The sequence below is a fragment of the Abramis brama genome (assembly GCF_963993115.1).
Source record: "Abramis brama genome assembly, chromosome: 2".
Lineage (NCBI taxonomy): Eukaryota > Metazoa > Chordata > Actinopteri > Cypriniformes > Leuciscidae > Abramis > Abramis brama.
In genome coordinates this window covers 12,136,950-12,197,897 of record NC_139964.1, presented here as the reverse complement: position 1 = coordinate 12,197,897, position 60,948 = coordinate 12,136,950, and the positions used below count along the sequence as shown (strand labels likewise).

The 60,948-nt window shown below is 40.9% G+C and overlaps 1 protein-coding gene across 1 annotated transcript; it reads right to left on the bottom strand.

Annotated features, from left to right (window-relative positions):
• Positions 1-1,766: 1,766 nt before the first annotated feature.
• LOC311069413 (sialic acid-binding Ig-like lectin 14) lies at positions 1,767-23,895 on the bottom strand (the record flags this gene model as incomplete). The annotated part of the gene is made up of 9 exons (XM_084092560.1): positions 1,767-1,892; positions 3,980-4,025; positions 4,162-4,264; positions 4,348-4,590; positions 12,140-12,388; positions 12,487-12,822; positions 19,774-19,846; positions 22,514-22,579; positions 23,833-23,895. The coding sequence occupies 9 exons, from the start codon at positions 23,893-23,895 to the stop codon at positions 1,767-1,769; spliced, it is 1,305 nt and encodes a 434-aa protein (XP_083948686.1).
• Positions 23,896-60,948: the final 37,053 nt, after the last annotated feature.

Below are 60,948 nucleotides of genomic sequence, written 5' to 3'. Positions count from 1 at the left end.
AAAATAATCTCACCTAATGCTTTAAACATAGAGGGCCCAATCTGCTGGTATTTTTAAAGGTTAAAAATAATAATAAAAATGTAATATAATGCTCAGCAAAATCTCCTCTCTAGCTATTTTTTCTATTCAATTAACATATGGTCATTAAATGGCTTTCCTGAGGCAAATGTAACGTTATGTGACATAATTGTTCTCCTGCTGTTATATTGACCTCTTTCCGTGGTTGAAAAACACTAATTGGTCGATATTATGTATACTTTCGGTAAGTTGTACTGCATCTTTAAATAAAAAAGTAACAGATGATCGGTTCGTGCACTTGAACTGAGGCGCTCAGAGATCTGTCACGTCACATTTACAAGCGCCAAACGTATTTTTGTCTGAATTTCGTAATAAAATTGATGGAATCTAAGAGCTGAGAATTAGTTTAATATCAAAAGTACCTCCACAATTTTTCTGTGCGTGAGAAAATGGATGTGTGGCGTGAGAGCGTGTGAAAAGTGTCAATTACGTGAGTCTCACGCTCAATGCGTGAGAGTTGGCAGCCCTGCATAAGTCTGAGTGGACATCCATGACATGCGGAGTCCCTCAAGGCTCAACTCTTGCACCACTCCTGTTCAACCTGTATATGCTCCCAATGAGCCAAATAATGAGAAGGAACCAAATTGCTTACCACAGCTATGCAGTCGACACACAGCTCTACTTAGCCCTATCACCTAATGACTACAGCCCCATTGACTCCCTGTGCCAATGCATTGATGAAGTCAACAGCTGGATGTGCCAAAACTTTCTTCAGTTAAACAAAGACAAAACTGAAGTCATTGCGTTTGGAAATAAAAGATGAAGTTCTCAAGGTAAACGCATACCTTCACTCTAGGGGTCAAACAACTAAACATCAAGTCAGGAATCTTGGTGTGACACTAGAGTCAGACCTTAGTTTCAGTAGTCATGTCAAAGCAATAACTAAATCAGCATACTATCATCTGAAAAATATTGCAAGAATTAGATGCTTTGTTTCCAGACAAGACTTAGAGAAACTTGTTCATGCTTTCATCACCAGCAGGGTGGATTATTGTAATGGACTCCTCACTGGCCTTCCCAAAAAGACCATAAGACAGTTGCAGCTCATACAGAACCAGAACATATGAACACATCACACCAGTCCTCAGGTCTTTACACTGGCTCCCAGTTAAATTTAGGATTGATTTTAAAGTATTATTACTGGCATATAAATCATTCAATGGCCTAGGACCTCAATATATTGCAGATATGCTCACTGAATATAAACCCAACAGATCACTCAGATCATTAGGATCATATCAGCTAGAATTACCAAGGGTTCACTCTAAGCATGGCGAGTCCGCTTTTAGCTATTATGCTGGAACCAGCTTCCAGAGGAGATCAGACGTGCTCCTACTGTAGTCACATTCAAATCCAGACTCAAAACACTTCTGTTTAGCTGTGCATTTACTGAATGAGCACTGTGCCAATGTTCGTCCGACTGTTTATACTGTACTGTATTTTATTTTATTTTTCTAAACCGTTTTAATTATTCTTATTTCTTTTTATTATTTTTGCACCATTGTGTATGAAATGTGCTATATGAATAAACTTGCCCTGCCTTGCCTTGCCTATATTGAGAAGAGCTGCAGGTTCTGACACTTACTGATGGATTCTCATGTTTAGAAAAGCTCTGAGGATCAAGAGTCTTCAGGAGTCTTCAGGAGGTGTGCGATCAACGGTCTGTGTGAAAGAGAGCGAGAGATCGGTCATGTGATCATTAGTGATGGAGTATCTGACTTTGACGTCTCACTTACTGTGAGTGTGTCGTACAGGTCAGAGGTCGTGGACTTGAGCTCAAGAGCTGTATACGTGTCTTCATTGGGATCAGAGATCTACAGGAGAGACAGAAGGTCTTACATCACAAAATATCACAATGATAAATATACATTTTTAAAAACATGATCCAATGATAAACTTTGGAATATAAACAATTTTATGGAAACACTATCAAAAAAGTTCCCTGACAATGTTCAAAGTAAAGGGCTTTTTCATATGTTCGTAATTTTAACAGTAAAAAACTGTAAAAAAGCAACGGAAAAGACATGTTAATTGCAGAGATACCCTTACTATATACAGTGAAAAACTGCAATAGCTCTCACAGGACATTTCATGTAATTTTACAGTAACATACTGTTAATTGTACGGATTTTGGAAGTACACTGTAAAAAAAAAAACCTTAAAGTTGCATTTACCGTACCTTACCGTAAAAATTACAGTAGCAATTGTTATGTTTTACATCACTGAACAAAAATTTACGGTAAAAAAACAGGCAACTGTGGTTGCTAGAATTTTACCGTAAAAAATACGGCAGTAATATTTTAGGTTTTATGGCATTGAACCATGGTTAAAAAATAAAAAAATAAAAAAAAAAACTGCCAACTGTGGTTGCCTGTAATTTAAAAATATTGTATTACAAACCAGTTTGTCATAAAAGTTATTATTGAGAATTAGCAGAGGTTTTGAAGTTGATGTTTTATTGAAAATAATACAGTTTGAAGTCACCATTATGGAGATCAGTGTTTGCTTTAGTTTGCAGTGTTTGGGCTCTTGACCCTTGATTTTCTAACGTCAGATTTACTCTGACTGCTTTAACTGTGTTTATAAAACACATTCGTTATGACATGAAAATCTGAGAGAAAATGTGACCAGGTGTTGATGGCTATTTATTGATGCTGACATAATCATCATGTAGTGGCTGATCTCATAAAGAGTCTTATCTTTCATTATGTTTATAATATATTTTTCATTTTTGAGTGTAATAGTTCTGTGTCACTACCACATGCGAGCCAGCAGTGACAAAGAAGTAATTTTAAGAACTTTAAAAACACATGGTGTATAAAAAAGGTTTTGATCTACTGCATGATGTAGACCAACACAGACATCAAGATTCAGCGTATGAATCTCAACAATGGTGACAATCAACACAATAATCAAATAAAACTCTGAACATCACAAAACAAGCTACGAAAAAGCTGCAACAAAAACAACATCAAAAATAAAAGCAGATATAATAATAAAAGAAAATACTAAGGCAATTCAGCATAATTTATTCATGCTGCAATGCATGCTGGGAGATATTGATGAGTTTTGATTAAATGCTCCCATCATGCACTGCACTTTTATCATCACCGTTGTTGAGATTCTGAGTGTGTCTGAAAGATACAGTAGTTCAAACCTTTATTGCGCACAATTATCACAACACTGATGGATCACATGCTGTAGAATCTTAGAGCTACTACAGTCAATAATGTAAAATTATTAATATGAAAAACTTCTCCATTCACCTGAAGTGATAAGGTGCTCAGAAGTGTGAGCGTTTGCTGCGGTAATGAAAAATGGCGAGATGAGATGATTACCGAATAAATATTTTACTCCATGTTTCATGTAAGTAAAAGCTATATAAAATTAACAAAATAAAATAACATGAATTTCTTCAAAGTTTGGTCTTAATGTGGATTTTATAGTTTCTGCAGTTTTTCTCACTTTGCTTTCTCTTAATTTGAGCATATAGCTGAAACTAATTTACGCCACGACACAGAGATTAGACCATGTTTTTTGACTAGATAAAATATAAATCAATGAGAAATGATTGCACATGAATGAAGTAATCTCTGATTGGTCATGTATCTTGTACAAAACCCTTAATGGCTTGAGTCATCATAAATCTAACAGTAAATTATAATTAAAAACTTAAGCAGATTGGTTAAATTCACTAAACAAACTTCACGGCCAAGGCCATTCACAACTGCCCACTAAAATCAGCTTTATTTCATAATTTTATTATATTATAGTACAAACTGGTTACCGCTGGACTGGGGAGGTTTGAATCCTGTCACTTTGTACATTTACAGTCTGAAACACAGATAACGGCTGATCGATTCATTCTCTGCGTTTGTGAAGTCATGTTTAGATGATTTACCTGTTTCACTGTGCGATCTTCAGATTTAACACTCCTTCGTTTCTTTCTGTTATAATGAAAGACATTAGCAGCATATGCATTTATTTTAAAGATTACTAATAATTAAAAACACAAATTAGCCATTTCCTACATTAGACCAAAAGTGAATTTATACAATTATTGCAGTTTTTTATTGAGCTCACATTATAAACAGGATGAAGATGATGATGAAGATGATGATGATGATGAATAATCCTCCAGATGCCGCTGTGATCACAATCACATTCCTACCAGCAACATGATGAACTGAAAGAGGAAGATCATCATGATTAACTCTCCAAACTGATGAATGATGTGAAGATACAGGAGTGTGTTAATAAAAGCTTCACCTGTGACAGTTACAGCGTCTGATCTCTGAGATCCATGTTGATTGTGAGCCTGACAGTAGAAGCGTCCACTCTGTAGTGCACTGAAACTCTGTCCAGATCCAACAGCTGAGGGTTCATTCTCCTTAAACCAGCTGAAGTTCAGAGCAGGAGGGTTTGAGTCACTGATGCAGTTCAGAGTCACTGAATCTCCCTCCACTATTACACCAGATCCACTCATCAACACTGAGACGTTCCTGGGTTGGTCTAAAACATACAAAAATTAAAGTTCAATGAATATTAGAAAATTATGTGTTTGGAAATTTTAAACAATGTGTAGGTGATCAATAACTCACACATGATGTTTAAAGTCACAGCATCAGAGTATTTATCTCCATGTTCATTGATGGACTTGCATTTGTATTCTCCACTGTCATCAGAGCTGATCTCTGAGATGTTGTAGATTCTTCCAGATCCTACAATCGTTCCTCCTTTAAACCAGCTGATTTCTGCAGGAGGGTTTGAGTCACTGATGCAGTTCAGAGTCACTGAATCTCCCTCCACTATTACACCAGATCCACTCATCAACACTGAGACGTTCTTTGGAGGGTCTAATAACAATCACCAAATTATTTAAGACCTCTTACACATTTTTAAAATGATTAATATGAACCAAATTAATCAAAACAGAGAATTAGCATCTTATGTTTTATAATAAACTCGCACATGACGTTTAAAGTCACAGCATCAGAGTATTTCTCTCCATGTTCATTGATGGACTTGCACTTGTATTCTCCACTGTCATCAGAGCTGATCTTTGAGATGCTGTAGATTCTTCCAGATCCTACAAAAGTTCTTCCTTTAATCCAGCTGATTTCTGCAGGAGGGTTTGAGTCACTGATGCAGTTCAGAGTCACTGAATCTCCCTCCACTATTACACCAGATGGACTGATGGACACTGAGACGCTCCTGGGAGGGTCTAAAACAGACAAAAATTAAAGTTCAGTGAATATGATGATGGCTGAGGTGTCTGAGCACCAGGTCCCTGTGTTCGCACAACTGATCTCACGAGTGGGCCAAGAAGAGGGTGGCCTCCGCGACCTTTGTAAATATGCGGGGTGACAGGGAGGAGTTTGTACTGGTATGCCCGTCCCTCGAACTCAAAGCGTAGGAATGTCATTAAAGTACACGTCCTTCAGGTCGATCTCTGCGAACCAGTCTTAGGGGCGAACACATTCTGCATTAGCATTTTGAACGGAAGCTTGTGGAGGGCCCGATTCAAAACACGCACATCCAAGATTTGATGTAACCCTCCACTCTTCTTGGGAACAGTGAAGTAGGAGCTGTTAAACCCTGACCTCACAATCTCGCAATCTCCGCATGCAGAACAAGGGGCCTCTACATTCCCCGCTTTACTGAATCGCATAGTCAAATCTGAACGTCCCAATGAGCCAGCGTGACGGGCGCTAGCCAGGCTCCCAGCGACCGAACCAGCAGGACCAATGGGACCACAGACGCACCCGTGGAGGACAGAGACCCGTCCCGGAGTGGGGTCTGAGTGTTCAGTGCAACACTTACCTGGCTCCACAGTTTGGCAGGGGTGCGTGAGAAGGCATAGCATACAGCTTGATAACTATAACACTGCTTATGATTTATGGGGATTGAAAAAGGTGGTTGTGTACACACACTGCCGACACATTTATGTTCAAACTATGTAAAAGTTAATTTTGCATAATAGGTGCCCTTTAAAAACCTTGTTAAAAATCTTAAATACTTCAGAGCACAGTCTTAAGTTTGGTATCTTTTTAAAGGGAACACTGCACAGATTATTGTAGAAATATATATTTTTTTAAGTTTTATATTTTATATAAAATATATATTTTACAAAAAATGTTCAGCTAAAACTTTAAGAAAATTAAAGCTAAATATCTGAACAAATTCTGTGACAAATTGTAGGTTGATATAAAAAAAAATAATAATAATAATTCAGTATGATTTTTTTGAGTGCAGTACCAAACTTTTCCACTAGATGACATCCAGACTCCTCTGGTGACCATATAACTCTTCGTTCCCTTTCAAGGGAACTCGCGTTGCGTCGAGATTGACGCTATGGGGAACGCTTTGCGTGATGACGTCTTGAAGCACATGTAAAATCAGTCCAATGGTGTGGCGGAACGTCAGAGGCGGGTGACGTCACGTACCAGGAAGCTATAAAGCCTGCCCGAAAACAGAAAATGAAAACTTTCTGAGTCTTCAGTTGCGCTCTGTGTTGAATCTGTCCTCGTTATTTGGTGTTGTCTGTGTATATTATATATATATATTCAGTATGGCGGATAAGCAGCAGCAGTTTAGAATGTGTGTTCAACCCTGCCCGCGTTATTTAACGGGTGGGGACACTCACACTCTTTGTGTTGTCTGTTTGGGTGAAGAGCATGCCCAGTCAGCACTCGAGGGTGCTGGCTGTGAGCATTGTGACGCGCTTCCATTGCGTACGCTCAGATCCCGCCTGGCTTTATTTAACCAGGAATGCGTTCCCCAGGGCTCTGGTACTGCCGCTGCCGAGGCACGGCGTCGATCTCAGACCTGGGGTTCGCAAATGGATCTATCAGTGGATGTTGAGACGGGCTCTGCCTTATCTCAGCCTCATTCTGATAGATCCAGTGCCTCTCATCAGGGTGTGGAAGCACGCGTTGCGGTTTCTTCCCCCCCGATGGAGGCACCAATACTGCAATTGTCCAGCTCTGAGGAGTTGGACGTTGTTAGTATTGACGCTGAGTCTGAGGATTCGCCACCTCAGTCTCATGCGTTTGAGGAATTACTCGACGTAGTTACAAGAGCTGTCGAGAGATTATCTATTGAGTGGCCAGAAGATAGGCAGGGCGCTCGCTCGAAAAGTAAGCTCGACGAACGTTTCCTGCCATCTCGTGCACAGCCTCAGCGCAGAAGCCTTCCGTTTTTCCCCGATCTCCACACTGAGGTGTCGAGATCGTGGGGGAAACCAGTTTCATACAGAGTATATACTTCACAAACATCCCACTACTCCACTATACACAATTATAAAGAGCATGGGTATGGAGAGATGCCGAAGGTGGAGGAGACGCTTGCGAGCTATCTCTCTCCAGCAACGGCATCTTCTCTGAAGGCTCCTGCATTACCATCCAAACCAGTAAAATTAACTTCTTCCCTGGTTCATAAGTCGTATGCAGCCGCTGGTCAAGCTGCAGCGTGTTTGCACACCATGTCATTAATGCAAGCATACCAGGCAGAATTATTGGGTGATTTAGAGGAGGGCGGGGGTATTGGTCCCGACACTGTATCCGAACTGCGTAGAGCCACAGATTTGTCTCTCAGGGCCACCAAGGAGACGGCTAAATCCATCGGCCGCTCTATGGCAGCCCTGGTGGCCACTGAGAGGCATCTGTGGCTCAATCTAAGTGATATAAAGGACAAAGAAAAACATGTTCTTTTGGATGCTCCGGTTTCCACTGCAGGTTTATTTGGAGATGCAGTTAATAGTGCTGTAGCGAAATCACAAGAAGCTTCAAAACAGGCAGCTGCACTTCAGAAACTTCTCCCCCGCCGTTCTTTCTATGAGGCTGCTGAGCGGGAGCAGCCTCACTCCTCTAAAAAGAGCGCTGAGCACCGTGCCACTCAGAAACAGAGCGGTTCCTCCCGTGCTCCCCCACAAAAATCTCGGGGACATGGGAAGCACGCTCAAACCCAGCAGCCTTCGAGGGGTAGAACGGATCTGCGGACCGCCAAGAAGGCTGCTGGGAAAAAGTCCTGATGTCCGAGGGCTCAGGACAAATGAGGGTAGTCCCCCCCGAAGCAGAGCGGTCAACACCTCTTTTTACCTCTTTTCACGGTGCCCGTCTCTCTTCGGTGCCCTCAGGGGACCGTTCTGCCAACCCTGCCGCCTCCGGTGTTTCAGGGCGCAGCGGTCTCCGGCGAGCACATATCTCAAGGACCACCCGGAAACGTAGTGGCCTCGGGATGCCCACCGCCTCTGAGGAGGGTGTTAGAGCAGTCCGTTCAGTCGTTCCCTGCCGGTGCGCCGTTACAGGGCGACGAACCGACTACTCAACAGCAACAAAATCCAGAAACCAGTCTCGAGAGGCTGGTACCTCTAGTAGAATCTTTGACAGCGTGGAAGCTACTGTCAAATGTTTCTCGTTGGGTCCTGCAGACCGTAGGAAAAGGGTATCAAATACAATTCAAGAAATGCCCACCTCGGTTTATGGGGGTCCTGCCCACAGTGGTGGGCCCCGAGCAGGTTCTGGTTATGGAACAGGAAGTAAACACTCTGTTAGAGAAAGGGGCCATAGAATATGTACCTCCCTCCAACAGGTAAACCCTTTTACAGCCGGTACTTTATAGTTCCAAAGAAGGACGGGGGATTGCGTCCCATTTTAGATCTTCGAGTTCTGAACGAGTCAGTCATGCAACTCAAGTTCAAAATGTTAACATTGAGACAAATCGTGCCACAGATCAGGTCCGAGGACTGGTTTGTCACGATAGACCTCAAGGACGCATATTTCCATATTTCCATCCGTCCATGTCATTGGAAGTTCCTGAGGTTTGCTTTCGGGGGCAAAGCATACCAATATCGAGTTCTTCCATTCGGCCTGGCTTTATCACCCCGCACTTTCACCAAATGCGTGGATGCAGCTCTGGCGCCCCTGCGCCTCCAGGGTATTCGCATCATGAACTACATCGACGATTGGTTGATTTTAGCTCAGTCGCATCAGTTGGCGGTTCAACATCGAGATGTTGTTCTCGCCCATATGAAAGAGTTGGGGTTACGGCTGAACGCCGAGAAGAGTGTGCTTTCTCCGCTCCAGAGGACCACTTTCTTAGGCGTGGTTTGGGATTCAGTGTCGATGCAGGTGCGCCTGTCACCGCCACGTATAGAGTCCATCCTTGCAGCTGTGAAAAGTGTAAAGCTAGGCCAGCTACTCACTGTCAAACAGTTCCAGAGACTGTTGGGTCTCATGGCGGCAGCTTCCAACGTGATACCTTTTGGACTGCTGCACATGAGGCCCCTGCAGTGGTGGCTCAGGACCAGGGGGTTTTCCCCGAGGGGCAACCCATTTCGCACGATCAAGGTCACGCGGCGATGCCTGCGTGCCATGGTTATGTGGAAGAAACCTTGGTTCCTGTCCCAGGGCCCAGTGTTGGGAGCACCTTGTCGTCGCAAACTGCTAACGACGGATGCTTCCCTCACGGGTTGGGGAGCGATCCTAGAGGGTCGCTCATCTCAAGGTCTGTGGGAAGACCATCATCGTTCTTGGCATATCAATCGCCTAGAGATGTAATCTGTCTTCCGGGCTCTGAGGAGCTTTATCACAGATCTCAGGGGACACCATGTGCTAGTACATACGGACAACACGTCGGTAGTCGCCTATATCAATCACCAAGGGGGTTTGCGCTCGCGCCCATTATGCAATCTGGCACGCCATATCCTCTTGTGGTCCCAGGGGAAGCTGCTGTCACTCAGGGCAGCTTACATCCCCGGGGTCCAGAATATAGGAGCAGACGCTCTGTCGAGACAGGGGCAGAGGCCCGGGGAATGGAGGCTCCACCCCGAGGTGGTGGAGCTGATATGGAGGGAGTTTGGCCAAGCTCAAGTGGATCTGTTTGCGTCTCGAGAGACGTCTCACTGTCCACTTTGGTTCTCCCTCACGCATCCAGCTCCTCTGGGACTGGATGCTATGGTGCAGACGTGGCCGAGGCTACGTCTGTACGCCTTTCCCCCAGTTGCTCTGCTCCCGGGAGTTCTGGAGAGAGTTCGCAGGGACCAGGTTTGCCTGCTTCTTATAGCCCCGCGCTGGCCGGGCAGAGTATGGTTTCCCGACCTTGTGTCTCTCCTCGACGGGCCTCCTCTGGAGCTACCCGTCAGGAGGGACCTTCTGTCCCAAGCGGAGGGCTCGATATTACACCCCCGACCAGAACTGTGGAACCTGTGGGCTTGGCCTCTGAGGGGGCCCAGCTCATAGAGTCAGGTCTCTCAATTGAGGTTGTTGAGACCATTCTACAGTCCAGAGCTCCCTCCACGAGAAAACTTTATGCCCTGAAGTGGAGAGTATTCACTTCTTGGTGTAGTGACCGTCGGTTGGACCCAGTTAACTGCCCAATTGGTACAGTGCTGGAGTTCCTGCAGGACCGGTTGACTGCAGGTCTGACCCCGTCCACTTTAAAGGTTTATGTGGCGGCCATAGGTGCTTACCACATTCCTTTGGGTGGAATGTCTGTGGGGAAAGACCCCTTGGTATCTCGTTTCCTTCGTGGCACCTGGAGGCTGAGGCCTGCAGTTCGCTCTAGGGTGCCACCTTGGGATTTGTCCATTGCGCTGCAAGGCCTTTCCCTGGCCCCCTTTGAGCCCATTGAGGAGGTTCCTGAGAAGTTCTTAACTCTGAAAGCTCTGTTCCTTCTTGCTATCTCTTCTCTCAAGAGAATAGGGGATCTTCAAGCATTGTCGGTTGCTCCGTCATGCTTAGAGTTTGCACCGGGTATGGTTAAAGCTTTTCTACATCCGAGACCGGGCTATATCCCCAAGGTCCCCACTAATGTGGCTAGACCCATTGTACTGCAGGCCTTCTGTCCTCCTCCCTTTCGAAATGCGGACCAGGAGGCGAATAATTTGCTTTGCCCAGTTCGGGCGTTAGACGCTTATGTCCACAGAGCTGCCCTGTGGCGTAAAAGCGATCAATTGTTTGTGTGCTTTGGGTCCCCTAACAAGGGATCTCCAGTGTCTAAGCAAAGAATGAGCAAGTGAGTGGTTGAGGCTATTTCGCTTGCTTATGAGGCAGCCGGGCAGCCTTCTCCTATGGCTGTCCGGTCGCACTCTACAAGGAGTATGGCGGCCTCTAAGGCCCTTATATCAGGAGTGTCTTTACAGGACGTTTGTGATGCGGCAGGTTGGTCCTCACCGCACACCTTCGTCAGGTTTTACTCTTTGGACTTAGACTCTACTCCAGGGTCTCAGGTTTTGTCTTTCTAATGCTGCTCACTCGATTTCACACAGGACAGACATTTGTAGCTATGGTGGCATTGGTATAGACGTTCCCCATAGCGTCAATCTCGACGCAACGCGAGTTCCCTTGAAAGGGAATGCCTCGGTTACGACTGTAACCTCGGTTCCCTGAAGAGGGAACGAGCGTTGCGTCACCTTGCCATATCTCCTTCATGCCTGTCAGCGACTACTTCAGACTTTACGAAGCTTTCATTTTCTGTTTTCGGGCAGGCTTTATAGCTTCCTGGTACGTGACGTCACCCGCCTCTGACGTTCCGCCACACCATTGGACTGATTTTACATGTGCTTCAAGACGTCATCACGCAAAGCGTTCCCCATAGCGTCAATCTCGACGCAACGCTCGTTCCCTCTTCAGGGAACCGAGGTTACAGTCGTAACCGAGGCGATTTCCATATATGGATTAAATGATCTTAACTACAGTCTGAACGCTTTCAAATGCTATATAGTTGGTCAAGTTTACTTTAGGTTTAGACTAAGATATTATTGTTATAAATGTATAATGGCAAATGTCCCACGGGTGTTGGGGAGGGGCCGTCTTAAAAATATTGGTTAAAACATTTTTATAAATCATAAATTCAGAAATGTATTCTTTGTAATGTGTGAAAAGTATTGATATTAAAAGTTCATTATTTGTACCTGAATGTAATTATTATAATGTTTTTTCATAGTGTGATTTTTGGGGAATTGAATACAATTAGGATCAGTTTGACCTGGACCACACAGACTGTAACCAGAAATCTAAAGTGCATGAGGGTTAAAGAGAGAAAGTCAATCTGCACTCACACATGACATTGAGCTGAACAGCAGGAGAGATGTGAGTGTGTCCGTCTACAGCACAGCTATATCTGCCTGAATCCTCTCTTCTGACTGACTGCAGCAGGAGTTCATTGTTTCTGTCTCTTCTCTCAGTTAATGGCTGTGAATTTCTGTACCAGATGAATGTTGCTCTGTCAGTCAGAGCGCAGCTGCTTTTACATCTCAGAGTGACTGAATCTCCCTCTGTCACTCTCTCAGGAGACTCCACCTGAAGATCTGAACACAACACACACATTATATCTAGTGCTGCTGTCATACACTGATTATTATTCAACATAATGCACAGAAGAAGAGATAAACCTCATCAAAGTCACCTGTGACAGTAAGATTCACTCCTGGATCACCAGTATATCTTCCATCAGGTTTATCAGTGATGAATCTGAAATAGTACATGTGTGAATCCTTCAGTGTCACATGACTCAGTCTGACGGTGCAGTTCTGCTGTTTATCTCCCAGATACTGAAGCCTCTGACTGTATTCAGGGTCATTAGACAGATCTATAAGCTCAACATGGTTTTTGAACCAGAACACTTTCTTGATCCAATATCTAGTAGGGTATGTATAAGTGCATCTCATTATCACTGTTGAGTCCTTTAGTGCACAGATGTGTGAAGGACTGTAACTCACACTCCAATCATCACTAGAAACCCCTGAAACACAGAATTCATCAAACTGTAAATGTAGTTTTATCTGTTATATTGGGCCATGAAAACATGACAATACTTTATTACTATTAGAAAACAGCGACTCATTACAGGAAATATAAGATAAATGTAAATAAATAATCTCAGTATGAATTACTTTAAGACAGAGGAGTGAAGAGAGAACCAAGAAATCAGCCAAAAACAACAAGCTGCACAATTACAGTTTTTCTGAATTGCTAAAACACATTTCTTGAAACCATCACTCACTTTCTCAAAACCTTAAACACAAAAGCAAATGTTCAAAACTCATTCAGAGAATCTCTGACAAATCCCTGGCAAAATCAAACAATGCTTTCAGATCTTACACACATCATTCAATATTAGAAACACTACAGATCATTCGTTAGACACTACAAGAAAAATGGAGAACACAGAATCCAAAGCATGCAGTTACAGGAGAAATATTTATTTATATATTGTAACAAAGTAAACACATTTTGCAATTATGTAAAAAAGTAGTACTGACACCTGACAGTGGTGAGGTGAATAAATACTGTATATACAGGGGCGGAGTGGCAATCAGGAGAGTCAGGACTTTTCCCGGTGGGCCGGTAGTGTTTTGAGGCCGCGAGGGTCTGATAATAGTTATACATTGCAAGTTCTTAGCAACACCATCGGGTCAAACTGTGCAGGCTCTCTGCTCAACCCGTACGACGGGCCACAGCAGCCTCTTATTTCAATAGAAACACAGGCTAATCAGAAAGCACTAACGAAGGGCAGGTCCAACCATGTCTAGGATTTTCAAAAAAATAGGGGGATCAGTGAGCGGCCCCTCCCCAAATGACATAGCCTGTCGGCCTATGACGTAAATTAACACCTCTTTTTTTTTTCTCGTAACGTTTTGTAAGTCTAACGTTAACAGACAGTGTGTGAGTGAGTGGGCTGTTTACACCTGGCCACTTAATGCGTTTTCTGTAATCGGATAGCTATCCGATCGTGAAAAAACAGGTGTAAATGCCCTCCGATACGCATTCGAGACGGATTTGAATCTGAATCCGATCGCATCTATTCATCTATTCAAGCCAACGCGCAAACTAAGTGAATCAAAGTGAAAGTAAAGCCTGGTTCACACGGCAGGATAATTAGGCCGATTTTAGCCCCGATTCACCCCTTCCGACAATCTTAAGGATGCTCCGATTATCGTAAAATATTCTGATCAGATATTCCTGCCGTGTGTGGTGTGTTAAAGCTGCTCTCGTCTGCTCGGAAGGACGTCGGGACCGCTCCGATCTCAAATCGGGGATATCCAAAATGTTGGATTTATTTCTCCTCGTGTGTGTGGTGTCCCCAGGGAACAAACGAGCACGCAGCCTGTGGACTGTGGCGTGTAGCCAATCAGAAAGCGAGGTGGCGAGGAAGCACCGGGAAACAAAATCAAAACAGCCGGCGGCATGGCGCACCAGAAAGTCCGGAGGACGTCGGAGATCATCGCCTTTTCTTTTGATAACGTTTTTTTTTTCGGTTAAAGACAAACTACAAACTATCGCCACTGCATCCTCTTCGTCCGCCATGATTGTTTACTCTGAAGTCACGTTTGATCTCGAGGGATTTTGCGAGATTTCCCGTCTGACCTGGGAATGCTCGGGAGTCAAATCGGTTCGTGTGTGATGTGTTGATTTTGCCGTGTGGCTGCGCACCACACACTGTACGACCAAAACTGTTAGATCTATGATTTTTTATCGCTGTGTGTGGGGTCTCTCAGGTTTGGAAAATCGATTGACAATTTTAAAATCATCCCGTGTGAACCAGGCTTTAGTCGCAGACGCTTAACACAATCATCTTCATTAAAAGTAAAGAACTGAAATGATCTTACCAGGGCTGTTACTGCGCTCACTTATTGCGGTCTTTGATTTTGAATTTTTAGCTGATGATCAATAAAATGCAGTTCATATCTGTTGCTTTCGGTGACGTGCACTCCATTAAATCGCGCGGGAATTGAAGATCGGATTTATATCCGTTTTGCAAAAACATGTTTATGTGACCAGGTGTAAATGGAATCATTTTGATAAATCAGATAGCTCTCCGATCTGAGAAAACGCATGAAGTGGCCAGGTGTAAACAGCCTCAAATGATGGAAAGACAAAAAAGAAAAGGTGGCGCTGAGAAGGTCAGACTCAATAGGCGAAAAATTATGGAGGAGGAGGCAGCAAAATGCTCCAAAATAACCGACATGTTCTGGGCATCAACGAGAAAAGTGTCACAGCTTAGCACAGATGGGAAATAGCACCAGCTACCATCCATCCAAAAGCTTGTGAAATTTGAAAGTAGCTCGATGGTAAATATGAGACAAAAATGAATGGTTTACTATTGAGCGGCTCTCTTTTTCTTTTATTATTGTATGTTGTTGTTGTTGACTTCAAGATCTTTTAAATAATAATAATTACACTTGGCATTTCACGTTGTGCAGTCATTTTATTGTGATTTTAGATTTCAGCACTTGCTTAATTTCCCGATAGATTTTTTGGTCCCACTCCGCCCCTGCTGTATGCACTGCAAGTACTGTATAGTATTGCACTGAATATTGTATAGTATCGAATGCCTGTATATTCAGCATTTGCATACTGTGAAATACAGTGACCAACTGCAGAAGCCAAAAAGGTTACAGTAAAAAACTGTAAATGAAAAGCATGTTACTGTAAAGTACAGTCAGAAGAGTTGAGCAACTGCAGAATCAAGGTCAGTGAGAGAGATTTATTCTGCTTCAGCTTCACGTCTTCATGTCGGTCCGGCCGGAGAATATCATCTCTGCAGGAGAAGAGAAAAACCCTGAAGCAGATCCAGCCTTGACAACATTCTCCACACCTTCCTCTTCCTCTTCCTCCTCGTTCAGCACCTCTTTCACACACTCTTCCTCCTCTAACTCACTCTTCCTCCTCTTATACTCACACTCTTCCTCCTCTAACTCACTCTTCCTCCTCTAACTCACTCTTCCTCCTCTAACTCACACTCTTCCTCCTTTTATACACACACTCTTCCTCCTTTTATACACACACTCTTCCTCCTCTTTCACACACTCTTCCTCCTATTATACACACTCTTCCTCCTCTTTCACACACTCTTCCTCCTCTTATACTCACACTCTTCCTCCTCTTTCACACACTCTTCCTCCTCTTTCACACACTCTTCCTCCTCTTATACACACACTCTTCCTCCTCTTATATTCATACTCTTCCTCCTCTTATACTCATACTCTTCCTCCTCTAACTCACTCTTCCTCCTCTTTCACACTCTTCCTCCTCTTATACTCATACTCTTCCTCCTCTTATACACATACTCTTCCTCCTCTTATACTCATACTCATACTCTTCCTCTTATACTCACACTCTTCCTCCTCTTATACTCATACTCTTCCTCCTCTTATAGTCACACTCTTCCTCCTCTAACTCACACTCTTCCTCCTCTTATACTCACACTCTTCCTCCTCTTATACACACACTCTTCCTCCTCTTATACTCACACTCTTCCTCCTCTAACTCACACTCTTCCTCCTCTTATACTCACACTCTTCCTCCTCTAACTCACACTCTTCCTCCTCTTATACACATAGTCTTCCTCCTCTTATACATACACTCTTCCTCCTCTTATACTCACACTCTTCCTCCTCTAACTCATATTCTTCCTCCTCTTATACTCATACTCTTCCTCCTCTTATACTCACACTCTTCCTCCTCTTATACACATACTCTTCCTCCTCTTATACTCATACTCTTCCTCCTCTAACTCACACTCTTCCTCCTCTTATACTCACACTCTTCCTCCTCTAACTCACTCTTCCTCCTCTTATACTCACACTCTTCCTCCTCTTATACTCATACTCTTCCTCCTCTTATACTCACACTCTTCCTCCTCTTATACTCACACTCTTCCTCCTCTTATACTCACACTCTTCCTCCTCTAACTCACTCTTCCTCCTCTTATACTCACACTCTTCCTCCTCTTATACACACACTCTTTCTCCTCTTATACTCACACTCTTCCTCCTCTAACTCACACTCTTCCTCCTCTTATACTCACACTCTTCCTCCTCTAACTCACACTCTTCCTCCTCTTATACTCACACTCTTTCTCCTCTAATTCATACTCTTCCTCCTCTAACTCACACTCTTCCTCCTCTTATACTCACACTCTTCCTCCTCTTATACATACGCTCTTCCTCCTCTTATACTCTTCCTCCTCTTATACTCACACTCTTCCTCCTCTTATACACATACTCTTCCTCCTCTTATACTCATACTCTTCCTCTTATACTCACACTCTTCCTCCTCTTATACTCATACTCTTCCTCCTCTTATACTCACACTCTTCCTCCTCTAACTCACACTCTTCCTCCTCTTATACTCACACTCTTCCTCCTCTTATACTCACACTCTTCCTCCTCTAACTCATACTCTTCCTCCTCTTATACTCATACTCTTCCTCCTCTTATACTCACACTCTTCCTCCTCTTATACTCACACTCTTCCTCCTCTAACTCACACTCTTCCTCCTCTTATACTCAGACTCTTCCTCCTCTTATACTCATACTCTTCCTCCTCTTATACTCATACTCTTCTTCCTCTTATACTCATACTCTTCCTCCTCTTATACTCACACTCTTCCTCCTCTTATACACATAGTCTTCCTCCTCTTATACTCACACTCTTCCTCCTCTTATACACATACTCTTCCTCCTCTTATACTCATACTCTTCCTCTTATACTCACACTCTTCCTCCTCTTATACTCACACTCTTCCTCCTCTTATACTCACACTCTTCCTCCTCTTATACTCATACTCTTCCTCCTCTAATCTTCAATGCAACATTTTGAGTCAATTTAGGCACTTTAAACTGTCTTGTATTTTGTACAGTTGGTTTCCTCTCATCATTAGAAATAAGTGTGAACAATTTTGAGTCGTTGTGTGTAAATGATGACAACTGTGTTGTAGTTGTGTTTAACTTTAGCCTGCCTGTGTTTAGTGTTTTGAAACATAAGTGCATCACAGTGAGAAATGTGTTTAAGTGAGTGAGAATGTGTTTTGAGTTTTGCAAAAAGAGTGCATGAGATTTACAAACAGTGTTTTAACCTGAACTTGTTTAATGTTTTACAGAAAGAGTGATTTATTCAACAAATTGGTTTAGGCTATTGAGAATTTGGTTCAGAGAAGTGGGTTTAGTGTTTTAGCAATTCAGAAAAACTGTAAATCCTGGAATATGACAATATACATATTTAACATATACACATTCACTTCCGAGAACAAGAGCAAAAGATATTCACGATCTAGTGCTAGAGCAGGGCTGTGAACTGTCACACTTTCAGCCTGAGACTCTAATCGACACGTTTCACACACTCTCACGCCACACACACATTTTCTCACGCAGAGAAAAATCGCACTGACTCTGACCAGAGGTGTATAGTCCAGGGGTCAGAAAGTAGAAGTCCTGCCATATGTTTATTCCACCCATAAACTCAGCAGCTGATTTCACTAATTAGTTCTCCTGCTGAATTAGCAAATCCAGGTGATTGGAACAAAATACTGAGGAGGACTTTTACTTTCTGAACCTGGACTTTACACCTCTGACACCAACAGACAAGACAGAGCTGGATACTTTTGATATGAAACAAATTCTCAGCCCTCAGATTCTGTACATTTTATTTCGAAATTAAAACAATAAATCTCGTTTTGGCATTGTAAATGTGACGTGGCAGATCGCTGTAGCGCCTCAGTTCAAGCGGCACGTGAACCGATCATCAACGAATGAACAATAGGTAGGCTATGTTGAAAGATATGTGCACTAGATTAGCCTACATATTTATTACATTTTTACCTATATCACTACAATATTATAATGTTGTTATTATAATAAAAACACATTATATTTAATTAGAGTTGTTATTTTTAATCTTTAATACTAATAGCTGACAGGGCTCTGTATGATTACAGCAATGTGTGAGATTAGTTTTTTCTTGAGAAAAATGAACATGTATCTACAGTACCTAATATCATCCAAATTAATCGATATTGAATCAAGATCAGAATCAAATCACAAGAATTGAATTCATGATAGTGATTGAAAGAATTGAAATCATGAAATTTGTGTCAAGCAGTAATAATAATTAAATAAAACAGTAGCCTACCAGTCATTGTACCATGTAAACATTTTAAGATGTTGTCACTAAACTTCTAAAATTCTTCTGTTATTTTAAATAATACAATTCTGATGTTTTGCCAATTAAAATAAACTTATTGTGATGCAAGTTTTTTTTTTTTTTTTTACACCCCATCAATCCCCCTTCCATAATTCTCCCTTTAAACTAAACTCAGAAGTTGGCAGCCCTGTCCTACAGTGATCTTTTGATGAGCTTTGATGGAGGGTGTTGCAGAAAAGCAGAAGTAAATGTACAGAGACAGAGGAGTGAAGAGAGAACCACGAACAACATGATGCACACTCAAATAATGAAATATATGAAAAATAAGACGAAGAAAATAATCAAAGTTGATTTATTAAATACCCAATGACATCAAAATATTAGTTTTGTGGCTTTTAGTTCTTATCTATCAGCTCAGAGCTCATTTAGTGAACTCCTTTGACATGATAAATATTTAACATGAACACATTCACTTCCAAGAACATGAGCCAAACATATTCATGATCTGCTGATACAGTGACTTTTGTCCAATCAAAAGCTCTGAACTTTGAGAAAGTCCCTCCCCCTAAACCATGTGACACTGACTAGCAAGTAGCAAAAGACTATTGGACATTTCTAAAAGGGACGAGCGTTTGACAAGTTCAACACAATCTTCCTGTTTCAGAGAGAAATATGTGAGAACAGGACAGAAGAAAGTGCAGATCAGCCGCTCATGAGGCCTTAAATAAAACATCAGAGTGTTTCTAATGTGAATGTAAGAGAGACTCACCGTGAATCATGAGCAGAAAGAAGATCAGAGGAAGAGGAGGAGCCATTCTGACCCACATCAGCATAACATATGTCTATAATACATATACATATACATATACATATACATATAGTTTCAAAGCAGCTTTACAGAAAATACACGAGTCCACATTACAATTTAGAGTGATCTGTTATCAGAGGAAACTGTCTAAGATATGCATTTCAGAAATGTACATATACAAAGTCACAGTTAGCTAAAAATGTATTAATTTAAACAATGTAATAATTTCAGGCAGAAACAATGAGCTCATTGAAGTAATGAATACTTGCGTTAATATATTCATCACTTAAACAAGTATATGTAAATCACCCTATTCTTAACATTTCTCATGTAAAGACACGCATGTTATATGAGCAATAATCATTTAAGTAAGAGTGTGTTTGTCTTACCGTGTTGAAGCTCATCAGATCAACAGCAACCAAATGACTGACTGTTTTAACACAAGCACTTTAGCTTTACAGGGAAGGACTTTGTGTGGTTAACACTTTATTAATAACCAGCGACGGAAACATCACTGTCCCTCCCTCAACAAGAGAACAACATTACTGAACTAAACCTACTTAAAGAAAAATTATAATCTTTATCTGTAAGTTGAAGATGTATAATTGTGAAGATGAATGAAGATGAATAATTGTGAAGATGAATGAAGATGAATGATAGTGATTTACTATCTAGAGGCTCATCAAGGTGGATGTCAGACGCAGGAGATGGTGACCTCTGGTGGCAGTTTGAGGGATTGAACTCAGTGCAAATTTCCACTGTCATCATCTGGGATCAGTGCATATTTCCGCTGTCATCATCTGAGATCAGTGCATATTTCCGCTGTCATCATCTGGGATCAGGGCATATTTCCACCGTCATCATCTGGGATCAGGGCATATTTCCGCTGTCATCATCTGAGATCAGTGCATATTTCCGCTGTCATCATCTGGGATCAGGGCATATTTCCACCGTCATCATCTGGGATCAGGGCATATTTCCACCGTCATCATCTGGGATCAGTGCATATTTCCGCCGTCATCATCTGGGATCAGTGCATATTTCCGCTGTCATCATCTGAGATCAGTGCATATTTCCACTGTCATCATCTGGGATCAGTGCATATTTCCGCTGTCATCATCTGGGATCAGGGCATATTTCCGCTGTCATCATCTGGGATCAGTGCATATTTCCGCTGTCATCATCTGGGATCAGGGCATATTTCCGCTGTCATCATCTGGGATCAGGGCATATTTCCACCGTCATCATCTGGGATCAGTGCATATTTCCACCGTCATCATCTGGGATCAGGGCATATTTCCACTGTCATCATCTGAGATCAGTGCATATTTCCGCTGTCATCATCTGGGATCAGTGGATATTTCCGCTGTCATCATCTGAGATCAGTGCATATTTCCACTGTCATCATCTGGGATCAGTGGATATTTCCGCTGTCATCATCTGGGATCAGGGCATATTTCCACTGTCATCATCTGGGATCAGGGCATATTTCCACTGTCATCATCTGGGATCAGTGCATATTTCCACTGTCATCATCTGGGATCAGTGCATATTTCCACTGTCATCATCTGAGATCAGGGCATATTTCCACTGTCATCATCTGAGATCAGGGCATATTTCCGCTGTCATCATCTGGGATCAGTGCATATTTCCACTGTCATCATCTGGGATCAGGGCATATTTCCACTGTCCACCAACAGGTTTGCAGGGCTGACTCAGGCGACGGCTGCCAGTCACTGAGATGTTCTCAGAAAGAGGAGGAATAAAAGAAATTAACTCACATACTCAAAAGACAGCAGCCCTCCAGGACATATTTTTAGTGTTTCTATTATATACTGTTCATAGTTTTTTAAACAATATCTAATATCATAATCTAATATCCATGTGTAAAAAGTCAGTTTTTCATAAAAAGTACAATATTTGCCTCTGAGATGAAGTGAAGTTGAATAACAATCTAAAGTACTTCAAAATGATACTTTAATCCAGAGTAAATGTATGTTGTTACATTCCACCACTGGTTATTTAGAAAATGAAACTAACAAAAATGTATTGTCACATTAACAAATTGTTGCTAGCTGTGTCCCAGCAGTTATTCAATGGGACTGTCTGGTTTTGTCGCCTAGCAACTGGTGACAGCCGTTGTGACGACGAGCAGCAGTAACATTTGTACTGTAGGCTAGGCTACTTTATATATAAAACTTTATATAAGTTTTATATATATATATATAGATAGATAGATAAATAGATAGATATAGATATATAGATAGTTATAACTGCCTAAAAACAAAACGGGGTTGAAAACCTATCTAAACATGTTCACCATGGTCAATTTATGTACATAATAAAGTCTAGAGTATTTACTAGCCTATGTAAAATCACATACTAGTAACATATAAGTCAACATTTGAACCTTTATTGTATTTTTTTATTATTATTATTATTTTAATTTTTAGCATTAGACACATTAGATTACTCGATTCAATTGAAATACAATACTTACATTTAAAAGTGTAATCTGGCCATTTCGTCTCCGGCGCGCAATGAATTCTGGGGTAGGCAAAGCTGCGAAGGATCCTTATGATGTATCCTGCATTCACAGGAAAAGAAGGATGCATTTGCAGACCGCATTTTGAAGGAGCCTTCGAAGTACCTTCGACTTGAGACAGCATTTGTCGCGCAGTGATGACGCAGTCGGCTATACTTTCCCCTTTAAACGAGTCTCGGTGTGTCCTCCGAAGGTCACGTCGGCCTTCAAAGGATGCAGCCCCTGAATTGGGACACAGATATACACTCAACGGCTAGAGAATACCCACAATGCACTGTGAGAGTCGTTTGCCAAATGAATTCCTGCATCTGAACAGAAGATGGCGCCGCAACTGAATCATCCATCCATCCATTTTCCACACCGCTGGTCCAATGTCGCTACAGCATAATATAATACAGATATAAATTCCTTTTTTATTGATTATTAAATTGTTAAATTAAGGTTTATACCTGCTAGTTTCCATGTTAAATTACATGCTAGTTTCTATGACAGAGTTCAAGGTGAATCTTTTCATTACTGTAGCAAACATGTTGAAGATTAGCCGATGGGCTGTCGATTCATTAAATGATAAGCTATTTCCTCACTAAAGCGGTTTATTCACTGTTATGAAGCCTGTCCTCCATTGACAACCATTAAGAAAATGGTCTCCTTCCCAGCGTAGCACAGCGTTAGCTAGCGTATACTTTTTTTCGGTTAAGGTTGCAGGCTTGCCAAAACCACTAACCCTAACTTCACAATAAGCTCCAGCATAACGAATACCCGACCCCACCACTAAACCTGACCTTAATGCTGCAGTAATCTCCACGCTAACAGCCGGTCTGAGACTGCTGGTCTGGTGCTGCTGTGGCGTGTGGCTCTGCGCTGGGCTAGTATTGTATGAGCGCATCACTAATAAAACTCACTTAAAGGGAAAGTTACAGGAACACAAAGACAGAATAACAGAAGCTGATGATATCGACCATAAAATGATAGAGTGTCTGTTGTGAAGTGGCACAATTATGATTTTGTTCAGTATTTTAGGGTAAAATGATCAATTATCATTTAAAGCTGAGAAATGCACATGTATCCACCAATGAACATCACTTTAGGTGTTTTACCCCTGACTTAATGTTAGCATTTATATTTATATTTTTTTACACAGTGACAATTCACCAGCTTTTAACTTTCATTTAATTCCACTGTTACATCATTTGTTTTAACTATACAGAAATAAATCTCTTTTAGTGACTCATCTCTGATGATCCCTGTCAATCATCAGTGGCTCCGCCCACAGAGCTCAGGATTGGTTCATTTGTGCTCCGCCTCTCACTGCAGAATCTTCCTGTTGATCTGAACAAACAATACGATGAAGAAAGACTGACTGAAGTTCATCAACAACATTATAAATCCTTTCACAAGATACATAAAACAATCACACTATACTGAAGAGAGTGTTATTGATTATATTGAGAAGAGCTGCAGGTTCTGACACTTACTGATGGATTCTCATGTTTAGAAAAGCTCTGAGGATCAAGAGTCTTCAGGAGTCCGTTCTTCATATGTCGCTTAATACATCCGAGATCAAATGACACATCCAAGATGATATCATCGGGCTAATCATGATCTGGCTAATTAGGTTCTTCGAACACACCTGTTGTTTATGATTAGTATCGCTGGATTGAGTTATCTGAGATAATTGCGCGTTCATGCGTTGGTTTAAAAGGGGATATGTATCGATAGTAGAAACATTGAAGAACTATGGAATAATGAGGTCAAGGGAAGACAGTTGTATAGTATTCAGAAGCAAGTAGGAAATGGAAGAAGTGTTTTTAGGAATAGGAAAGAGGATACGATTGTTTCTCGTATTAGAATAGGGCACACACGATTAAATCATTCCTTGTTTAAGATAGGAAAACATGATACGGCAAAATGTAATTATTGTGATCAGGCAGAAACTATAGAACATGTTTTAATAAAATGTTTAAAATATGGAAAAGAAAGGTTAGTACTTTAGGTTAGTAAGAAAATTGGGTGTGGTAGTATTCAAAATGGAAAGTCTATTGGGAAAGCAAGTAGAACAAGTAAAAATATATAGTGCGATAATGAAGTATCTCAAAGCAATAGGAGTAGATTGGAGAATTTGAAGTATAGGGGATAAAGTTTTTTTTTTTTGTTTTTTTTTTAAAGTTGATTATTGTTTTTTGGTGCTTCACACTCCAGTCCAGTTGGTGGCGGTAATGCACCGAAAGTTGGTTTGCCAACCGCCATAAAACACCAAACGAAGAAGAAGAAGAAGTAGAAACATTGATCAGCAACGCTGCTATTGGCTGCTCATCATGGCCAAAGAGCGCACAGTTTTTCTCCTCAGCAGAGCAAGAGCTACACTAGTATATATTTTTGTATTTTAATAATTGAATCATTACTTTGTTCATCAGTAATGTCAGAGCCTCCACCCACTGGAACATGGGAACAAGTAAAAGTGAAGTACAAGAATATTCTACAAAATGGTAATCTTTACAACTTATACTGTTCTTAGTCTGTTTTTAACAAAGCACTGTTAAATGATGTGTTCGTCTGTTTATAACAGCAACCAAGAAAAAGGCTGAGCAGAAACAAACAGGTGTTGGTCCTGCACCCCCACATTACAGAAGAACTGGCCCTGGGGTTAAATGTGAACCGACCTGTTGTGGAGATCATCCCTGGGTCCAGCTCTTCCTCAGACCCACAGCCAGAGACCAGTAGCAGCAACTCCTTCATTACTGGTAAATACTGGAGCTTTCAGTTATCTTACTACACTGTGAAATAATTTGTTTCTGCATTAAATTAAGTAGGCCTATAATCCAAATGGCTGGTACAGTTATTTCAACTGTTAAATCTTGAGTAATGATGAATTGCTTTGACTTGTGAAAGTGAAACTGATAAACTTATGTTAACATACAAATATTTTGCCATGAGTTATTGATCACATCTTTACAGTTTTACATAATGTAATACTTGCTTGCGTGTGTTCTTGGGGCTTTAATCCAAAGATAACTTTAGGATTATAGCAATAAAACCCTCGGACACGGACGAGTTCTTCTTTAGCCTCTTTCTCTCTTTATTAACTCTTTCTCTTCCGCTCTCCTCTCTTAACAAATGTGTAAGCTAGATGTATGCTTTTATAATAAAATGTCTATCTATCTATCTATCTATCTATCTATCGTAATAATGTATGATTTGCAAAAATGATAACTGCTGCATCTGTGTGTAGATGAGAGAATCAAAGTGTATGCGCGTTGTGCACACGCTACATTGATTATGGCCAAGCATGCGCCCTTAAAATAGCATATGAATAACATGCGCAACGCGCCACTGACTTTAAACTCTTTTTTTTCGGTCAGTGGCGCAATTGTTTTCTAAACCTGTAAAATAGCATGAGGGAACGTTTGCACCGGAACACGCCTCCTCTTTTCGCTGAACCGCCCCGGGGAGCGCAAGTGTATTTCTTAGTTAACCGACGTGCGTCTGTGTGGAGGGAAAAGTTGCATATGCAAAATAGGAATGATACATGGTGTACAAAGTCAATTGCGCTGGGTGCACAATGCTGTTTCACTTTAGCTTTCTTTGCTGCTGCAAATGTGTTTGACAAACACACTGTCACAGCGGCCAAAAAAGATAAAAGATATAATATGAGTTAAGAGCCCAACTAATGGAAACACTAATCACTGTTATGGTGACTTCAAATGAAACACATTAGAGTTAAACCTCTGTTAATTCTCAATAAAAACTTTTGTAGACGTCTGACAGAAATAAAGTCAGTCTGGTTAGTAATAAGTGAAGATGGTAATGCTGTTTGTGGAGTTGTTTAATCCTCCTCTGCTGAGATCTTCACAGATTTAATGTCTTCTTTTCTCTTCAGTTGATTTCATCTGAGGCTGTGGCTGAAGTCAGTTGTAGTTCTTGTGTTTCTGCTCGTCTCTTTTTTCTGTTCTCTTCTTTCTTTCAGTGATTCTTTTTGTTAACAGGCTGAGATGACTTCATATTTAATATACACAGATTTTGTGGCTCAGATAAGGTCCAGTTGTGGTTTATTTATTTGCTCTTGGCTGACATGTGGCATTGCTATGGCCTGCTTGTGGCCCAGATTTGGCAAACAGGAGTGGCCCACCCAAGTGCCGTAATTCCACGCTGCATGTGGGCCAGATCATCTTTCCACGTGTGCCAGATGTGGGCCGGATCTGGGCCGACACAATGTTGCTATGTGGGAGATATTTGATCATTTTTACAACATTTAAACTTGGCACATGACAATGCACACTGAACCTATTTCACGGCGCGGTTCCTTGGCCGCCACAGAGTTAAATTCGTTAAAGTGGACATAAGGCCTTAAGACAGTTTACATAAAACAGAACTTGTAACTTATGAGCATGAAAAAAAAAAAAAATCATGTGCGCACGCAATAGTTTCTCGTGGAAAAGGGTTTAAGCTTGCATGAGACGCACTCTTAGCATGCGATCAATGTTCACTGTAACCACAGTCTAGCAGTTTAACTTGTTCAAACCACTCTTTATCTCTTCAGACTCATGGGTGTTAGTGAGTCAGCAAAACAGCAGCATTTGGGCATTAAATAATTATTCCTTTCTACCAACCAAAGACAATAACCAACCTTTTTAGTAGCTTTATTGCTATTCTTTAATCCAGCAAGAGTCACAGGATTAAATATTGTCTGATCGCTTTTGATCTAGAAGAGGATGTGCGTTTATGTTTTCTGACACATATGTTCCAATATGGTATAATGTTATACTAGACTTAGACTATCAGTAATTGTTACATACACTGCATTAACTGTAATGTTCTCTGTTAGGTTTTTGATTGTTATAATGGCGATGAAGTTCAGAATGACTCTTCCTCTCATCTTTCTGCTCATGACTTCTGGTGAGTCACTGTTATTTAAAGGGTGCTATAAGCGACAGTTTTTGTGTTTTTAAATCATGCATTAACTTAATAAAGTAGATGTTTAATTAAGTATCCACGGTCCACCAGCCAGAAACAGTTTCAGTCTGGCAGTTATTGCATGTTAACAAAATGGCTGAAATCGCTTAAAGCACCGTTAAATGGTTGATGTGTTTGTTTTTCACAGTTCTGTGTCAGCGTGATCATTTCTGCTTTCTACAACAGCAACACCCTCAGTGTGTGTGTGTGTGTATGTGTGTCATCTCTCCAGCAGCAAATTGTTCATATCATTATTTAATTTACAAATAACTCAAGCTTAGCTACTTATCTTTTATTTTGTGTTTCAGGAGTTTTTGGAGAAGACTGGAGTGTGACTTATGAAACTAAATCAATATATGCTCTCAAAGGATCTTCAGTAAACATGTCATGCACATATACATACCCTCAGGAGCATAAATTGAATGATACATTTTGGATAAAGTGTGAGAAACAGAACAAAACAGAAGATAGCATAAGTTTAAAAGAATATCCAGAGTATAAAGACAGGGTTGAATACATTGAAGACAGACAAAACAAAACTGCCGTCCTCAGACTGCACAATGTCACTGAAAACGATGAGAGGATGTACTGTTTCAGATTCATAACTGATAAAGACAAATGGATTGGTCAACCAGGAATTCAACTTAAAGGTCCTGTTCTTCGTGATTCCATTTTTCAAACTTTAGTTAGTGTGTAAGGTAGCTGTTAGAGCATAAATAATACCTGTAAAATTATAAAGCTCAAAGTTCAATGCCAAGCGAGATATTTTATTTAACAGAAGTCCCCTTTCAAAGCCTACAGCGAACGGCCGGTTTGGACTACATCCCTCTACTTCCTGCTTTAATGACGTCAGTAGAACAGTTTATTGACTAACCTCCGCCCACAGGAATACACATAAAAAGGGGGCGTGGTCTTGTTGCGCTTCCACGGAGAAGAGAAAGAGTTGCGTTTGTAGAGTGTGCTTGTCGCCATGTCGTCGAGACGCTGTTATTTTCATCCCGGAGTCAAATCACCTTTGTTTGGCCTTCCCAGGGACGCTGTACTTAATAACACTGAGCGCATGCATCTCCACGTTATGGTAAGAGGCGTGACCTTTCCAGGCAACATGCGCTAAGCTGCTGTCGAATCACAACACAGGAACCGCTGGCACAATCAGAACTCGTGACGTATTTCTGAAGGAGGGACTTCATAGAACAAGGAAGTCATCAGCCCGTTTTTAGGACAGTGAAAACAGCGGTATACAGATAAGTAAATTGTGTGAAAAATACTGTGTTTTTTTAAATGCGAAACATGAACACATGTTATATTGCACACTGTAAACACAATCAAAGCTTCAAAAACACAGGAAAAACGGGACCTTTAATGTTTCTGGTAAAGCACCATTGTCCTTCATTTCCATAATTTATTTAACAAAAAGTTGTTAGTTCTCTTACGAGAGTACTCTCGTGTTGCCCCTTTTCTCGAGAATACTGAAGCCAAAAATGATCCTTAATTTTGTATTAGTTTAAAACGCATTTGCTGCACAGAGCAGACCTAGGCGAGGCAGCTCGTGTGCCCATAGGCTGCTCTGAGGCAACTGCTGCAACCTATCAGGAGGCTGCTCGTGACGTAAGCACCAATGAGGGGTTCGCCGCTGCGACACACTTTTCCTTTCTAAAAGAGCTGAGGCGTTGTTGCAAATGCCTCGTTCCAAGTGTGGCTCGTGCAGAGCCCAGCTCAGCGACGGGGACCGCCATATCTTGTGCGCTTCCTGCCTGAAACCACCTGCAGAAACCACGCTGAACATGCGCTCTCACAGGGTGGCTGCCCTGAGTGCGACATGATGACCATGTCGACCCTGCGGGCTCGACTGGCATCATTTGACGTGGATTCTACCCCTCCGCTTCCGTCTTCTGGACCGCGCCGTAAAAAGCGCCGTTCACAAAGACCCCCGGAGGATGTTTCGCCCTGCGAAGTCACGCCGGCTGTGTCCCCTCGTGCTTCGCCGGTTGAGTCTCCCTCTTCGCTCACGGATGGCCAGCGCCCCGCGCCCGCCACCGTCGAGATGGACGAATTTGAGGGAGACAACGCTGAGGGAGACAGCTGTTCCCTCCTTGCCTCGGGCAGTGAAGAGTGGCCGGGTTCCATTCCGGACCCCGCCCCTTCTGTTCAAGAGTCCAGTGGAGTACGGGCTAGCGTCGACGCTGAGCTTCTCCTCCTCCTTACGAAGGCTGTGGAGGACCTCGGCCTCGATTGGTCGCTGCCCAAAGAGCCCACGCCCAACAGGCTAGACGGATGTTTTCTCCCTGGACACCGCTCGACGCCCCACTCGAGGCCCTGCTCGAGGTCCGCTCCTTTCCTGCCTGAACTGCACGAGGAGCTGTCTAAATGTTGGAAGGCGCCATATTCTGCAAGGTTGCGTACTCCCGTCTCTTCGACGCTCTTGTCTGTCGACGGCGTGAAAGAAAAGGGCTACCTCTCTGTTACTCCGGTCGAGGAAGCGGTGGCCACGCACCTCTGCCCGCCCTCCGCGGGTTGGCGGTCTAAACCCGTCCTGCCTTCCAAGGCCTGCCGGACCACTTCAGCTCTCATCGGCCACGCTTATGCCGCCGCCAGTCAGGCTGCTTCGGCACTCCACTCCATGGCCGTGCTTCAGGTCTTCCAGGCCAACCTCCTCCGCTCTATGAACGAGACGGGCCCAGATCCGGCTAACTTCACGGATCTGAGAAGCGCCACGGACTTAGCGCTACGAGCCACTAAGTCCGCTGCACAGGCCATTGGGACTTTGATGGCAGCTCTCACGGTCACCGAGAGGCACTCGTGGCTCACGCTCTCCGACATGGAGGACGCTGACAGAGCCACTTTCCTTGACTGCCTGTTTCCCCTGCGGGGCTCTTCGGCCCATCCGTCAAGGGATTCGCTGAGCGTTATACGGAGGTGCAGAAGACGTCGCAGGCTATGCGACACTTTATCCCAAGGCGCTCGAGTTCCGCTACAGGCCGCTCCAAAAAGCAGTCTGCCAGCCAGAGCACAGCACCGCCACCTCCACCGCCAGCTTCACAGCGCCGTCAGCCCGGGGACTCCCGTCAGCGCTCGCGTTCTTCAAGCTGCTGCAGGCCTCCTCCCCCCCGGGGACCCAGGCCTGGGATTGCGCTGAAGCCCGTGCCCCCCAAGTCTTCCTGACCTCTCGAAGGAGACCGCGATGGTTGAGTCCCGCTGTGGCCGGACCACCATCAAAGACAGCACGCCTCGCTCTCACAGTTCCCTCAACAGAGCCGACTGGAGAAGTGTATTTTACAGCCACAGAGCCCGTTACACAACCCGCTCGTCTGTACCCAAACGCCGTTTTCACGGCGACCCAGATAAATCTCAAAAAGAGCATTATGTCTGTTTCTCCGGTTCATACCGAAGGTGTTTTAAATGTAGGAATTGTGCCCACTTCCCAGTGCCCACCCCTACACATAAGCACGGCCAGTTCAGTGACACTCACTCATTCACGGCCCACATCAATAAAACCGGCTCACGCCGCGTATGTTTCAAGTGTAAGGGAAGTGCCCACTACTACTAGTGTTCACTCTTACCAATAAACACTGCCCATTCAGTGACACACACTTACTTAGGGCCCCCTTCAGCAAACAGCTGTGTTTTAAGTGTAAAAATAAAAATAAAGTGCTAAGAAACACTGCACTCCCTGTGTTACATACACAAACAGGGCTCTATGCAATAAAACACTCTCCGCTTCACGCAGCGAGAGTGTTATGTGCGAATCAGCGGGCCGCCGGCAGCAGCACGCCACCCCACGTGAGCGCTGTAAGCACGGCATTAATGCATCAACCCAATCACGCTTCTGGATCGCTGACTCATAGCGACCAGAGCCCATATATCATTCTGCCGCTAGCCCTGAGTGCAGAAGCATGGGAAATATCCAGGGCGTGTCAGAATTTCAATTGTACTGAGCATAATCTAGATCGAAATCACATTGAGCCTCATTTGGCTTCGCGTAAACGTTTAATTCATATTATTAAAAAGTATGATTTATGTGATGTTTGGAGATATTTAAATGGTAATGAGAGACAGTACACTTGGGTTTACACGTGATAATGTTATGTCATTAGCTAGGCTGGACAGATTTTTTTTTAAGGAGTCATTTAAGTATTTCTGGGAAGCTCACAGAACAAAGAAGTCTTCTTTTTATTCATTGCAACAGTGGAGGGATGTTGGTAAGATACAAATAAGACAATTTACTCAACAGTATACTCACAACATTACTAAAGAGTTAACTTGTTCTTTAGATTTTTTGTAAAGAGAGATAATTGAATCTCAAAATTTGGCTCAATCTACTGGCGAGATTCATTATTTAGAAACCTGCTCAAAGAAGAAAGCTCAGTTAGCTGATCTACTGGGGCATAAAATACAGGGGGCTCTGGTCCGTTCACGTTTTCAAAGCATTGATCAGATGGATGCACCATCCCAATACTTCTTCAATCTGGAAAAAAAGAATGGTCAGAAACGGTTTATTCATGGGTTGCGAGTTTTATTGTCGGATCCTGCTGGTATTCGGGGAAGAGCAGTACATTTTTATCGAAATCTGTATAGGAGTGAGCTCAAGTCAGAGTGTTGTGTGGACAACGTTTTCCTTGACAGCCTGGTGTCAGAGGAGGCTAATAATGATCTTGAAGGAGTGCTGACCCTGGAAGAGCTCTATAAGGCCCTGCAAAGCATGGAGTCTGGGAGGGCACCAGGAGTGGATGGCCTCCCGGTTGAGTTGGGTGTAGATCTGCTGGGGGTACTGAAGGACAGCTTGTCGAAGGGCGGGTTGCCGTTGAGTTGCCGAAGAGCGGTGATCACTCTTATTCCAAAAAAAGGGGACCTTACAGATATTAAGAACTGGTGCCTGTCTCGCTTCTCTGCAGCGACTATAAAATACTTTATAAGGCATTGGGTAACAGATTGGCTGGACTGTTGGGTCAGGTTATCCATCCGGACCAGACGTACTGTGTCCCTAGTAAATCTATATTCGACAATATTTCTATAATTTGGGATATATTTTATGTCTCTAAATTGTTACATTTGGACTGTGGCTTGATATCTTTGGATCAGTAGAAGGCTTTTGACCGAGTAGAGTACTCATATTTGTGGAGTGCTTTAACAGCTTTTGGTTGTAGCAAAAACTTTATAGACATGATTAGGGTACTAGTATGCTGAAAATAAATGGTGGCTTATGTGCTCATTTTCAGGTTCTCAGGGGTATCAGACAAGGTTGCTCCTTGTCTGGAATGTTGTATTCCTTGGCTATTGAGCCATTGCTTCAACAGATAAGAGGTCAATTAAGTGGTTTGTTTTTACCAGTTTGTAATAATAAGATTTGTTTCTCAGCCTATGCCGATGATATTGTAGGATTGAAAATAATCCAAGATATTTTCTTTACTGTCCCCACCCCCTCTTTCCACCACAAGGACCATTTGGAGTTCCTAAAGGCACAGATGGGCTGATAGTGATCTAGGCCTGTAGGCCAAAATGTTTGTACTTTGGGGATCTGAATTGTCACACCTTTAGTACAGTGGGGGAAGTGTTAACTACCTGATTGGTCAGTTTGAATGTCTCACATTTGGGTTTTAGTCACATGGTCAAGGAAAGGATAAAGGGAGATTGAAACGGTTGCTCTGTCTCTTTTTATGCTCTGACTCTTTTCTGCTCTGGGTCTTTTTCTTGGGGCTCTCTCTCTCCTCTCTCTCTGGTAAAATTTTTCATATATGCTGGGTAAGATTATTGGTATAAGTTATCATCATCATCTCATACACCTATTTTGTAACTATTTTAAGTGTAACCATAACCATATTTTGTCATTAAACCTTTTCAATTACAACTAATGTGCTAACTAGTTTTGATTTGGTATTGACTTTGAAGTGCTACCTATTGCAATACAATATCGTCACTCTCTATAATAACGCTCTCCCACATACAGTATTAGCTATTGTAACTGCGCTTATTTCCGTCGTTGGTATAAGTGGCAGTGGGTGGAACAGACTAGAAATATGCAGTTTTCTACCATCTTGCTAATAATGTTTCTTTAGTCATTCGGCCGTCTTGCAGCCTGAACCACTGCAGGAATCCACCCTTACAATATTGTGGGTATGATCAACAGACAAAGTGATGTGCAGATTTTACTTAATTTAACCAAAGAATTTAGACTGTTGTCTTCTGCAAAGGTTAATTGGGGAAAAAAAGTGATGCTTTATTGTTGGGACAATGGACTGATGGTAAACCTGATGGGTTGTGTTGGGGGAATGGGGGTATAAAATATTTAGGAGTTTATCTAGGGGATGACAGTGTGTTACAAAAAAATTGGGAGGGGCTGATGGAAAAAGTTAAGGGGCGCTTGGATAAGTGGAAATGGTTATTACCGAATATGTCCTATAGGGGGCGAACTCTCATTGTCAACAACTTAGTGGCATCTTCACTTTGGCATAGATTGGCATGTGTAGACCCTTCACCACAGTTTTTAGCGGAAGTTCAAGCTGCTCTTGTTAACTTTTTTTGGGACAAACTGCACTGGGTCCCACAGAGTGTTTTATACTTCCCCAAAGATGAAGGTGGGCAAGGTTTGATTCACTTACAAAGTAGAATGGCTGCCTTTCGGTTTCGCTTTACAGTTTTTAAAAAGATTACTTGATGGTTCTACAGATTTCAGCTGGCATGCTGCGAGCTGCACCATTTTGCACACTATTGGGGGTTTCAGACTGGATAAATGCCTCTTTTTAATGGATCGGAACTGCCTGCTTTCTATCGAAATCTTTTCAAGGTGTGGAGTTTTTTTCGTGTTCACAAGACTGAGAACTCATATTCTCTCCACTGGCTTTTGCAGGAACCACTGATACTTGGGGCCCGCTTGGACATTGCTACTCACTGCAATCTGCCGGGGTTCAGCACCATATTTCTGAAATCCACGGTTTTTACTTTGGGACATTTGTTGACTTTAACTGGGCCTCAATATGAGGATGTCATATCCAAACATTTAGGAATCAGATCTGTTCGTTTATTAACTCGTTTTTTTGTCAAACTTAAATCATGTTTTACAGTTGAAGAAGAACATTTGAGACTTTTTTACAGGGGTTTGTACTCCTGAGGTTGAGGATCCCTTTCCGTGTTTGATTATTCAACCCAATCTTGAAGAGGGTATAGGTTTTTTGTTGAAATCAGGTGAATCTTTGTTTTTAGATTTCTTGTCAAGTGAAGGGAAAAAAAACTGTATAGAGCCTGTGTTTTGGGTTTTAATAAGAAAATGTTAGAAAAAAGAACCGATACGGTAAGGATGGATTTCTACTAAGACTGAATTCAAGAATTCGAACCTGCAATAAAACAATAAAACTCACTAATCTGAAGAAGAGATCTATGGGACAGAGAGCACAACACAACTGCCCCAATCTCATCTCTTCCCCCCCCATGCTGAGTTCCTGACCCCTCACACTATCTTCTCCCCTACAGGTCTCATTCAGTCATACAAAACACACAAACCTACTGCCTCCAGCTGTTTTATGTGAGGGCAAAACAAATACGTTTCATTCCCGCAGCAGCAGAACAGTCAGAACAAAGAAAACAATGCCTGTTCTTCTGATGTGGAAGATGCCCCAAAAAAGATAATAGATAACCATTTGTGTTTATCCCCCAAACTCAGGCGTGACCACTTGAGGCACGAGAAAGGGTCCAATGAAAGCTGAATAAATATTTGGGTGCTAGATGTTTATTGTTCTTTTGTACGATTTCTGGTAAGCTATACGCTTTTTTATTTCAATTCAATTATTGTGATTTGATTTAATATTGACTCATTTTATTATAATAGCAACTTTATTTAATGATATAAGTAAAAATATAATAAATATGTAATATAGTACACATATTTAGCAAAAAGCTCTAGCTCTTTTTTTCTAGCCAACTAACGTGCTATCCTATATTATGGTCATCCTGAGGTAAATGTTATGTGACATAATTGTTCTCCAGCTGTTTTATTGACCCCTTTGTTTGATTGATTGGTCGATATTATGTATGAGGAATATACATTTCGGTAAGTTGTACTGTATCTTTCAACAGTGTTCATTCGTGTTTATTTACTATTAGCTAGAGATGATCGGTTCACGTGCCGCTGGGGATCTGTCGCATCACATTTACAAGCGCCAAAACGGTATTGTTTGAATTTCGTAATAAAAGTGACAGAATCTGAGAGCTGAGATTTTTTTATATCATAAGTAACCTGCTCTGTCTAGTCTGTTGGTGTCCGTGTCCTCTTTGCTTCGCGATTTTTCTGTGCGTGAGAAAATGGATGTGTGGCGTGAGAGCGTGTGAAAAGTGTCAATTGGCGTCATATACTGACGCTTTTGACATTTCGTCTACATCCAACGCACATCGTCAATATGAGACGCAGATAGATATGGTCCAGAAGGCGCCTCCTAGCGGTCTAACCCTAACCCTACCCCAGACCTAAACCTACCCATAACCGAACAAAGTGAAAAACTATTCACCTGTCAATTGTTGAATTAAATTTTAGGGCAAGCAAAAATGGCTAATAATATCAGCAGGAAAAACAGTGTAGCGACAAAAGTGTAGCGATGATGTGAACGTGTGTTTTTTTTATCTTTGATCAAATCTAGAGTTTTGATTTATTTTCGGTTTTATAAAACTATGAGAGATCTTTCAACTTTTGAATTGATATGGTGCAGTCATGGTGCTTTGTGTGAAGTTTGTGAAGGTGATTTGTTTTTTTCTTTGTAATTTCATTAATATCCTCTGTGTAATGTGTTGAATGTATTATATGGTCAGTTTGTTGTGAAGAGATACTGTTAAAATCTCTCTCTCTCTCTCTCTCTCTCTCTCTCTCTCTTTCTCTCTCACTCTCTCTCTCTAAGGGGAAGTGGGCGTCTCTGTCACATTCAGCTCTTCATGTTAAACATGTAACCAGGAAAGAAACACTCAAAACTCTTCTGAACACACATCGAGAGCTTCAGAAGAACTGAATCTACTAACAACAGAGAAGATCATTTAATAAGAGAGAAGAATGAAGATCATCTGGACTTTCACTCTGCTGATGATTCCTGGTAAGAATCTGAACTCAGAGTAAATCATGAAAAACAGCACAGAATTGATCTTTTCAGTATTTTACTTCAGTTCAAGTTTGTCTATTGACTGTTGAAGAAAGTTCATTTCTGTGTATATTAAAGTGTTTTAATGCTGGTTTGTTGTAGGTGTCGTGAGCTCCATGAGTGTGACAGGATATTCAGGAGGAGGAGTCACGATCAAATGCAAATATGATAAAGGATATACAGACAATAAAAAGTATTTTTGTAAAGGAGCTCAGTGGTCAGAGTGCACAGACCAAATCAGGACCAGTACAAAAAATGAATGGGTTCAGTCTGGAAGATTCTCTCTGTATGATGACAGAAGTTCAGCAGTCTTCACTGTGACCATCAGAGATCTGAGAGAAGAGGATTCTGGGAAGTACTATTATGGAACTGATATTTATGCAGTAATAGATCCCCACACTGAAGTGAATCTGGAGGTTTTAACAGGTGAGTAACTGAGACCCTCAAACTCATGATAATCTCCACAACATCACAATACTGATACTGATATAAATTCTGTGGTTTGTATGTAACCCCAAGATGCCAGATAATCAGTAACTATAGGGCAAATACACTGACTTTTTTGTCTCCTAGTGTGTGTGTATGACCTGCTAAAGTTTGTGTTTGCCATTTAATAAATATGACAACTACTGTGTTTAGCAGGTCAACAAATCAGGACAGTGAGAGGATATTCAGGAGGAAACGTCATTATAAACTTCAAATATGAGATTCAAGAAGAGAATCCTGTGATAGACGTCTGTAAAACTGCAGATCAGTGTTTTACTGTAATAAACACTAACAGAAGAGCAGAATGGAAACATGACAGACGATTCTCCGTTCATGATGACAGATTTGCAGGACTCTTACTTCTGTTTATCAGAGATCTGAATGAGAACGACTCTGGAGAATATAAGATTGTAGTCAAAGTTTCTGAAGATTACAGTTTCTTCTCTGAGTTTAATCTGGACATTAAGAAGGGTGAGCTGCTTTCAGTCATTTATGCATTATTTGACAGAATCCATGAATATATCTGGTGATTGTAACATTGCTGCACTTTATCTGGATCTTAAACAGAGGATTGTTGTGTGAAGAGCATCAGTCTATCAGCTTCTGCAGGAGGATCTGTGAACATCAGCTGCAAATACCCACAATCCCACATTCATGATGTGAAGTTTCTGTGCTGGCGATCTGGAGCTGATCTCTGTGCTAAAGAGACGTCTGTGAAGGAGAGCAGAAGATGGAGGGATGAGGGAAAGATCCGGCTGTATGATGACAGAGAACAGCAGCTCCTGACGGGAAGCATCAGTCATGTGACTGAAGAAGATTCAGAATACTGGTGTGGAGTTCAGTCTGATCAAGGAGACAAGATCTTCATCACACGAGTCCTGATCAGCATTACAGGTACAGATGCAGATCACTGTGTGTTATGTGTCATGTTTGCAGCTGATTCTAAGCAGGTTTAACCACAGGGTTATTTACAGTTAAAAAGAGGAAATATAAAAACAAACTACAGTTTATATGTTTGTAGTTTATGAAGGTAAAAGTGCAGCTTTGTGTAAAACAATGATGCTGTTTTGAACAATGAGAAACTGCACTGAGTCCTTTTACCACACTTTTACTACAGTTAACTCCAGTTTAACAGAGCTCATCAGTAACTCTGATATACTGTATTATTCAGTGTGAAACCACAGGCTTCAGTTCTGGAAACTCAAACTAACAGCTCGCGATTCTGTGTCTGTGTGTCAGCAAACATTAATTCTGGGTAATAAATGTGTGAATGACATCAGTAATACGTATCATGAGAAAAGAGATGTCAAGTTCTGCACTCTAAAAAAGAAAACATTGGGTCAACAAAAAAAAAATATGGTAACGTTTTCCACTAGAATTTTTACGTTAAGACTACTGGCAGAATTACATTAATTCAAAGCGATGTTTTGAGTACGGTGAATTACCTTTTAGGCCACAATAAAACGCATTTCTAAGTAACATGAACTTAATAATTTTCAACATGAATGCAAGTAATTAAGTTGATCCAACATAATGTTTTAAGTTAAGTGAAGATGTTTTTTGGCCACAATAAAACACATTTCTAAGTAACATGAACTTAATTAAGTTGATCTCTGCAAGAGTTAAGTTGAGCCCTTTTGATTTGAAGTTGATTACTCTTTTAAACATACATGTAACATTCATCTTTTAATATATTTCCCTTTCAAAACATTTAAATGAACTGTATTACCATTACTGTCCTTTCGAATACAACGTAAAGCATACATTTTCTTAGAAATTAACCTGTGTACTTATCACTTCAAATCAAACATTCAACTGAAATGAATGGTCACTACACTGTCATTGGTCAGGCGCGCACACGCTGTTAACGATATCATTGGCTGTAGAGTGTGACAATCTGTCAATAAAAATCAGCCAACACTTTTTTGTTCTCCGATGTACATTGATCTCATAAATTGCCTCTGAAGTTTGAACACAGAAAACATTTCATCACTGGATAGGTTTTGTTCGTTTATTTAAAGTGTGGTTTATGTCAGCTGAATGTGCGGAACACTTTTCAGAGAAGATAAGGCAACGTTATTTTAGTACAATTCACACCCAGCGGTAACTCAAAAAAAAAAAAAAAAAAAAAAAAAAAACTCATGCTTCACGTGAAACTTCGATCTTCCGACTGTAGCAGGACCTTAAGAGGAGCAAACTACCTCTACATATGCACGACTACGCCACCCTGTTAAACAAGGAATTATTAATGCTAGTGAATTTAACCACCTACAAAAGGAAACACAGAAACGTGGGATACAAAAATACAAAAGTTTTATTGAAATGGTCGACAACAATCTTAAAAGACAACGTTAAAAGTTCAACGTTCAACATTCACGACACTAAAGAGACCAAAAAGGAGGCAGAGGCTTAACAATTGCAGGTACACTATTTTAGTGAGCACAAGGCTCCTATATCATTCTTACCACCCTGTGCACAGGTATCAACACACGCAGTCCAATAAGGTCAAGCATGAAAGCACAGCACTCTGTGACAAAACCTCCACCACCGCACGTGAGGGCCTACTAGCGGCCTGCCCTGAAGCCTCGGCTCCTGTAATGAAAACACAATTACCACAATGATCTCAACAAACAAGAAGGACACTTAATTACAAAACAAAAGATAAACATTTAAATTAATAAACCAGAAAATCATGAAACAATACTACAATGATGGAAATCAGGATTTGGTATCAAAGCTGGGTATGTTCACCTCACTGTCCTTCTAACAGCATCCTTAAATCAAACCAGAGATAAAGCAAAAAAAAAAAAAAAGCACTGCAAAACAACTTCACAAAACAACCCACTAAGCAAAATGATGTCCAAAACACGTCTTTTCAACGTCTTTGTCACAAAAGTCGGACGTTGAAAAGACGTCCACTGAGGAGCCAGAATGAAAGTTTTTATGACGTCTTTTTTTGACGTGTTCTGCACGTCCGATATCTAGACGTTCATCGAACCTTCGTACAAGGTTAAAACTAGTTCAGATGTGGCCATTGTGGACATATTTCAACATCATTATGGTCTCATTTAGACATAATTACTTTGACTATTGCTGTCAGATGATCTTAGTGAGAATTAACAGAGGTTTAGATGTTGATATTTGTTTAATTTGAAGTGTCACCATTGTGGTGATCAGTGTTTGCTTTAGTTGGGCTCTTGGTCCCCTTTCTTTTTACTTTAACTTTTTTTTGGCTGCTGTAACAGTGTGTTTGTGTAACACAATTGTTGTGGCAGAGAAATCCTTGAGAAAGTATGAGGTGTTATTAGCTCAATGTTGATGATGACATAATCATCACAAAATGGGCATCTAATATTGTGTTTAAAGTTTTGTGTTTATATTTGGCATTCATAACCACCAACCTTGTGGAACTGCATTATTGGTGCCAAAAGCATTAAAATGATCACTTATTTGAAGGTGTATAAAAAGCATGTGCACATGATGTTTTGAGCAAATCTATCATATAGTCACACACAGACATCAAGATTTTGCATATGATTCACAACAATGGTGACAATTTAAAATAAAATAAAAGATTCATGCTGCAATGCATGATGGGTAGCTTTCATAGTACAAAACTCATCCTTAATTCCCGAGCTTTTTTGTTTTGATTGTCACCGTTGTTGTGATTCATATCCAAAATCTTGATGTCTGTGTGTGACTACGTGATACACTTGCTCAAAACATCATGTGCACATGCTTTTTATACACCTTCAAATAAGTGATCATTTTAATGCTTTAGGCACCAATATTGCAGTTCCACAAGGTTTGTGGTTATAAATGCCAAAGCATCTGACAACATTAGATGCTTGTTTTGTGATGATTTCATGATCATCAATAAGCTGAAAACAGCTGATCTTTCTTAATATTGGCTTTCTCTGCCACAACAATTGTGTTTTACAAACACACAGTTAAAGCAGTCAAATAAAAGTTAAAGTAAAAGTAACGGGGACCAAGAGCCCAACTAAAGCAAACACTGATCACCACAATGGTGACACTTCAAATTAAACAAATATCAACATCTAAACCTCTGTTAATTCTCACTAAGATCATCTGACAGCAATAGTCAAAGTAATTATATCTAAATGAGACCATAAATGATGTTGAAATATGTCCACAATGGCCACATCTGAACTAGTTTTAACCTTGTACGAAGGTTCGATGAACATCTAGATATCGGACGTGCAGAACACGTCAAAAAAAGACGTCATAAAAACTTTCATTCTGGCTCCTCAGTGGACGTCTTTTCAACGTCCGACTTTTGTGACAAAGACGTTGAAAAGACGTGTTTTGGACATAATTTTGCTTAGTGGGAAGCCAAATAAAGAATACAATTAAGCAAAACAACATTCATAAATTAATACAAAATAGGTAAAGTAAATACCAAAAACAAATAAAGCAAATTACAAACAAATTGAAGGACTAGTTGAAAAAGAAAAAAAACTCCAGCGATCACGAGAACAAATGCTGGAGAGCAGGCGTCACACAAACGCATAGATCGAGCGCACACGTGTGGGTGAGAAAGTTTGTCACAGAAGAAACTCTGGATACAAAGCAGCAGCGTCAAACAGCGTTGCCCCGCAGGCCTCGCCAAACAGTCTATTCCTCCTTCATTTCATAACCAGTCGTACATCCACGTCACGCACATGCAGAATGATACCACCATGTCACAAAAGCACGGGGATGCAGGAGGGGCATATGAATAGCCGCCGCCAACAACCCCCAGCAACGAACCATCGGCCATAATGCTCAAGCAGAAGGGAACAACAAACCAGAATGGGCGGTGACCACACACAAAACGGTGCATCCGAATCCCCTTTTATACACTCCCTCGCGGAATATAATTGGACACTACATTACCCACAAGCATTAATTAATTAAAAATGAAACTCTATACATCCTGTCAATTCTCTATTGTTTTTGATGGTAATATCAATTTTGATATGCGCGAGGGAGGGAGAGCAAGACAGTTTGAAGACTGTGTGTGTGCGTGCGGAGGAGGGGCTCGCTCTCTCTCTCTCTCTCTCTCTCTCTCTCTCTCTCTCTCTCTGCTCGTTCTCTCAGTAACATGCGTGGGCGCCTGTCACAATAGTAAACAATAAAAACGAAATTTGGAAAAAAATAAAACGGAATTCATAGGGCCAGGAGCATAACTCCGACTGGTTTTGAGCAAAGTATCTGAACAAATAAGCTGTGTCCCAATGTGAAGGCTGCATCCTTCGAAGGACTGAAGACTTCAAGGATGCAGCCTATGCGTCCTCCGAACGACGCACCATGTAGCCTCCGTAGGGTTTCCTAATTGCGCAGCCAGGTGTTCCCGATTACCGCTCCAGGCGCCAAGCAACGGTGCGAGAGGACAGCTGCCATCCTGATAATTAATTTGATATGCTATGGAGCCAGAATTGGCTATTGTCATGTTTATGTTTTATATTTTACTGGAGGACATGGTATTAAGGATGTTTCAGGTCATACTTTCGGCTTAGCCGAAGATTCAAATGTTCATTTATATCTTACCTTGATGCGATTTTGTAGGCTAGTGTATTATTTTTATTATGCACATAAATGGACCTTGGTAAATATATTTACACAGGTTTTTAACCCCATTTGAATATAAAACCCAGTTGAATATAAAAAGTCCAGTGCGAATGTTGCTCCCGCTCTTCATCGGCAGCTGTCAGTCACTGTTGCTAGGCGACAAGAACAATCCTCCGTAGGCTAGACCCGTCCGAGCGCTTCAGATGCGCCCTTTGATATGGGACGCTGTAGTTAGCAACAATTTGTTAATATTGTGACAGGCCTACATTTTGTTACTTTAATTTTCAAAATAACCAGTGGTGGTATGTAAGGAACTAAATACTTCGTTAATACTCTAAGTAATTTTCCCACACAGGACAGCAACACTACAAAATTGTTATTTTACAATATGATGCATTGTTTTACATTAAACTACACAAAAGTATATAGTTTAAATGTATCAACCTTGAAAATATTCAGAAGTAAAATGCAACATGCAGTAATAGAAATGCAAAACATCATAAAAACCCTGACATGTTTTTTTTTTTTCCTGCAGAATTCCTTTACTTTTACTCTTGATACCTTAAGTACATTAGAGTATGCAAGATAATGAAAAAATATATATAGGGTAGAGTGGGGGAAAACGCCCCCCTGGGGTAAAACGCCCCCCACCTGTTTTTCCCAAAATAACCACTAAGTAGTGTCAAGATACATTTTTACTGTTGCTATACGTTGATAACGGGGATATACAAATCTCTATGGATAAGCTGACACCAGCGACATATTTTAAGAGAAGAGGATTACATGGTAAATGCTATAATTTTCAGATATTAGTAAATAAGTGTTTAAGAGAATATTGTTCTGCAGGATATCGCAGTGATGTATGATAGATGAATAGTGAAGTCTGTAGTTTGAGATCATATATTATTTATAAGGAATATAATTATATTTTAAAAATTAAACATTTTTTTAAAAAACTCATAGCTTGTGGGGTAAAACGCCCCCTTACGCTGAGGGGTAAAACGCCCCCCTGGGGGCATAGTTTCTCTATCATAATTACTATAATAAAATATTTCTGTCTATCAAATCCTTTGTTTTACACTTAATGCAGTATAACTAGGTGGTAAAATCAAAATATTTGAACAAAACATGAAAAAATTACCTCAAGTGAGCATTAACTAGCTAGCTTGCTAGCACAGTTAGCTCACTGATGGAAGGTAGTTAATTTTGCCTATTTTGAACATTGCTGAAATAAATATTAATATATATACATGTTGATACATTACTTGCCTTTTACCTTTAGAGATTAAAAACTATTGTCTGTTAATTTTGCTGTTGATCTATGAAGCAAACTGGTTGGTAAGAAAGGGGGCATTTTACCCCACCTTGGGGGGCGTTTTACCCCACCGCTGGGGCAAAACGCCCCCTTTGTACAAAAATATTTTCAGTGAAAATACTAATTAATTATGAAGGCTGAGCAATTTTAATATTTGGTGAATAACTCCTGCCATGGTCACTCAAAACCGGGATGGCAATTCTAGTCACATTTATGTTTTGTTTCACTGTAATGTCACATTTTCCTTAAGGGGGGCGTTTTCCTACCCTACATTGCTTAACTAAGGTTTAAAATATATGACTAGTAGTTTTTCGCCAATGCGGTATTAGTGGTTATTAAAAGTACTTTAGTGTAATAAAGTATCTCAATATTTATTCCATGAGTCAGCCCTGCAAACCTGTTGGTAGACAACTTAGTGGATAGTGAATATATGCACTCAAACACTCTGGAGACCATCCCAGATGATGTCCCACCAGCAGGAGGCCTTACCAGGGTCTCTATTGTGGAGCCCATCCCGGTCCAGCAGCACACCAGGGTCTCCCACTCAGCTCAATAAAAGTCTACATCATTTTTCTTATTTTATGTACTGTAAATGTAAATGTTTGTTGATTTTGAGATGTTTAACGTATGTTGTAAATAGTTGGGGGAAAAAGGGTATAGAATAATTTGTTTCATGTAGAAATTATGACTGTCATTACAAAAATAACAATGAATTCTCTTTTATTTACACATTTAAAGTTGCATAAAAATAAATAAATGTACAGATTTTTTTTTCCTTTTAAAAAATATAGGTGAAAAAAAGTTAAACAAGAATATATATATATTTCTCAATAATTCTTTCAAGAAGAGAAAATAGCCTGTCCATCCTCTCCCTACTCTCCAGTGCTCTCCTCGCCTCTGCAGTCCCATGTCTTCTCTAATCAAGTCCAAAAACTCGTCCTCTCTGTCTCGCCTTCTTCGTGGTGCTGGTGCGGGTGCTGGTGCTGGTGCTGGTGCTGCCCCTGGCTCCTCCTCTTCTTGGTCACACACTGCTGAACTCTGCCCTGGTGTGTCCTCAGGGATTGAGGCAATGAGGACAGGGGGGTGGTGCAATGCCTCTGTCCCAACATCTCATCCATGAGGACAAACCAGGGTCAAGTTTCAGCAGTGGGTTTCCCACTCACACCCTCACCTGTCCCAGGACATATGCAATCCTAAGGCAGAGCAAATTAACCATGGCTTGTTAACCACAACAGCACAATACATTTCAGCAAAGATGTGTGTATTAATTTTCTTATATATATATAAAAATGGGTCTGGGGAATGTATATTATTTTGTGCCTGTATGGGAGTTACGTTCCCCAGACCCATTTTTCCCTGAATTGTTCTAAAAAAGCAAAAAAGGGTACTTAACACGGGGTGCAATCTTAAGTGCATTGTTAACACTGCAAAATATGACACATCAAGACATGCAAAATATACTTAATATTTCTGTATACTCAAAATTGGTTAAAAACACATAGCTTGCATGACAGCACTACAAAAACACATAAAAGTGAAACCCCATTGCATTATCTACTGCTTTTCTTATTGTTTTAGGCTTTATAGGGTGAGTGATATTTCTTATAATAAACAAGTGAGATAGACTAGTGCAAATATTACAAATAGGTCGTTAAACTAATATTAGCACAAGTTTTGCCTCAAACTACCTGACAAATGAAGCCATGCAATGATGACAAAGGAGTTAAGATGAAGTTTATAAGAAACTTTAACTCTGGTTTCGCTAGCTATTTGAGTAAATGAAAACATAATACTTACATTTAAATGTGAATTTGCTCTCCACCACCGATCTCTAGTCTCGGCCGCCATTAAAAATAAATAAATACAGTAAATGCTGTGGTCAACGGCGCGCAATGACTTATGGGGTAGAATAGGGTAGGATAGGCCGCTAAGTGTCCATTTATGTATCCTTCCTTTCACGGGGAAACGAAGGGCGCATTTGGCGTCGCTTTTGAATCAGGGTAGCCTTCGTCGCGGCGTGATGACGCAACCGTCCTTCGAATACGGCCTTCGGAGGATGCAGAATTGAATTGGGACAGCCTTCATCGAGCCGCGTGACGCAATCGGCCTTCAAATGCGACCTTCCAAGGATGCAGCCTTTGAATTGGGACTTCCTTCGTCGCGCCGCTGTGACGCAATCGGCCTTCAAATTCGGCCAATCGGCCTTCAAATACGGCCTTCGGAGGATGCAGCCTTCACATTGGGACACAGCTATAGTGTAGCTACTCAATCAGTGACAGGCTACAGCTACTAGCTAACTTTACCTCAGCACACAGACTATACTATCAACACTGCTCAAATTTCAGAGTAAGGACTTCCAGATTTCGGTATTCGGTTACAGTAGGCTATCACCAACAGAATCCTGAGCGAATGCGAATATGTGTAAGCATGGACGTCACTAGGATTGGAAGACAGGGGGGGCTTAGCCCCCAGGGTATTTGTAACTTGCGTTTACAAAATCTTTGCACGAACTATGTTCTTATACACTAAAGTATATTGGTTGTGTTTACATTGGAATAATAATGTTTCATATAATCTGGATTTAGATATGGAATAAATAGCATTCAATGCAAAATGAATAGGCTATGTTTCATATATTGAAATCAAGTTTTTATGTGATAAAAGATTTAGGCTACTTTGTTTTTACTTCACCACGTGACAGCAGCAAGCAGGCTCCTGATTGGTTAACGCGGCGCGAACTGACGCCACAGTTCAGATTTTTCAACTCGGGCGGCAGACGCGAATTCGCGTCAAACGCGTGAATGCACAAAAAGCACCAAATAAATACATTCCCGCGTATCGCGCCGCGCTAAACGCCTCATTCGCGCCGCAGGACCTCCAGACATGCGTAAACGCGTCTTTGTAAATCACTCGCGCCAGACGCTCTATTCGCATTTGGTTTGAACGCACCTTTAGCGTGTGTATCGGTGTGTGTGGACGGGAGAGTGCATAGCGAGTTCAACTTCAGACCAAACTAGAGTAACGACGAGACGAGATGAATCCTCCAGTTACTTGCAGCGCTCCGGTCTGTAACGCTCTGAAAGCTGCCACAGTTCACACCAATGCAACGAGACGGTGCGGTGCATCATCTTGATAGCACAACGACTCTTTGTACTTCTGTCCAACTTCCGACTTTTCGGCTATTTTTTGTAGCTGGATATATATCATTTGTTGCATCTAAATATGAATGAGGATACGGTTATTGATAAATCAAATTGTTATTGTTGTTCTTATTATCATTTAGGGGGGCTTAGGAACATTTTGGGGTAGCTTCAGCCCCCCTAAAATAGGCCTAACGACATCCCTGTGTGTAAGCATAAAATTACTTACCATTCACCACATTACGCTTCAGCGAGTTTCAGCTGTGGCCCCACTCGTCTGAGTAGTAGACTCGGAGCCTGCAGCTACCAGGGGGGTAATCGAGCGCTCGATTTCCATACCACCCCCGGGAGCCGCCATTGGCTAACAAGCCTTCACCTGCTGTTAGCATCCCATTGACTCCCATTCATGTTGGCGTCACTTTGACAGCGAATAACTTTACATCTGAGGCGTTTAAAGACTCCATTTGTCCATTGTTTATTTCTAAAGAAACACGACAATGTATAAAAGGCTCCATTACCTTGTATCTTACGTTATGGCCCCGTAGAAGCAGTTTTTGTAAAAGTAGGCTAACGATTGCGTCATAACCACGCGACTCTCTGGAAATTACCGTAGAGACAGGAAGAGAAGCTCGCAGTCAATCGGGGGGACGTGGAGGCATAAAGTCCGATAAAGTCAAGGGAGAAGCCCATAGAGAGTCATGATGTTGCTCCTGCTCCTAGCTCATGGACAGCTCCTACTCACGCTCTCCGTCTCTGCGAGATTCGGAAGGGAATGGTTCAGATTTCGCTTGGCACAGCTACTAGAAAACTTACAACTGTCAGGCAGGCTGCTCACGTCACATCCACGTCGTCAAGCTCAGTTTGAGTCTGCGCAGTACGCTCAGCCATCAGAAGTGAGGGCTTCTAATTTGCTTCACTTCTCTCCGTTGAAACCATAGACAGTATAAGAAGTGGACAGAGCCATCTCATTGGAACTCAATTGAGACAAGTGGAGCCCATTTTTAGCGTTTTTTTTTTTTTAGGACTTCCGTTCCTGACGCGCAGACTCAAACCGACTCAAACAGAGCTTGGCGACGTAGATGTGACGTGAGCAACCAGTCTGTCTTCTAGTGGCTGTGGCATGAGAAATCTGAATCATTCTGAAGGATCCAAATTTAAGAATATGTTTAAGATCTGCTGATCTTACTTCCTTACATAACATCACATGAAAAACTAAGGTGAATTACACTGTATTGGGCATTCAAGGTGAACATGATGGCATCAATTTACTGATCAGAAGTTAGCTTTAAGTCAGCTGTCTAAACATTGTAATAGTCAGGGGTTTTGTTAGCCTTTGATCTTCCAGCTAAGAGTTGAACTGTGTGTGAATGTTACTAGTCTTAGTTCTCGTGACCATTTGTGTTTATACCATTTGGGGAGCTCAGTTGGGGGTAATTGCCTCTATTGTCTTTAGCAGTAGTCATCCCTAAAGGCTGTGCATAAGTTCAGCACCTTTAGGGACAGCCCACTAAAATGCCTATAAAGAAACCATGTAAAGTTACGTTAGTCAGACTGATTTGGGAAGAACTGCAGCCGCGTCAACGCGAAGTCCTCAATAAAGAATAACTTTGTTTGAACGTGATCCCCAACGTCTCCTGGTCTCTTGCTTCGACGAAGAAAAAGTTTTCAACAATTTGGTGCCGTGACCCGGATAGAGTTCCAGCTCCTTCACCGGAATCCAGATTGAAACAGCAAGCTCAACAAAAGATCTGCTTTCCAGACTGCATCTTTTGGAATCCAGAGCGAAACCTCTAGCTAAACAAAGACTGCCAGACTGAATCTTTCCAGCTTCCTCCAGATTGAAAACTTCAAGCTCAAACAAAGATCTGCTTTCCAGACTGCATCTTTTGGAATGCAGAGCGAAACTTCCAGCTGAACAAAGATTTCCAGTCTGAATCTTCTTTTACAAACAAGGGTTGGTGAGTGCTACTCTATTCAAAAGAACCTTTAAAGACCAGTACAAGTTTGAAATCCTCTGCGCCGTTCAGAGAAGTAGTTAACAGACAGCTGCAGGGTTTTGTTAACTAAGTTTATCCTCTAAAAAGTTTTTTTTTTTGAGATGAAATTGCATTATCCTCTACATTGCTAGAGAAGGTTTATCCTCTGTAAAGTTAGTGAAGATTTATCCTCCGCTTTATCAGGGACGGTTAGCATTAGTGCTAATATTTTGGTTTATCCTTTGCTTCAGGCAGAGAAGAATTAGCTTTATGTGCTAGTTATTTCTGTTGATCCTCTGTTCTTGTAGGCAGGGAAGATTTTAGCGTAAAGTGCTAGTAATTTGTGTTATCCTTTGCTCTGGGCAAGGAAGGTTAACAATAGCTGATGTGTTAACAAGTGTACCCTCTGTGTAGACACTAGAGAGAAGTTTTAGTGTTTTTGATTGTGTGGTAACAAAGAAAACTCACAAAAATGTTTAGGAAAAATCCCAGACTGATCCCCACTACTGAAAAAGGTGGCCGTGCAGCTCCATTGTGGTCAGAAAGCGAATTTAAAACATTGTTGGGAGAACAAATGGACTCTATAGTGACGAAGTCCGTCAGATTGGATTTGACAAAGAAATATGAGATTCATCCAGACAAAGCATGGTCGATGGAAGATTGTAAAAAGGTACTAGGAGCAAGTGTTCGCAAGAACAAAGTCAAAGCCATTATTTGTTGCCACAGAGAATTTGTTTTAGCAATAGCTACAGAACAGTCTAAACGCAACTCAGAGCTGGAGAAACAGAACAATGAGCTCCGTGCTAGAATATCTTCTTTGACTAAGAAATTACACCGCAACAAAGATGCAGAAAAAACTGATGAGGGAGAATTTAGTCAGCCGGATAACATTTATCCTGACTTAAAAGCTTTCTTTGAAAAAGATGTAGCCATCCAATCAGTAACTGATAAGCCAGTAGATTCAGTGAAGGTGTGTGGCGCTAGGAGAAGGTCTCAGGGAATTGAGGTAACTGAAAGTGTTCCTCCCAATTCTTCTGTTGTCCAAATACAAGCTGTTGCCAAAGCTCTAGGACCGAAAGATATCGAGAGACTATCCCAGAGTTTACCTTCAGCACGCACAGAATTTTCTGAATTTAGAAGGGCATTGGTCAGTAAAATGCGTCTTTACGACATGTCGTTGCCAGAAGTTACACAGCTGATGTCACAAATTCTAACTGAATCTGAATTCAACAATTTTGAGTCTGCTGTTACTTCCGAACTGCAACATGTCAGTAAAGGCGATTTGAGAGAAGGTGTTTTGAAAATCCTAAAGAATATCTTAGGACCGAAAATCGATTGGTCAAGAGTTACTAGCTGTGTACAAGAGAAAGGAGAGACTGTGAGTGAATATACTGAGAGGTTCTGTCAGGTAGCGGTAACGTACAGTGGAATAGTGGATGATTCCGAAAGGGTGTTAGCTGACAAAGGAGCTCTAATCCGAATTTGGGCAGATGGTCTTGTAGCTGAGTACAGAACAGCCTTGCCATTCCTAGATATTACGTGGGCTAAAAGAACTCTCAGAAGTAACCTAGAAAGTTTAGCTATTTGGGAAAGAGATTCTGATGTCAAAGAGAGAGTAAGAATTGCAGCAGTTTCTGTTAAGGTCAACTCAGAGAAGCCAAAGAAACGCAAAAGTCCTAGAGAAGCCAGTTGTTCTTACTGTGGCAAGCATGGACATTTTGGAAAAGAATGTAGAAAAAACAAAAATAACTTAAGACAAGTTAACAATGTTATGCAGCTCTTACTACATTTGTTTGCTACTTTGAAGCAACCCCTCCCCTCGTCATTGGACTCGTGGCTAAGCTTTTTGAGGTGTTAACCATTTAGGCTGTGATTGCTTAATCTCCCCAGTAACTCACAACAAAGATGAAAGACTTATTGACTGTCACAGCCTTTGTTTGGGGGACATTCAGTATACTCACAGCCTTAAAATGTTATACCACAGAATATTGCAGTTAGACAACCATCCTCTGTTAATGATGTTTATTAGGACTGATGTTTCACTGGAGAATGGAAATGTGCCAATTTTTCTCACACACTGTACAGTGTGCACACAACAGGGACAGAATAGGACACACAGACCAGGGCGGAGCCAATGGAAGAACCGATGTGCAACAGGCCTCGGGGGTCAGCCATGTGGTGAAGATTTCCTCATCCCCCCTCTTATCCCCACCTCACTGGTCCATAGGTGTCAAATCAATTAAGAAATAGGGAAAGAATGAAACAACCGCAGCAGACGCTACAACCCTAGTGTTTAAACAAATACTGCTACAACCCTAGTGTTTGGACAAATACTGCTCTGTCGTCTTTTGTTTTCTTTCTTCCTCTGTGCAGATAAACACTTGATGGCTGTTCCAAAAATCCATATGCAACGACGTCTCACCTGCATATGAAGCCACAACCTCAAGAAGACAACTACACCCACTGCTGAACGAGCCAATCACAAAAGAAAAAGAAGAAAAAAAAAATACACAACGCAGAAATACAAAACCTTCAGTCATCCATCGATATGATCAAGACTACAAGCCTGCACCATTATCTGAGTGCTGCACCTGGTTAATATGACTGAAGATAACTTTTCATGGTTCGGAAACCTGTTAGTATCAAGTGTGTCAACCAGCAAATGACTCACGTCCAGCACACCCGTAAGATTTCACGGACCCTAAGTGCATGTTTGATTCTGTGTCAACATGCAATTACAGATGAACAACACAGAGCAAGTTATATGTGCCTGTAACTTACACAAGTTACAAGAATGAACATATGCGATGTGCCTGTAACTTACACCAGTTACAAGAATTAACTTTATGTGTTTAAATTTGTATTTTGTGAGAGTTTTTAAGAACTCTCAAACGGGGGACTGAAGGATCCAAATTTAAGAATATGTTTAAGATCTGCTGATCTTACTTCCTTACATAACATCACATGAAAAACTAAGGTGAATTACACTGTATTGGGCATTCAAGGTGAACATGATGGCATCAATTTACTGATCAGAAGTCAGCTTTAAGTCAGCTGTCTAAACATTGTAATAGTCAGGGGTTTTGTTAGCCTTTGATCTTCCAGCTAAGAGTTGAACTGTGTGTGAATGTTACTAGTCTTAGTTCTCGTGACCATTTGTGTTTATACCATTTGGGGAGCTCAGTTGGGGGTAATTGCCTCTATTGTCTTTAGCAGTAGTCATCCCTAAAGGCTGTGCATAAGTTCAGTACCTTTAGGGACAGCCCACTAAAATGCCTATAAAGAAACCATGTAAAGTTACGTTAGTCAGACTGATTTGGGAAGAACTGCAGCCGCGTCAATGCGAAGTCCTCAATAAAGAATAACTTTGTTTGAACGTGATCCCCAACGTCTCCTGGTCCCTTGCTTCGACGAAGAAAAAGTTTTCAACAGTATTCCTTAGTTTGTTTTTATTAAACCCAATAATCTTCTTGAATTGAATCTGCTTTATTGCTCACCAAATCGAAGTCCCTGAAAACGTACAATCTAAGCTACGAAGCTTTTATTATTTACTACGTTGAGTAGTTTAATTTTACAAACACAGGAAGAATTAATGTTCAAATTAAAAATGTGAAAATTAATCTTTCTTGGAGTTTGTAAGAAGGGTACTTTTATAGATATTTGATAAGGAAGTCTTACATAAAGTTTGCGGGACAAACAGTATGTTTAGATAACTGAAATTAATTCTGGTAAAAGTTACCCTGACAAATTGATCAAATATTCCCTTTTTGGGTAATTTAATCTGTGTAGACGATAAGCAAATCATATTCATAAACTCATGAATATTCCCTTCATTTGAGTTAATTATTCCCCAGAAGTGATTGTCGCTACAGCATTATCAAAGTTTTTTAGTGGGCAAAAGAGGTTTAAATGACAGGAGGCGCTGTCGGGACGATTGAAACACAGCTCATCCTGCCAGTTAAACCTGGTCATAGCCTATTCTGTTCATAGATTCATATACTGTTCCTAGACTTGTGTTTCTTTTAATGCAAATTCATTTTCAATTACGCAACACATGTTATCTCTTTAATAATCATCAGTTGTCCTATCTTCAATCTTCAATAAATTTCATTTATCGTCTTCTGACCTCGTTTTCTTCATAATAACAGGCTATTCAACTAGCAAACACTCAATATGACTCAAGGAAGAAATGTAAGAAAATGAATTGCAAATGGATTTGTCTGTCTTCGTCAAAATAGCCTTTTAGAAAGATTACAAAATGTGCATAGGCTTATCGCCTATTGTTTATTGGGAGACATAACAAAAATGGTTAATATGAAGCTTTAAATTAAAATAAATTACAAAATATGTTTGTAACAATATGTACATAAGTTACTTGTCAGGTATTGTTCACAATGTTACAAGTTCTCCCTGTCTAGGGTTGGGAGAGCGTAACAGGATTAAATTAAATCAAAACTTAAACGTGGAGGGTTCCCTTCAGTCCCCTGCCCCAGAAATGTGAGCCAAAACTTGATACAAGCGTAAAAAGATGTATTGTGTATACGTTTCAATCTTCAGGAGAAGGTCGCCAAAACAACAAACTTACTTTACTTCTTTCTCAGGACTGATTGAAATATTTACATATAAACTGATAAATATTCATTTGTGATGTGCAAAGACTTGAAAATTATTTTTAATCTGAGCTTAATATTGGTCAGAAAGTTTCTCATGAACACTGGAGGTGTTTTTGTGTTTGTGTGATGAACAGGCAGTTTTTTCCGTCCAGCTCAAAGCCACAGAAAACATGTGAAGGTTGAGGGTCTCAGTTCAGTTTAATTAAACACACTTACTCAGGAAACCCACAGAGAGACACATGAGACATTTACATTTACATTTACATTTATTCATTTAGCAGACGCTTTTATCCAAAGCGACTTACAAATGAGAACAATAGAAGCAGTTAAACTAACAGTAGGACAACAATATGCAAGTGCTATGACCCTTCTCAGTTTAATCTAACGCAATTTTTTTTTTTTATTTTTTTTTTTTTTAGAACAGAATAGAATAGAGTAGTAGAGAAAGTGTTAGTATTACTGGATCAAGTGCTGTCTAAAAAGAAGTGTCTTCAGCCGTTTCTTGAAAGTGGCTATGCACTCAGCCGCTCTGGTTGAGTTAGGCAGATCATTCCTCCAGCAGGGAACAGTCATGGTGAAGGTCCGAGAAAGAGATTGTGTGCCTCTTTGAGATGATGCACCACAAGACGTCGTTCACTTGCAGAGCGCAAGTTCCTGGATGGCACGTAAGTCTGAAGTAAAGAGTTAAAGTAAAAGGGAGCAGAACCAGTGGTTGTTTTGTAGGCAAACGTCAGTGACTCTGACCTTCTGCCTGCTTAATGGACCACGACTTTGGATTGTGTTATAAACTGCACTTGGATCTTCTCTTGTTGTCACTCGGTGCCACCACTTCCACGACACCGACTCATAACACTATTTTAGCTAATAAGTTGCATATTTGTCAAATGGTAAAAGTCAAACTTCTCAACCTCACTTGTTTTACGTCGGTGTTCGCCTCTATTCCGTGATTAAAAACAGCTTCATTATCGTACGCGGTGGATGAAGTGATGAGTAGCATTTACATGTGCGTCTGACTCTGTTACTGACTCTGACTGAGAATCTCCTCCACAGTTGCACATCGAACCTTCAGTTATTATTTATATTGTAAATATTCAAATATAACAACAACATACACGCCAGAGGCAATGAGGTTTAAGCACAGTTTTGACTCCTCCTCTTTATCCTTTCCGTTTGAATGAAAACAAAGTTTGCGGTTGAATCGTCATGTGAACAGGCAGTTCAGAGAGAAGGAAGATTTTCTGTGAGTAATCAGTTAAATTTAGATATGTTCTTCACACAGATCTGTTTTATGTCTTCAGAAGACTTGCAATTGCACACAACGAAGCGTATGGATGACGGTCGTGCTGAGGCTCGCGAATCACTAAAATATCTTTACAAACTCAAACAACATCTAACTAAGATAAATTATAGACATGCCTAAGTATGCAGTATATACATTATTATTAACCCCCTGAGGTCGGCTATCGCGCCGGCGCGATAGGCTCGTTTTTTTCCTTATCAGTGAAAAAAAATATATAAATTTTTATCTTATATGCTTGTGTTGTACATCAATCGATCCTGTTTAGTGTGTTTTTTTTTTGTGTATACTCATAATAAAAACAAAGTGTTGTGCTTTTCGCCAAATAAAGAAAAATAAACATGATGCGAGTTCTGCCTACTCTCCGTCAGTGAAGTCAATTCTGAAACGCGTCCGAAAATGAACTGTAACTCAGCGAATACTCAGTCAAACAGACATACAGACACACAGGCATGAAGCTTGAATTCTCTTCTTTTAAATTAAGTATTTTTTATAAAAAACAAATATTCACAGTTTATGTAATATGTATGTAAAGAGAGAGATGTCAGTCGTTCTCATCTCAGCTAATTAAGTTTTAATGTGACTCCGCCCACGGAGACACCGCGCTATTCAAACGCAAATGTGAGGCGATCCATACAAACCTGTGAAACGCCCACATCAGCTGGATAAGGCCGGTGACACACTGGATGCGTGGCGTAGGCTAACCCTCATTTACACCGCACACGTCTGCGGCGCATTATGGCTGCGACACGGCTACCGGAGCTGATCGCGCCCATTCTCAATGCTTGTGTTTACACCGGCCGCGACGCGGCGCGTTTCAGAAGCTTCCCAGAAGCTAAATATAGGCGCCTAGTCTATTTCTGATGGACGCGCGTCCAAGTCGCACCGGAAATACAAAATAAAAGTAAAAAAAAACATGGTCAAATTCAAAATAAACACCCTGTGCATATAGGCGCCTATATTTAGCGAAGCGCCGCGGAGAGCCGCTTCTGGGAAGCTTGTGTCACATGTATATCGGTCAGTTCAGCTCTGAACAGCGAGTCTCTTCTGATATCAGGAGTTCAGACTGATCAACACAAAACAGAGATGCTTGAGTCTCAATCCTCAAGACTTTCACACTTCAGATTCAGTGAAAAGAGTGTCACTCTTTCATGGTTTGTGGTTTCCAGCAGGTTTTATCTGATGTGTTTCATATGTGGAGATCAGATTCACTGAAGGAGACGCTAAAAGAGTCATTCAAACAAAGATACGCTGGAAAACTCAACAGACGGTTTGTTTTATTAATGTGAATTAATTTAAATCATATTTGATGATATTATATTTAACTTAAAGACATAAATGAAGTGTGTTGAGTCTTAAATTAGTCTCCATGTTAATGATGTTTGGATGATTATTAAAAGTCCAATCTTAAAATGTAATTGTTATTCTCACTGGTAATATACAGTATAATAATTAATCAATCAGAAACATGCATTTATAGGAGTGCATCATGCATTTACTCTCTCTCTCTCTCTCTCTCTCTCTCTCTCTCTCTCTGCATGTGCGAGTGTAGTGGGGCGAGTGAGTGTGTTGGTTAGAGGGAGCGTGAATATTGAGCACTTTGAATGTGTTTTCTTATTTCTTTTTTCCCCCTCAATTGTCTTAATAATTTTGTTTAAGATTACTGAGTACTTGAAGCCGCTCGCGGCTTTTTGTCGCGTGTCGGTATGGCCACTGAAGTTAGACAGGGAGTCTCGCACCTGTCGTTGCGTAATGGATGCAGGTGTGTACCTGAGATTGGCGTGAGCGTGGAGGATGTTCTCGTGGTGGTGGGAGAAATTATAGGCTTCGATAATATTCTCTCAGCATTGCGTATGAACAAAGCTGTTATCGTGTTTTTAAAAACAGAGCAGTTAGTTAACCAGGTGACTGAGAATGGATTATGGATTAAGGAAATGTTTGTGCCCGTTACTCCTTTAACGGCTCCGGCAACTAAAGTCACTATTTCCAATGTACCGCCTTTTGTCTCAAATGACGCGATTGTTAAAGAACTAACCCGATACGGTAAAATCGCAAGTCCTGTCAGAAACATCCCATTGGGCTGTAAAAACACTGATCTCAAACACGTTTTGTCATTTAGGAGACAAGTGTTAATGTTTCTGACTTCAACGGAGCGCACATTAGAGATCTCGTTCCGTGTAAGTCATGGAGATGGATCATATATGCTGTATGCAAGTACAGATAATCTAAAGTGCTTTGAATGTGGAAACATAGGCCATAAACGCTTCTCCTGTCCTAATAAAAAAGCGGACGTTGAGCAGCAGCTGCCTGTTAATGTTACTGAAAATGGATCAGCTCATCGTGATACCGAGGATAAAACGGCAACAGAACAGGATAAACAAGTACCTAAGAAGCCAAACAAGAGGCCGTTAGAGGAGGTCTACGGGCACAATGAGGTGAGTGAAAGAGATGCTGGTGTGGATGTGGAGAGTAGTGAGAAGGCTGGATGCAGTTCTGCGCTTGTCATAAATGATGATGTTGAGGAAACAAAAGAAAACGAGAGTGTATCTCAGACAATAGCTGATAAATGCTTGGTGGATGATACAGATGGGTTATCTCAGTATACAGATGATAGTATGAAAGATGATGGACATTGGTCTGAAGGGTCAGAAATGTCAAAAGTAGATACAGAAGATTTGTACACTGTGGCACAAATTAATGCATTTCTGGATGAGACAAAAGGTAGAAGCATAGAAGTGAGTGAATTTTTCCCAGATCTGGATAAGTTTATCTCTTCTGTAATGTGGGCAAGGAAAAGTTGCAATAATGATGAGCTATCAAAACAGAAACGTTTTAGGTTAAAAAAACATATAACTGAGATTCGGAAAAAGTTTAAGACAGGGACAGGGAAACCGAAAAGAGGGAAATACAACTAATTACTATGGCTACTCATCTCTTTCTGATTGTTATTTTTCTATCTTTTTTCCTTCTTATGGAAACCATACGTGTGGGCTCCTTAAATGTTAATGGGATGAGAGATAAGAGTAAAGCTGATACAGTGATAAATTTCATCAAGTTAAAGAAATTAGATGTTATTTTCTTACAAGAGACTCATAGTGATGCAAACAATGAGGTTGACTGGCGATTGTGGTGGGGGAATGAATGTGTGCTCACACATGGTACTAACCTGAGTGCAGGAACTGCTATTCTTTTTTCTCCCTCTATAAAAGCTAAAGTTTTAGCAAAAAGTGAAATTGAACCAGGAAGATGTTTAGCAGTTAAGGTTGATTTAAATGGTCTTGTCTTTACGCTTGTGAGTGTATATGCACCTAATATAGGAGCTGAGAGAATACTTTTTTTTAATAAATTGAAAGTGTTTTTAGGAAAGCAGCAAGCTAATGGTTTTATTATCTTAGCTGGGGACTGGAACTGTACACTTGATGCTTTGCTTGATAGAAATGGAGAAGAACCCCATTTTCAGTCATCTACAGTACTTGATAATGTTTTTAAAACCTCTAATCTTACTGATATATGGAGAGAAAATAACCCCTCTGTTAAACAATATACATGGGTAAAGGTTAGTGATGGGAGGATTTCAGCAGCACGGCTAGATAGACTGTACTTATCAAATAGTATGAAAAGTAGAATTATTCATACAGCCATTGTCCCCACATCTTTCACTGATCACAAATTAATCACTATTGATTGTACTTTGAATTCTAAGAAAAACAGAAGTGTTTACTGGCATTTTAATGTAAAATTGCTAAAAGATAAGAGTTTTTGTGAATCTTTTAAACTTTTTTGGGAGACATGGAAAAAAGAGAAAATAAGATTTGATGATGTTATTCTTTGGTGGGAAGTAGGTAAAGCTCACATAAGGGATTTTTGTCAGCAGTACACATCTCATTCTAATTTTTTTTTTTAAACAGTCTCTGGAATGGCTTGAAAGAGATATCATTGCCCTTGAAAAAAACATGATAGGAGATCTTTCTTCCAATGTACATGAGTGGTCTGAGAAGAAATTAAAATTAAGCTCTATTTTAAATGAAAAGGTTAAAGGAGCTCTTGTGAGAAATAGATTCTTATCTATAAAGGATATGGACAGTCCCACCTCTTTTTTTTTTCAATCTGGAACGTAAGAGTGTACAAGTTAACCAAATGTATAACCTGAAGAATGACAATGGACAATGTACATCTGAACCTGTGGAAATGCGCAGACTAGCAGTGAAGTTTTATTCGCATTTATACTCACCTGAGGACATTGACATTCCAACACAAAATGGATTGCATTGGAGTCTGGACTAACTTTTGCTGAATTAAGTGATGCCGTAACGGGTCTTTCGTCGGGTCGTACCCCAGGCATAGATGGACTTCCTGGTGAATTTTATAAGCATTTCTGGACAACATTTGGATCTGATTTATTTGAGGTGCTCAATGAATGTAATCGTACTGGTTTTCTACCTAAGAGCTGCCAACGGGCTGTTTTAACATTGCTTCCAAAAAAAGGTGATCTTACCCTGCTAAAGAACTGGAGACCTTTGGCAATTCTCTGCACTGATTATAAAATTTTATCAAAGTGCCTTGCCAACAGATTGAACAAAATATTGTTCAAAATTATACACAAAGATCAATCTTATTGTACAAAAGACAGATGTATTGCTGATAACTTGCATCTAGTACGTGATGTCATTGATTATGCAATGTGTAATAATATTGATGTGGGAATACTGTCACTTGATCAGGAGAAAGCCTTTGATCGTGTTGATCATCAATATCTTTTTAAAGTATTGGAAGCTTTTGGGTTTGGAGAGAAATTTAGGAAAATGATAAAGTTGTTGTATAATAATGCAACATGTATGGTAAAGATAGCAGGAGGCCTGAGTGTCCCTGTCAAGGTACAGAGGGGTATCAGACAAGGATGCCCAATTTCTGGTCAGCTTTATAGCTTAGCTATAGAACCTCTTCTATGTAAATTGAGAGAGAGTTTAATGGGTTTGAAGGTACAAGGTGCTATTTTTAATGATTATGTAAAAGTTTCAGCTTATGCTGATGATATTACTGTTGTTTTAAGGGATGTTAAAGATGTTCAGGTTTTGAAAGAGATTTTATTAAGTTATGGTAAAGCCTCATCTGCAAGAGTAAACTGGGCAAAAAGTGATGCATTGTGGTGTGGTTTAGACCACAACACTCCAGCTCTCCCAGGCAATTTAAAATGGGGAAAATCTGGTTTAAAATATTTGGGGGTGTTTTTAGGAAGGGAGGATTACAAGAGACAGAATTGGGAGGGCCTGGTGGAGAAGGTGTGTGCTCGGTTGTCTTCCTGGCGGTGGTTGCTACCACAGTTATTCTATAGGGGAAGAGCCCTGGTCTGCAACAACCTTGTAGCCTCAACGCTATGGCACAAAATGAACATTCTGGAACCTCCTGAAGATTTGGTTGGAAAAATCCAAAAACGTTTAACAGACTTTTTTTGGTCCGGTAATCATTGGACAAAAGCATCAACTTTGTTTCTGCCAAGACAAGAAGGTGGACAAGGACTAGTGGATATAAAAAGCAGAATTAAGACTTTCAGACTACAGACAGTAAAAAGATTCCTCTACGGAGTGGATGTCAGCTGGTCTGGAGTAGCTTGTGCCCTCCTTAGAAGAGCAGGAGGGATGGGGCTGGATAAACATTTGTTTCTCCTGGACATTCAAAATGTTGATTTGACTGGACTAACTTCCTTTTACCATTCAGTGTTCAAAGCCTGGAGGACTTTTAATATCTCAAGAGACATCACGGATGAGGGAGGTCTCTGGTCAAGGGAGGAACCCCTAATGCACAACTCTTTGAAGGTCTTTGTTGACCTTCAAGACACCTATACTGGACCGTTTCAGTAAAATTGAGAAGAAAGCACTGTACGTCACATGTGTAAAAGTTTCACACTCTCACTCTTTAGGAGGAGTTAAAGAGTCAAAATGGCAAGAGCTATTCGGATCAGGCTCTTCCCCGAAGGGTTGCTGGAGGGCCTTGTACAAGCCTCCCATTGAAAAAAGGTCTGGAGACCTTCAGTGGAGAGTTGTGCATGGGTTAATAGCTACAAACAGATACAGAGCACACCTCGATCCACAGGTTCAGGAGGGATGTCCTTTTTGTGGGATGACTGAAA